The 66050-nt window shown below is 34.2% G+C and overlaps 1 protein-coding gene and 1 non-coding gene across 4 annotated transcripts; one reads left to right on the forward strand and one right to left on the reverse strand.

Annotated features, from left to right (window-relative positions):
• The first annotated feature begins 30391 nt into the window (after positions 1 to 30391).
• On the forward strand, positions 30392 to 40927 carry LOC136218539 (uncharacterized). 3 transcript variants are annotated; one of them, XM_066005476.1, is made up of 10 exons: positions 30392 to 30679; positions 30815 to 30974; positions 38051 to 38112; positions 39127 to 39286; positions 39393 to 39513; positions 40025 to 40106; positions 40194 to 40294; positions 40371 to 40449; positions 40524 to 40574; positions 40665 to 40927. In XM_066005476.1, the coding sequence occupies exons 1-10, from the start codon at positions 30455 to 30457 to the stop codon at positions 40746 to 40748; spliced, it is 1125 nt and encodes a 374-aa protein (XP_065861548.1). In that variant the 5' UTR covers positions 30392 to 30454; the 3' UTR covers positions 40749 to 40927. The 3 variants fall into 3 exon arrangements, 2 of the variants coding, with proteins under 2 accessions (XP_065861548.1, XP_065861549.1); XM_066005477.1 differs by having other exon boundaries at positions 30395 to 30679; positions 30812 to 30974; XR_010683829.1 differs by lacking the exons at positions 30392 to 30679; positions 30815 to 30974; positions 39393 to 39513; ... (3 more) ...; positions 40524 to 40574; positions 40665 to 40927 and adding an exon at positions 35221 to 37272 and having other exon boundaries at positions 39127 to 39202.
• A 15570-nt stretch (positions 40928 to 56497) lies between these two features.
• On the reverse strand, positions 56498 to 56604 carry LOC136221239 (small nucleolar RNA R71). Its single transcript, XR_010685016.1, has one exon. It is a non-coding gene; the product is annotated as a small nucleolar RNA R71 (small nucleolar RNA).
• Positions 56605 to 66050: the final 9446 nt, after the last annotated feature.

Genomic DNA, 66050 nt, shown 5'->3' on the forward strand with positions numbered 1-66050 from the left:
GATGAAATCCGAGAACCACGTGAAGGTGAAAAGCGTAAGGGAAACAACTTAAAGATCCATGAAGTTGTGGAAAGTTCTTGCAAAGAAAATTCGAAAGCACATGAGAAGGCCGGAGAAGAATCCATATTCAACGCGAAAGAGACAATAGATCTTAAGAGGATGATCGAGAGGGTGTTAGAACAAGAGGAGTTGGTTCCGAGCAATGAAGAACAAATGAGTTATGAAGTAGTAATAATATTACATGGATGGGAAGATGCTATAAGGTGTCAAGCTTTCTCCTTCACTCTATCAGATTATGCTCGCGCTTGGTTCAATAGCTTAAAGGAAAGCTCCATCTCCAACTTTGATCAATTGAGAAGAGAATTCATAAAAGTATTCATCATCAACACTAGAAGGAAGAAGGATGCGACGTATCTCCTCACAATAAAGCAAGATGAAAAAGAAAGTTTGAAGGACTACATAGAAAGGCTTCGCGTTGCAACTTTGGAGATTCAGGATCTCCAAGCTGGAATGGAAGTTGTAGGAATACTCCAGGGAACGAGATCGGGAGATCTCCAAAAATCTCTTTCTTATGATCAACCCTCACCTTAGGAGATTTGTTCAGCTGGGCTAATAAGTTCATCCTTTCCGAGGATGTGATGAAGAACATAGGGGCGAGGAAAAATCAAGATAAGAAAAGAAAGGAAGGGGACGAGGTTGGTGATGTAAAAAAAGAAGAAGGAATGAAGCAAGACATGCTCCAAGGCCGAAATATGAGAATTTCACACCTTTACTCCAACCACCTTCTAATATCCGGGCAGCCATTGAAAGATCCGGACTCCTTACATTCCCCCCAAAAGCTAATGGGATGATGGGCAGAGTGACGAATGCTTATTGTCGATTCCATAAGACTCATGGTCACTCAATTGATCGATGTAGACAATTGATGAATGAAATAGAGTCATTGGTACGACAAGGTAAGCTTGAAAATTTTGCCTATGTAGAAATGTGGAGAAGGGAAAAGCCACAAAACCCCAAAGAAGAAAGGTATTTGGAAAACAGAGACAAGGATGGTCGAACATACGCCAAAGGAAAGGAAGATAAGAAAAATAAAGCCATAGCCCTTGATAACAAGCCGGCGTATCCAGCAATAAATGTTATCTCCGGAGGGGAAACTTTAGCCGGTGAATCCTCTTCATCAAGGAAGGCTTATGTTAGACAAGCTTATGAAGTCAACAATATGATGAAAGCCCAAGAATGAGGGTCCATAACCTTTACCCCGGCAGATCAAGGAAATGTAGTGATACCCCATGATGATGCAATGGTGGTTTCTGCTACCATAATAAAGTTCCCAGTGGAAAGAATTCTCATTCACAGTGGGAGTTCAGTCAACCTCCTCTATTGGAATTGTTTCAAGAAGATGAATTTATCTCTGGATAGATTGAAGAAGGTGTCGACCCCACTCTTTAGCTTATTGAGGGAAGCTGTCCAAGTGGCAGGGTCTATCCAATTACCAATCAAATTGGGCGATGAGCCCTGCAATGTTACAAGGATGGTGAATTTTATGGTAGTAAAATCTATATCTCTAACCTACAATGTGATAATAGGAAGACCATTAATTATTGGCAGGGGAGCCATGATATCGTTGGAAGACTTATTGATGAAGTTTCCTACACCAAACGGTATAAGGCAAGTGAGAACAGAGCAAAAGAAAGCTCGCAACCACTACGTTTCTCTTGTTTAAGGAAAACATGGTGTAAGTGCAGAGACGATGGTGCTTTCTGAAGAATCTGACAATAAGCCAAAACCAAAGCCAGTTGAAGAAGTTGAAGCGATACATCTGACAAAAGATGATAAAAAAAACAACATATATTGAAAGTAAAATGGCAGAAGAAGTGAAGGGTGAAGTAATCGCATGCCTTGGGAGGAACATGGACGTGTGTGCTTGGGTTCCTACAGATATTCCTGGCATAAGCTTGAATGTAGCTTCCCACCACTTGAATGTTGATCCAAACATAAAGCCAATCAAGCAAAGGAAAAGAAGAATGGCTCTAGAGAGGCAAAAGGCTTTAGAGGAAGAAGTTAACAAGTTGCTTGAGGCAAACTTTATTCGAGAAGTTTATTACCCAGATTGGTTTGCAAACATTGTGATGGTGAAGAAACCCAACGGAAAGTGGAGAGTATGCATAGATTCCACCGATCTGAACAAAGCTTGTTGCCCCAAATTGACAAGATGGTGGATGAAGCATCTGGCTATAAGTTGTTGAGCTTCGTCAACGTGTACATGGGGTATCATCAAGTAAAGATGAACCCTCCCGATGAAGAGAAAACTGTACTTATCACTGAAAGAGGAACCTACTGCTACAAAGTTGTGCCTTGTGAGCTTAAAAATGCAAGAGCCACGTATCCGATAATGGTTAACAAAGTCTTCAAATCTTTGTTGGGTAATACCATAGAAACTTGCGTAGACGACAGGATCATCAAAATCAAGAAAGTTGAATCACATGCGAAAAAGCTCGAAAAAAGTGCTCGATGTATTGAAGACCCACGCTATAAAGCTAAATCCTAATGAATATACTTTCGAAATACAATCAGAAAATTTGTTAGGTTACATGAGAACTGAAAGAAAAATTGAGGCAAGTCCAGAGAAAATCCAAGCCATTTCAGAGATGAAGCCTCCTACGTCCATTAAATTCACAAGACATGGAATGCAAATTACTTGAAGCTCAAAGCAATTGCATTGTACAATGTCCATTAAATTCACAAGACATGGAATGCAAATTACTTGAAGCTCAAAGCAATTGCATTGTACAATGCTCATTATGAATAAAAGAAGGTCAACCATCATCGAGGAACCTTTGTCATCATTCTGGTTGGAAGGACCGCCTTCCTTCAGGAGTTCAATCTTCAAGAAGGTTCGATCCTCAAGGAGGTTCGATCATCAAGAAGGTTCGATCGTCAATGAGGTTCGATCCTCAAGGAGGTTCCATCATCAAGGAGGTTCGATCCTCAAGGAGGTTCAATCCTTAAGGAGGTTCAATCCTCGAAGAACTCGACCTTCATCATCATTCTGGTTGGAAGGTCCGCCTTCCTTCAGGAGGTTCAATCCTCAAAGAACTCGACCTTCGTCATCATTCTGGTTGGAAAGTCCGCCTTCCTTCAGGAGTTCAATCCTCAAGAAGGTTCGATCCTCAAGAAGGTTCAATCATCAAGACAGTTCGATCATCAAGAAGGTTCGATCCTCAAGGAGGTTCGACCCTCAAAGAGCTCGACCTTCATCAAGGATGTTCAATCCTCGAGGAATGTCAACCGTCATCGAGGAACGTCAACCGTCCTCAAGGAGGTTCAGTCCTCAAGGAACTCGACCTTCATCCTCATTATGATTTGAAGGCCCGCCTTCCTTCAGGACTTCACCGATTGACCTCTCATCTTACCTTATTTATTATACATACTCTTGAATTTTTTTTTTATATATATATATAATATGGAGGAAAAGCTAACGCTTTCACCATTGTGTATGCAGTTGTCTCTATCAAAACCGTTAAGACATATGGGTGGAACAGACCATGAATGCACGCGGATCAAGGCTATTAAGACGTATGGTGTAGAAAAAAGCATAAACGCTTTCATCACGGCGCACGCAGTTATCAAGGCTGTTAAGACACCCGGTGTAGAAAAAAGCGAAACGCTTTCACCTTGGTGCACGCAGTTATCAAAACCGTTAAGACATATGGGTGTAACAGACCATGAATGCATGCGGATCAAGGCTGTTAAGATGCCTGGTGTAGAAAAAATCATAAACGCTTTCACTACGGTGCACGCAGTTATTAAGGCTGTTAAGACGCCTGGTGTAGAAAAAAGCATAAATGCTTTCACCACGGTGCACGCAGTTATCAAGGCTGTTAAGACTCCTGGTGTAGAAAAAAGCAAAACGCTTTCACCTTGGTGCACACAGTTATCAAAACCGTTAAGACATGTGGGTGTAACAGACCATGAATGCACGCGGATCAAGGCTGTTAAGACGCCTGGTGTAGAAAAAAGCATAAACGCTTTCACCACGGTGCACGGAGTTATCAAGGCTGTTAAGACGCCTGGTGTAGAAAAAAGCAAAACGCTTTCACCATGGTGCATGCAGTTATCAAGGCTGTTAAGACACATGGTGTAGAAAAAAGCAAAGCGCTTTCACCATGGTGCACGCAGTTATCAATGATGTTAAGACACATGGTGTAGAAAAAAGCAAAACGCTTTCACCTTGGTGCACACAGTTATCAGGGCTGTTAAGACACATGGTGTAGAAAAAAGCTAAATACTTTCACCAAAGTGCACGCAGTTATTTCTATTAAAGCAATAAAGTTCATCAAAATCACATTCAATTCAGATTGAATTTCAAGTGATTGGGGAGCAAGAGTTCAAGTTCAAAATCAAATCAAAAGCATTTTTTATGCTGAGTGATAGGGGTATTTTACGGGTTAATTTTGGATGAAATAAATAAGTTTAATTACAAAAATAGAGTGTTTTAATAAAATAACAAAATAAAAATAAATTCCGTACTTTCGGTTAATTTTCCTTATGTTTGATTAATATTAGAAAATAAAACGTCAAGCTAACTCGACTCTCAAGAATTGTATTTCAGGTACGAGCAAGGAGTGGAAATCTACCAAAATACGCGGGGCGTATCACTCCTCACGCGGGGCGTGGAACACTTAGTCAGAAATAATTGCCTTATCCGCAGACTCCACGTGGGATCCAACCACTGATACGCGGGGCGTACCCCAATCTACGCGGGGCATAGATGCAATGATGAGCCCAATCATAAACGTCAGACTGCAATGTCTCCTAAGTCAACCATCGGTACGCGAGGTGTGTTTTAGGATACGCAAGGCGTAAATGGTGTATTTCAAGCAATAAAACGCCAGGAGCTCAAACGCGCGCGGCGTATATCACTATACGCGGGGCGTGGTCGAGACAACAAGACCCGAATTAAGTCCACATGCAGGAAATTATTGAAGGAATGGGTCATTATGATCATGTTGCTCCATGCTTTGCTCCATGCTTGTAGGAATGGGAAATATGCACAAAATCATGTTGCTCCATGCTTTGCTCCATGCTTGTACTTTGTAAAATTACAAATCTACCCTAGTTTGATGTGTATAAATAGGAGTGACTAGCACTCATTTCACACACCTCTTTGTATAGACAAGTTTCATATTTTAAGTTCTTACTATTTTAGTTTTAGATTCAGATTTTAGTTAGCAAAAACTCTCCCACCTTGAGAGCTTGTTCGTTCATTCCGACATTTCCTCGAAGTTCCGTTCCACCTTCGTTCACCAAGCTCGAGAGTTCCACCTCCAAGTCCTAAGAGACGGCCTTGAGTCCGGTTAGCTAGTCCCGAGGGTGAATTCTTCCCTTTTCACTTGCTAATTAGCTTGTACTCTTCCTATGTACTAGGCTTAGTTGTATTCTATATTCTCATTCTCCATATTTATAATTTATGATTCACAATCTCTATTTCTTATATGTGTTGATACTTGCTACTTGTTTTGATATTCGTAATTGATTATTGTGTAGGAGGACACGATTTCCGACGCCATTCGGGCTATCTTTAGGGGTTATATAGGTGTTGCCTTACCAGAAGTGACAAACCGGAAACCGTAGGAATTGACAAGCCACGGAACTTACGGGCCCTAATTTCTAATCCCAAGCATTAGACACGCCTTGACTAGGAATCACGTAGTCTAAGTACTTCACGGGTCGGTCACACTACACGTAGTCGTCATTGCAAGAGTAAATCATTAACCGTATATATTTAGAATCATTGTTTATCGTATTTATATCTTATCACCATTCATATCACTTCGTAGAGTTTTTGTGACGTAAATTTGTCTCACTAATAGTTTAGGAGTAGTTTGTAGTTGATTCTCACACCAACCCCAAAGTATTCGCCGCTTAGATAACGTATAAAACCGAGTCGTCTAATACTTGCGGTTATAAATCCCGTGGATTCGATACCCAGTCTTAACCGGATTATTACTTGATACGACGGGGTACACTTGCCCCTAAGTAGTCGTAGTGTCTAGTGGAGTTAGAACAGTTAAAAGATCACATCCATATCCATAGCACATTCACCGCAATACACATTTAGTCATTATTGGAAAAGCTCTACACTAGGCGCCACGCCGCATCACTGAGCTCCCTGCAAAAGAGGAATTTACCTCAAAGAGGAATCTACATTCAATTCTGATTGAATTTCAAGTGATTGGGGAGCAGGAATGATTGAATCCAGAAGAGTTCAGGTTCAAAATCAAATCAAAAGCATTTTTTATGCTGAGCTCCCTGCAAAAGAGGAATCTACCTCAAAGAAGATTTTACCTTAAAGAGGAATCTATCTCAAAGAGGAATCTACATCAAAGAGGAATTTACCTCAAAGAGGAATCTACATTCAATTCTGATTGAATTTCAAGTGATTGGGGAGCAGGAATGATTGAATCCGGAAGGGTTCAGGATCAAAATCAAATCAAAAGCATCTTTTACATTGAGCTTCCAGCAAAAAAGGAATCTACATCAGAGAGGAATCTACCTCAAGGAGGAATTTACCTCAAAGAGGAATTTACCTCAGACGAAACAAGCTAACTGTAGAAGAAAAAGCTCAAAAAACGATTAAGATGAAAATCGGAAAAACGGTGAAGTTCGAACCATTTGAAAAAGAAAAAAGCAGAAATCGTCAAAAAAGCGTTGAAGTCATAACCTGTTTAAGTCATTCACTAGGCTCAGGTATGAACTGTGGAGAATCTTTCGACAATTCAGACGTCAAAGGAACATTAAATTGTTGCTCAACCAAGGATGGGCTATCGATGAAATCAGATGCAGATGTCATGTCTGCAAGGCCAGGGGCCGTAGTTGTTTTTTCCGATGAAGAGCAAAAACTCTTGCCTTCTCTCGCAGATGTCAAGGATGGAGTAATCTCCCAACCAATCGTGATACGACGGAGAGCTTTTAAAAAGTGACTAAGAGGATTTTTCGCATACTGAAGAATAAGAATCTCGGATGAATATCTATCTAAAAGTTTGGAATGCGATGGACGTGAGACTCCTCGCCTAATCCAACACCAGCTCCATGGAAGAGGAATGTTCCATGTCCTTGCAGGAGGAAAAACGACAATCCATCTATCTTCATACTTCTCGATGGGAAGAAGATCATCGATGAATAATCCCTCATCACACATATCGGTCCTCTAAAGAGAAAATCGCCCGGATTTGTCCTTGAGAGATCTAAGAAGTTAGAAAAGATGAAAAAGGTTGACGGCTGGAACTACTCCTTTTTCGTTACAAAGCGCGTAAAATGCTAGAAGCAATCTCCATCCTTGAGGATGAAGCTGAGACGGAGACAATTTGTTGCTCTTCAAAAATTCCATGAAGAAAGAAGGTAAAGGAAAACGAACTCCCATTTCCAACAAGACCTCATGAATGGCAAACGATTCTGAAGGCACAAAGGCAAAAGAAGTCTTCGAGACTGAAGGGACGCGGACCTCCCAATCAGACGGAAATGAGAACGTTGTCTTGAAAGTACGAACATCATCTTGTGATAGACAAGTAGGAACACACAAGGCTAATACATTCAAGGAATGTGGCCCCAATGCTTCGAATATATGTCTTGATGTTTGCTTAGTACGAACCATGATGAATATCTTCAGACAAAGTAAGCCAGTTGCAGAAGAAAAAGCTCAAAAGCAATTAAAAACGAAAAAATGTTAGATGTTCGAGTTTCGTTTGAAATCGCAGAAAGCTTTGAGGATCCTTTTTATTCAAAACGAAAAAACGGTAGAGGCTCGAGTTTCGTTCGAAAGCATTGAGGATCGTTTTTATTCAAAACGAAAAAACGCTGAAGGTTCGAGCTCTGTTTGAAATCACAAAAACATTGAGGATCAATTTTATCCAAAACGAAAGAGCGTTAAAGGTTCGAACCATAGAAATCATCAAAAAGCGTTGAGGATCATTTTTATTCAAAACGAAAAAACGCTGAAGGTTCGAGCTCTGTTTGAAATCGCAAAAACATTGAAGATCAATTTTATCCAAAACGAAAGAGCGTTAAAGGTTTGAACCATAGAAATCATCAAAAAGCGTTGAGGATCGTTTTTATTCAAAATGAAAAAACGTTTGAGGTTCGAGCTCTGTTTAAAATCGCAAAAAGCGTTGAGGGTCGTTCTTAATTGAAACGAAAAAGCGGTTGAGGATCGTGTTTTAATTCAAACGAAAAAACTGTAAAGGCTCATTTTTTCATTCGAAAGCGTCGAGAGTCATTTTTTAAGCGTTTGCAGATTCTGTTGTTTTAAAAAAAACGTATAAGTCCGATTTTATTCAGAAGCGCAAAACGTCAGGGATTCGAAGCTGTTCGATCCCAAAAATCGTTTGCGGATTCGACTGTTTGAAAAAACAAAAGTCGAAAAAACCTTATAGGTTCAGACTTATTCAAAATAGAAAAATCGCAAAAACGGAGTCTCATCGCAAAAAAGGAAAAAACGCACCGTCAATTATCTAAGTTACAGATTGATCGAACGTTTTTCTCCTATTCCTTTAACCGATATAATATAATTTTTGCATTCCACAGATATAAAACTTCGGAATCAAGGGAGAAGCTAGCTTGAAAATTGAGTTTTTTCCGAAGCCAAAGGAATCCAAGACTAAGCATAGAGGAGAGAAAATCGGTGCACTTGAGGTAAAAAAGAAATCCTATGCTAACATCCTTAAATACTGAGGATATCTTATAGAATCCTAAAAGGAATAGGATTCTTATATTTATTATTATTATTGTTTATCCTAATCCTAAACAGAATATGATTCTTATATTTATTATTATTATTTATCCTAATCCAAAACAGAATGGGATTTTATTTCCTACTAATATTCTAGATTATCTTGTATAATCCCAGACGGAGAGGATTCTGATGTTCGTTACAATTCTAATTTATCTCACGAGGTAGGGTTCTGAATCCATCTTTAGTGAAGATAGAAACTATTAAGGTTATCCTTGTCAGGGTAATCAAGCCAAGCTGTACCACGTAAAAACGCAATAACGGGAGAGAAAACCGATTTTTTCTATCTCATCGGGAGAGAACCCGATTCTTCTTCATTCCTGTTTCTAATTCTGTTTTCTCTTCTCGTACAAAATTGATAATCCTAACAGGAAGATTCGTGCTGCCATTTTTTAAAATCATTTATCGAGCGGTTAAGGATATTTATTTTTCTCACTTTTATTTTGGAAAGTAATCCGAAAATAACAGTGGGGAGCAATTGATATAACCACTACCCACGTACTCCATTATCGTCCTAGATAATTGTACCCACGTTCAGCACGATCTTTTATCGATAACTCACAGGTAACTTCCTCCCTTATTCCTATAAATAGGTTTAAAGCTGAAGAGGAAAGGTTTGGCTTTTGGAGAGAGAAAAGAATACTATATTTTACGATATCTGACTTAAGCATCGGAGCATTTATGGGAAGACCGCTTCCCACACTGTAACAGGTTTAATCCTAAAGGAAGATCAACCTTCATCAGGGACGCTCAACCTTCATCCAGACGTTCAACCTTCCTCAAGGAAGATCAACCTTCATCAGGGACGTTCAACCTTCATCCAGACGTTCAACCTTCATCCAGGGACGTTCAACCTTCATCCAGGAGGTTCGATCATCAAAGAACGTCGGCTGTCATCATCCTGATTGGAAGGACCGCCTTCCTTCAGAAGTTCAACGATTGATCTCCCATCTTACAAATTTATTGTTTAGTTCTGGCTACAACAAACACAAATGTGAATTAGTAATTAATAATGAAACTATAGTTCTGAAAGATTTAGAAGATTGATATTTCAATTTGCATATGAAACATGTGATGTTATTTATAATTCAAGTTTTTGAATTGATGAAACTATTTGATGGAATTTGTATAGGCTGTATAATTAATGAATATATTTTAACAATAAAATTGAAATACTATTTATGATATTAATATAGTAGTTATGATATTTTAATTTTCTAATTATGATTAATATAGATAATTTAAATTCATATATTTTTTTCATACGGTGCCAACTAAGCAAAAGGACCTCTAAAACAATTCTTATCAATTCTCTCTGCTTCCGCTAGTATATATATATATTACAAAAAAACATGTATTTTCTTAAACAACATGTATTATACACTTATAAGAATAAACTAAGTCACATATCTTATTTTTAGAAGATCTTTTAATGTTATTTCACAATAAAGTAATAGAAACATAATAGAAAATCAAGTTAACAAAACAACTTATTTAAATAAAATTTTTAAAAAATAACTTAACAAACTTAAGTATGATATCTTATTTTCTTGAAGGCTTAATACATCAACCACCCCTGAACTTGTTCCAAAAGCTTGATTGACCCCCTAAACTTATGAAGTATCTCATTAACCACCCAACTTGCTTAAATTATCCTATTGGTCACCTGAATTTGTTTAAAATGATCTACTGGCCCCCTGAACTTGTTTACAATGTTCCATTTGCCTCATGAACTTGTTTAAAGTGGTATAAATTTCAATTTGTCTAAATATATAATAAAATGCAAAACTTAAAAATAAAAGTCTAATTCGTGATTTTAAGTCTCTAAAACAAATTAACTTTCTATTTTATACATTTTTATGGCATTTTAATAGATTTAGGGACTTAATCTTGACACTTTAAGTAAGTTTAGGGGGTTAATGAGACACAATGTAAGTTTAGAAGGGTAGTCAAGTTTTTTGGATAAGTTTAGGAGGCAACTGATGTATTAAGCCTTTTTTGAATGAAGAGCTTAAATAAATGGGTTATGCAAAATTATGTATAAAAGGGTTTAGGGTTTAGTGACTACTTAATTTAAGAGAGTGATAAGAGAAAGAAAGTAAGAATAATAAGGTGAGTTTGGGGTTCCTAACAAAATTGGTGATGGAAGGAAATAAATAAAGGTGGATATGGTTTAAGAGTAATTATTGCATCAGTTTTTTACAAAATGAATTCGATCAAATTTGTATAATGGAAAGATGATAGTGGGTGTTTGATTGAGTGCTTGGTAAAGTGGTAATGACTTTGACAATTTTGAATGGTTGTCATCTATTAGAGTAACGGTGGTTGCTTAAAAATTTCAAACAATGTTGCCATTTTTTAGCAACATTGATTAAAATTGTCAAACTTTTTTTAATATAAAAAATGGCATAATACATCATCAACTCCTTGAACTTGTCCATAATAGTAGATTGACTCCTTAAACTTTACAAGTGTCTCACCAACTCCTTGAACTTGATTATTTCTTATCACCAACTCCCTGAACTTGTTCATAAAAGTAGATTAGCGCATTGAACTTTATAAGTGTCTCACCAACTCCCTAAACTTGCTTATTCCGTAACAACTGAATACAAAAACCTATTAAACCTGAATTCTAAAAATACATATTCATCTATTCGAGAGGTAATTTTTTCTCTTCTCATACCTTTCAACCTAAACGTTGTTGTCGTGTGACCAAGAGGTCATGGGTTCGAGTCTTAGGATCGGCCTCTTGCCAAATAAATTGGCAGGGGAAGACTTGCCCCCAGTACACCCTTGTGGTGGAACCCCTCCCCGGACCCTCGCTCAGCGGGGACGCGTAATGCGACCGGGCCGCCTTTTTTTTCATACCTTTCAACCTATTATAAGAGTTAGTATTGCAGGTTTGAAAGATCGAATAAATGAGGATTGAGAGTTAGTATTATGGTTTTTGTATTTAGTTATTACCGAATACGCAAGTTTAGGGAGTTGGTGAGATACTTATAAAGTTCAGGAAGCTACTCTACTATCATTGACAAGTTCAGAGAGTTGGTGATATGAAATAATCAAGTTCAAAGAGAAGGTGAGACACTTGCAAAGTTTAGGGAGTCAATCTACTATTATGGACAAGTTTACAGAGCTCGTAATGTATTAGGCTAAAAAAATGATTTACTTGCTTATTATTTGTATACATTTATGACAATATTTATAATTAAAATAAATTATATACAAAGTAATGATTTTGTGGGGGCATTGTGTGAACTTTTAAAATTGTTTATTATTGGAGCATTTTTTAACAAAAGTTACCAAAATGATGTGAATGATTGAAAAAAATAAAACATTATATTCTAATATGAGGCTTTGTTCTTTTTCACTTAATTTCAGTATCAGTAATTTCAGCTCAGTCCAGTTCAGTTTAGTTCAGTAACATTGAGTTTAGTTCAGTAATTTATTATTATTTATTATAATTATAATTATTTATATATAATTTATTATTATTTATATATAATTCATTGTTATTTATTATAATTATAAGTATTTATATATAATATTATTATATATATTATTTATAATTTAGTATTCTTTATATATAATTCATCATTATTTATTAGGTAAAAAGCATCATTAGACCCCTGATCTTTTATTTTTTTGTTCATTGAGTCCTTCATCTTTTATTTGGATATATTAAGCCCCTGATCATTTATTTTTTTGATGACCAAATTAGTAAGTTATGAACATCTAATTCTGTTAAAAACACGTTATTAACTTCATCTGTCTTTGAAATTATTAAAAAAAATATTTTTTACATTTTGAATTAAGGTTTTTACAGTTTTTCTACAACCACATTACACATCTAAAACTACTTTCAAACAGTGAAAAATTAAAAATTTTGAATGCAGTTACAATGAATAACAACATGTTAACTGAATTTTATGTTCAAAATTACTTTTTTTGGTCATCAATGGCTTAATGAGACCAAAAATAAATGATCAGGGGCTTAATGTATCCAAATAAAAGATCAAGGACTTAATTAACCAAAAAATGAAAGATCAATGGCCTAATGATGCTTTTTGCCTATTTATTATAATTCATCATTATTTATTATAATAATAATTATTTATATATAATTTATTATTTTTTTATTATAATTATATATATAATTTATCATTATTTATTATAATTATAATTTATCATTATATATAACTTATATTTATTATAATTATAATTATTTATATATAAAATTTATTATTATTTATTATAAATTATTATTTATTATAAATTATAATTTATCATTATTTATTTTAATTGTAGTCATTTATATATAATATTTATTATTATTTATTATAATTATAATTATTGGGTGCAACTTGTTTGCAACTGTCTCAACTAGATTTTATTTTTTTTTAATCATCTTCTTCAACATCATGCATCGTCATCTTCATTCTCCACTAACTGTGATTGTCAAATTTATTGCGCGATATACTATTTCGCACTGCTAACATGGCGTCTTTACGATTTATATTAAATATATCTGAATCTTTCATTCCATTAACATTTGGACCATGTTGTATAATTGGTATCCCAAGCATGCACAATCTTATGAAATTATGAAGCGTGAACGTAGAAATAATAATCGACATTTGATACTTTTTTGACATTTGAGGCATATTGTAGAGCATTTTCCACATTTTCTTTAATTGTCCAAACGCCATTTCTACTTTCATTCTCAATGACGAATGTAGATGGTTTTAATGTTCTTCCATTCCCCTAGGTTTTTCACACCTAAACTCTGACATATGACATCTAATTCCCGACTCTCTAATTGGGGGCAAATATCCAAGAGTATTTGGATATCCCGAGTCCACCATATAGTTTCCTACAAATTATGAGAAGAAAAAAATTAGAATTAATGATTAGTTTGTTATAGAAATAAAAAATTATAAATATAACTTTACCTTCGGGTGGATGCAGAAAACCATATTTTGAGCTGGTTGTGTTTGTTGGATTAGAGGTTTTATTATTATTGTTATTATTATTATTATTATTATTATTATTATTATTAGAACCATTATTATTATTATAAACTTATTTATTTTAATTATTGCTACTTTTAAAGTCTAATATTATCATTATTAAGTTCAGTTCAATTAAATTCAATAATATTCCGTTTGTTTCACTTCAACAAAAAAGAACAGGACGACCTATAACATTAGTGTCTAAAATTTTAAATTTTTATACATATATGTAATACATCTTTTAAAATCTTAATTAATTTAAAAAAATAAAATTAAGAAGATTATTAAGTTAATCAAATGTTTTTAATTGAGAGTTTGAAAAGTTTTGAAAATAATTAACTAGAAATATATATAATATTTTATATATGAAATAAGATTTTGAAGTAATAATATTTCTATATAAAAATCTAATTTCGTTTCAATCCTAATTAGTATAGGCTAGCTTAATTAATTAGATATCAAGGAATATGTAAGGAGGTTTGAAAGTGATATATATATATATATGAGTATTTGAATTAATATTTTATAGGATTGAGCAAATATTATAGAAAGTTATAAATTAATTATATAAAAAAAAATAATAAAAAGAAGAGTTGAATTCGTGGCACTTTATGAAAAATAAGTTAAACACTTGTTTTAATTTTAGTTGAAAGTTGTCTATCTAATGACACCTCTTAAAATGGAAGTCATTTTTCCTTATTTATAAATTAATGAAAAAAAAAGATAAGAAAATAATAGATAATGGATTGACATGTGTTGGTATCAAATTAATTTAAGGATACATTTGTTCAATCAATAAAAACGTGTCATTGTGCATGAAGTTTATTTAAAATAAGAATAAAATTTTGTCTTGTATGGGTTCATAAATAATAATAATAATGTGTAAGATGTATAGTGAAAAAAACAATATATAGCTAAAAAAAGAGAGGAAGAGGTTGGAACCTCCTGGACAATAAGAGAAAAGAAAATGGAGAGCACATTGATAAATCAAGGAAGGAATAGTATAAGTTAGCTCCCATTTTTGTTAAGCAAGCATAGGCTTGAAAGGTTGAGAGAAATTGATCAAATTTCGGGTTTTTGGATTTTGAGAAGGATAAGCTTTTTATGTCCGAGTTTTTGAAGACTCGTGAAGAATCTAGCCTGAGTTTTACAATTGAATTTCGATGATTTTTCAGGTAGGAGGATTCTATGAAATTTCAAGTTAAGAATGTAGTTTTGTACGATTTGGACTTTGATTTACGGTTTATAGTCTGAGATATATTGTTGTTTAAAACAAATGATAAAATAATTAATGGTGAAATTGGTATTAACGGACTTTTAGCAGTGTTACGAATCTAACGATATATTCAGTCCAAGCCTGATAAAAGTATTTGGTTTAAAATTTAGTGTTATATTATTTATATAATAAGTGACTTTAATTTACCAAGTTAAAATAAGTTATAAAATAAAAAGACTAATATTGATAATTGCCAATTAGAATCTATAAAAGAGTTCGAATATAAGATTAGTTATATAAAATTAGTATAAATAGATTTATGATAATCTAATTGAGTCTAATAAATAGTTAACTATATTGATTTACTAATCCAGTGCCTAAAATATGCCGATGAAAATATTTAACTTTAAATAATATTAAATTTTATCGATACTATATTTTTGGCAATTTAATTCTTGGAGTTGGATTAAATTATGAATCGGTGATTTTATAAGAATTTTTGACAAGTTTAGTCATATTAAAAGAGTATTTGTTTATAAGAATTTTTGACAAGTTTAGTCATATTAAAAGAGTATTTGATTTTAAATGATTTTGTATTTTGATTGTAAACTATTTTGAGCAACTTTAAGAGAATGTTTGAATAATTACGGTTATTTTTGCGATTGAAGCCAAATGGTTTATGGTTATGGAATAAATTGGAAATTTGATTGTAAAAAGAGATTTGAGTATATTGTGATTTTATGATTTTTATATCCATCTAGAGTAATCCGGATCGGTGGTTTCTATATTTGAAGACCATGTTCAGTGAGGGACATGGTCTGTGTATACAGTGTAAAGACCTAGTCGGGTATTGGCAGCGAAGTGTGGGGTAAGACTAATACGGGATTAGGTAAGGTTAAAGAGACGTCTCGATTATATGATATATGTGGTTATGGATTGATACATAAGTGGAGAAACTCTAGAATGGATATAAGGTTTTATATTTTAGGATCTGAGCTGATTTGGATATAAGGTTTTATGCCTTCGGTTATGAGTTGATTTTGATATAAAGTTTTACGTTTAATTAATTACGAGTTTGTTTGATTACGAATTTGGTTTGATAAAGCGTTTCATTGATTACGGATTTGGTTTGATAAAGTGTTTCATTGATTACAGATTTGGTTTGATAAAACGTTTGATTGATTACGAATTGTTTTGATTAAATGCCGATATAACGATATCGATAATTATCTGTAATTTGAGTTGATTTGATAATGTGATTTTAAGGTTTTTAAGTTTAAGTTTTATATTGTCGAATCGATAAAGTATTCGCGTATATTAAATAAATTATAAATAAGTTTTAGACGGTCTGAATAAGCATTTTTGGTCTATTCCGAAATTAAGTTAAGTTATTAGGAAATTAAATTAAGTTATTAACGGGTTAATAATTGACGAGTTGAAATCGTAGATCGGGATACTAAATATATTGTGAATAGTAGCAGTGATAAAACGAAATTATATGAAACGTAACTATATATCAATAAAGTGAAGTTTATTAATTTCATTAACGCATCAATTAAGTTGAGAGAACTACATAAAATAGGTAGAATTACGTGGCTTTGATTCCCGGTATAAATATTAGAAGACGTTCGGGATACGTAGGAAGCTTGATAGAATTATCAAGTCCAAGCTAAATAATTAATAAAATTAGGTAGTCCGATTAAATTTTCAGACCGATAGACGTTCGTTAGACGGATAGGCGTTGGTTAGCTTGTAGAAGTCCGTTATCCCGTTTTCCGTTCATACCCGATACCGTTTTGGGTCGGGTGTGACACGGCCTAAGTGTCAAATATACTCTAATGCTCCCATATAAAGAGCCGTGTAATTTCCTATAAGAGCATCTCTAATGCAAGCACCTTTCAAATTTGCTAACACTTAACAAATCATTTTAAAATATATTATTTTATTTTCTCTCTCATCCACGTTATCTTTGGTAACTTTTTTTAAAAAAATGCTCAAATATTAAGCAACTCTAAAAGTTGCACTATGGTTATAAAAATCATTATTTTATATATAATTTATTTTTATTATAAATAGGGGAAAGTAAAAAAAATGAACGTTGTGGTTTGTGCCATTTTCAAACATAAACTATGTGGTTTAAAAGTCGGCAAACAGGTACCTTGAGGTTGATTCCGTTAGTAAACACAATCCAAATTGACTAATTGTGTTAAAAAAAGTCAAAAGTCAAAGGAAAAAGAGTTAATTTTGTCCTTATATTTTTTTATTTTGTAAATTGAACCCACTATTATCTAATTATCACAAAAAAAAACCAAAAATAAAAATAAAAATCAAATATATCATCTTCTCTATCTCTCTTTAATTTCTTATTGTTCTTCTTTCTTTCTATTCTCTCTCTCCTCTTTATTAATTTCTCTCTAAAATCAATTGAATTAAAGATTAGACATTAAAATGAACCCAATATTCAAAGTGGGTAAAAAAATTAATATTCAAAATTGAGCCAAAAACTGAGTACTAAATTACAGTAAATTCTCAGCAACAAATCAATTAAGTCTCATGATTATATTACTTTTAATTTGAAAATTATTATCATTAACCTAGTTCACAGAAAGACCAAGATCGTCCATGATCCCAGTTTCAACAAGTGACGAATATCCTGGCTTTAGATAAATACAAAAAGAAAATATTTTAACAACATTATAACTTCAATGTCACACCCGACCCTAAACGGCATCGGGCATGAAGGGAAAATAGGATAATCAGCGCCTATCGGTCTAAAAGGCGAACCTATATTCAAATAATAAATAAAACTTTATCGGGTATGGTAAAGAAGTGTTGGGTAAGACCATGCGGGATACGCAATATTAAAGAGACGCCTCGGCTATATATGTGGGTTATGAATTGACACGTAAGGGAAGAAACTCTAAGATGGATATAATGTTAAGATTTGATTATGAATTTGGTTTGATAAACCATTTGTTTGTGTTTGGCTCTTTCGTGGGAAATTACGGGCGTGCCAGAGAATTATAGTATTCTCGAACTATAGAATAAAATTGCGCTTAACTTACTTCTAATTATCAAACGATTGTATGGAATAAAGAGACCGTAAAATTTCAAAGATTCGATTATCAAAACGATACCGACCTTACAGAAATGATTGAACAACAAATAAAATAAAAAATGTACTGGAAAAGATGAATGAGCTTTGGATCTGAAAATTAAAACTAAGGGAATAACTAAAAATTGTAAAAAATGTTGAAGTCTAAGGATAATTGGCTAAAGTTTTGCTTGGATTTGTTGATTTGTTGAGTTGGCTGAGTTCGTTTGTTCTCATCGTGATTCCTTCCTTTAATAGATGTTGGAGGTAACTTCCTGCTTGCTTCCACTTATCCACGTTCTCCACCATATTGAGTAACCTCCACTTTGACTTCCACGATGGATTGATATGTATACTTTCTGATATTTTTTCTGCTTTTTAATTGGCTCACAAAAACACGTTAAAATATTAACTAGCCTTGGTTCCCCTATGTTTACTTTAAGTCCCCCTGATGCCCACTATAGGAAGTTGGTTTCCCACGAGGTACACTATGATTTCCCACGAGGTACACTACATAAGAAGTTGGTTTCCCCTGAAGTATACTGTATACGAAGTTGGTACACTATTTTAGATGTTTCCCCTAAGGGAAACTGAGGTTCACTCTAGGAAATCCTAAGTGAACGATGTACTAGGAAAATATGAAAAGTTTCCCGAAATGAAAAGTTTCCTAAACAGGCCTTTTAAGAAAAAGTTTCCTAAAATGTTCTTTTAAGAAAAAGTTTCCTAAAAATAAAAGTTTATCCCATGAAAAGAGTAAACCATGCTATGCAATAAAAAAACTTTATTTTTGGTGCAAACAGTTTGATTATGAATTTGGTTTGATAAACCGTTTGTTTGATTACGAATTTGTTGATTACGAATTTGGTTTGATAAAATGTTTATTTGGGTATGAACTGGTTTAATAAAGAGTTTGCTTGATTATGAGCCGATTTGATAAATAATTTATTGATTATGAGTCGATTTGATAAACAATTTATTTGATTATGATTTATTTTGATAAAAATGTTAATTCAAAAATACCGATATTTATTTGTGAATTGATTTCATTGGTGGTCTGATTTCATTTGATAATATGATTTTTAAGTTTTAAAAAAATTATATTGTTGGATTCGATAAAATATTCGTATATAAAATATATTTTAATTAGATTATCAAATAAATTCGAGATATTAAATATTGGTTATGTTCAATAACCGTATTATGAAAAATAAAATTGTATAGTGATTGTTGGCCCAAAATAAATAAATTTTATTTTCATGTATATAGAAAGCTTATATTTAATTTTCGGGTATAGTTTCCATTTTTCTAAATAAAAGAAATAAAAATGATGAAAAATATGAAAAATAAAATATCGATATATATATATATATATATATATATATATATATATATATATATAAACTAACCTCTAGCTCGGCGAGCTGGCAGTCAGCTCGGCGACATGGAGGCCAGTCCTCGTCCGGAAGCCGTTTCGGTCCATCCGACTTCTCTAAATGCACCCGAACACAACTACGAGCTAACCTACGAAGCCTAGTCCATCCCCACACCTAGGCCCAAGCTTTAAAAGTCTCTCTAACCACAAGGTAGTGGGGTGATGTGGCATGGAAGTTAGTGGTGGTTGGTGGAGGTTGAGGAAGTTAGTGAGGTGGCAAGTTAGTGGTCAAAATTAGAGAGAAAAATAAGGGTTAGTTGATAATTAACTACCCAAAATGCCCTTCTAAAAAACTATAAATAGACCCTCTCACTCTCATAAACACATACTCAACACATCCAAAACCCATTCCTAAGGTTCCTTCCAATGCTCTTTATTCTTAGTTCTTGAGTTCTTCCTTTTTCTTAGCTTTAATTCCTTCTTTTAGCTTGCCTTTAGCTTTAATTCAAGTTCCAATAGCCTCTTTCCTAGTTTTTCAATTCAATCTAGCATTCCTAAGCCTTTAGTTTGCTCAATCCTTAGCTAAAATTCTATTTTCAAATTAATTTTTCAGATTTGTCCAATTATTTTCAAAGTCGGATTTCGTCCATTTAAATTCATCTTTTTCTTTTAATCCCTTCAACAAAGTTGTTCCTGACGTTCTGAGGTTCAATCTAGTGTATTTATTTTCCCAATTCCGTGCTCAGAAATTATAGTTACAAGCCAATCTTTACAGTCCAAATTCTTGTAGATATTCTGTTTCCAGAATTTCCCAGATTCGACCAGTTATTTTCAACTCCCAATTTCGTCCATTTAGAGTCCGTTTTAGCCTTCGGTCCCTTATAGAAGTTTGTTCCTCACTTTCTGAAATTAAGTTTAGCTTATTTACTCGTCCAATTCCGGGTTCTTAAGCACTCAATCGATCCCACCGAAGTCAAGGGTTAAATCTGCCCCATTTGCCTACCACACGTTTTGATATTGCCAAGATCGTATACCATACGGGCCCAACCGACCGTGGTGCATCCGAGGATTTCAAGCTGACATCAAAGTTCAACGTCCAGCCGAGATAGCTATTGTGGCTCCGAGTTTGTCGTTGAATTTCAATTTTATTTTAATTGCATTTCAATTCCTTGTATTGATTTGTTTTTTGCAATTCAATTGATTGTCTATATGTTTAGTATAGAAATCTTTCAATTGTAATTCATTTTCAATTTCATGCTTTTTAAACATATGTATTCAAACCTTAATCAAATCAATAAAATACCAATTTTTTCACCAAATCTCGTGTCAATTTCACACCTTTAATTTCTTTATTTTACCCGTCTTCAATTTATACGCTTAGCTTAAATCAAAATAATTAATCTAGCAAAGTTTTTATAACGGCGCTAGAGACACAAGAGGGACTTTTTCAATTCTTGCGTCCCTCGCCAATCGCTTCGATTAGAATTCATGTTTTCGGCGCACACTTTCACAAACTTAACCGTCTTTAATAATTGAGAAATAATTTCTCTGGCACGCCCACACCCTAACCACACGTGACAAGGTTGAAATTAGTATATTTCGAAAATATCGCTAACAATTTTTGGCACGCCCAGTGGGACCTATTTTTAAGCTCTGCTAAAAAATTTAGAATCCGTTTTTGTGCCTATTTTCTTCCGTAACTTTTTTTCATATCACATTTATTTTTTTTCGCCCCACTTTCACTTTACCAAAATTTATTAGCTAACACTAACAATTTTTGGCACGCCTAGTGGGACCAACTACTTCTTATTTAAGCTTTGCCAAAAATTCCAATACCGTTTTTGACTCATTTTTTCGTCACGATTCATTTTTTTTCTCACACTCAGCTTTTCAATTTAGCTTATTATTATTCCATACTCTTACTTTATGCAATTTTATTCGCTCTATTTTCATAATAAATTTAATTTAATCATTTTTTCTATTATTCACGGAGAATGCCTCTGAATATCAATAGGTACAAAGCTGTCACGTCCGTGTCCATAAGTTTCAATCTTTGTACCCCGATATAGGTTATAATATATATATCTTTTGAAGTGTTAACTAATTATGAATTTAAGTATAATATTAGGTTCAATTTAATGTTTTTATGTGTAAATTAAAAGTTTTGGGTAAGTTATATATATATTTATAAATTTAAGGACCAAATCAATAATTCAATTACCAAATTATATATGTATACGTGCAAGAAAGAAGGGTATGATGTGTTTGGTTCAATTAACTTCATATTAATTTATTAAATAAATAAAATAAATATATACATGTATTTGTAGTAAACAAATAAATAAATAAGAAATCTTATGTGTCATTTGGTGAGTAATCACATGTGTCATTAGATAAGTTTTTGTAAGGTTAGGTGTCATTTGTAGGCATAAAATTGGTAATTGTGAAGAGAGGTGTCATAGGTATTATTTGTATTCATCATGTCATATATATATCGAGAAAATGGGTAGTTGTAGGGATGATGAAACATTTTTACATAAATTGATATTTACATATGGTGAAGTAGATATCATATTAAAAAGAGAAAAGAGAAAAGAAAAAGAAAAAGAGGAGGAGGACAATTTCTAGATTTTGAGATATTAAAAAGAAGGCTTTGATTAGAGTTTTCGATGATAAGCGATCGAGTTCGAGTTTAAGCAGAAGTGTTTTGTGTGGGCAGACTAGAATTTTATAACGTTTACGAGGTAATATTATTTTATCTTTTATTTAAGTTATAATTAGGCGGTTAGCAATTATATATTAAAACAGACTATCATTTAGAGGTTTCGGTCACGGCCACATAAAGAATTTAATAAACTCTCAATTAGAGGTTTTGGTCACGGAAAAGATTTGACACTAGTTAATTATTACAGTCTAAATTTTTATATATTGAAAAATAATAATATATAGAAATTGAAAATAAAAATTTGTACGGATAGACTCCTAGCAGTGTCACGAGTCTAATTGAACTTTCGGTCGGAATTAACGACATCAGTTTAATGTTATGTTACAATTTTAGTGACAAACATAAATTGTCTGATAAAAATGTTGGTTTAAAATTTAATTTTATAATAATTAAGTGACATTAATTTATCGAATTAAAATAAGTTATAAATTAGAATGACTATTATTGATATTTTCCAATTATATACAGTATAAAATAGAATACAAAATTGATATTTGAATATAAAATTAGTACAAATAGACTTATGATAATATAACGAGTCTAAGGGTATATTCAGTCGAAAATAGCTATTCTGGTGATAGATAAAAAAAATAAGTTTCAGTTGTAAATGATTTAAGTGATTTTGAATACGTTTTATTAGATTGTTTTTCTTTTCATGCCTGATGTCGTTTTGGGTCGGGTGTGACAAAAGCAATCAAACCATGACGAGGACATCATATGAAAATGCAAGGGATGCTACGATACCGGTGTATTTTGGTGGTTTCAATCGAGATCGACATTTTACAATAAGTGCAACCGGATTGTGGGTCCATTGGTACACCGTCTTTAGATGCTACGACGATGGCTATGTTCAGTTTATTCATAGCGACGAACATAATATTGATTGCAAGTGTTGTGCTTATGTTCAAACCGCGTCATTCTATGATGATCAATATTGTTGCTATGTGGAGCAAGTCCAGGAGTCCCATAAAAATCCACATGGTCCTGATTATATTGAAGTATGGGAGCATCTACGGATGAGTAATCCTTATTGCCGAAATAGTTATATCTATAATTATAAGGATGAAAACCTCCATTTTCATTGTCCTTGTCGGCAATCTTGCTTTGAAAAAAGTACGGTTATGGCTCCAGTTGAGCATAAGACATATGAAAATGTCGTGTGCTCTAATATGAGCTACGACCAAAATTCTTTCGAGGATTCCAGTCATGTGGCAGAGATGGAAGCATTCCAAGTTGTTGAGGATGATGGAGAAATCGAATCATTACTTATGGAGGAGAAGCAATCAACGGACAATGAGTATCATCAACGAATGGATCAACTCGAGAAATAGGCGACTAGTTTAGTGGCTTCTCTAAGAGCCTGCATGGAAAGCTATTTGGGGGGCATCCAAAAGGGAGAATTTCATCACAATACGAAGTTAGAGGCATCTCCCACACACCTAACTCCTCCAAAAACAAAGATTCATAATGATGAGGCGACAATAGAAAGTCAAGAGGATGAAGACGACTCCTACGACTATGATTCTGAGTCTAGGCAAGAGGATGATGATGTTTCCAATGATCTTGATTCAGGGGGCATCCATAAAGCACCTGTAGAAATTCAAGAAGATGAAGGATGTATTTCTAGGAGCTATGTTTCAGAATCCAACGAAGAGGATGATGTCGTGTTTAGTGATCTTGATTCGGGGGGCAGCAAAGAGGAAGCAATTCAGCAAGAACCCACTCTAGAAGTATTTCCTATAGATGCAAATCCCCCAAAGTCAATGGAATTTCTATGGAGTCCTGACATGAATAAGAAGGCAGTTGTACTAGCTCAAGAAAAGGAGGAAGATATATCTCATGACCTCAATTCAGATTTCAGCTATGAGGGCCATGAGCTGTCAGATACTTCTAACCAGAAGTGCATCTATGAAGCACATGTAGAAATTCAAGAAGATGAGGAAGATGTTCCTTGGAGCTATGATTCAGAATCCAATCAAGAGGATGAGGTATCCAACCCGGGGGGCATCCAACCGGAAGAGGTTCAACAAGAATTTATTCTAAAAGAATCTCTCATTCTTGTGAAGTCTTTAAAATCAGAAGATTTTATGAAAAGTTGTGATATCGAAGAAGAAGCGGCTTCAGAAACTCGAGAAAATAAGGAAGATATTTTCTATGACTGTAATTCGCAACTCAGTCAGCATGAAGAAAACTTCTATGATCATGGTTTGGGGGGTAGTCAAGATCAAGAGATTAATCGAGAATCCACCCCAGAAATACCTCTAATGATTCTTCCAACAACTCATGTTTTTCTAGAGCCTATGATCACTATGAAGTTTGTTAACTCAAACGGGGGACCAAGTTTGCAGACCATGCTTCTTCTTTTCGCCAATCTACTTCAACTTTCCTACCATCCGGACAAGTCACGAGGTTTCTACTTCTTAACCTTGTTTATTTATGTAGACTCTAGTTTACAATTATACTTTATTATGCGGAAAGAAAGTCATAAAAATAAGATCATCGACATGGAAACTCGCATCCCTCTTGTAGAAATATTATTGGGCATCTTATTATATGAGGCTATAACATGATTTTGTACTTACAACATAGCCCATAAGACCATTTGTGGCCAAAATAAGTTGGCATTTCTGTCGGCAAAAAAAAAAAAAGAGAAAAGAGAAAAATATTTCAGTTTTCAAAATAAATTATTTTTGTACGTGTTTTCATTTGGTTCATATTTTCTATTTTTGTTTTTGCATCTCTTTAGTTGTTCGCTTTGTAAATAGGTTAATTAACTAGCAAATATATTGTTATTTTTTTCGTTCATAAAAAATCATATATATAATAAAAAATCCACACACCGTGTTACTAACCATACATGTTGTGTGAGAAAAAAAATTAGAAAACAAAGCCAGTTTGAAGGTAGGTATGAGTACTTTCATTATTTCTTCTTTAACGAGGACAACCTTCAATTCTAGGTTCAAATTCGTAATCTTCAAATCCCAGTTTCTCAAATTCAGTTCAAAAGATCAGTCAAATTCATATCTTTCAATAAATTTTTTCTCCAATTCTATTCTATATAATTGCCATCTGATGATTCAAATATCTTAGTTTAAGTCTAATACACGATTCCTAATCATTGATTTTGATTAATTTTACTCATCTCATAATCTGCCATTGTCATCTTCTTCATTTGCTTCAAGCTCTAGCTCACAAACCGGAACACTCAATTATTACCCTTTTCTAAATCGTATTTGCAATCGATTAGTTGATTCCAATTAAATAAAATACCCAGAACCAAGATTTTGGAAATTATTGATCTCAAAATCATAATTTCCATCAAACAACTGTTCTGGTTAGCTTTTTTTTTTTCAAAATTGATTTCGGCCGCCATAAGCCATATTTTCCTTCAAAACCAATCTCAATCTCTTCGTTGATATCCAAATTATAACTCTCAACTTTTATTTCACTCAAAAAGATTTCCTATAACCCCAATTTTCTCACTCGAAATCACCTCATTATCATTTGATTTGTCTTACATCAAATAACTTGTGTATTTCTTTTTCAATTAATTGGCAAAATTGCATTTGAGCCCTTCAAATTTTAAAATGATTCTAACACGTACAATTTCAACATCCAATCCAACAAAGTCCAATCTGGTTATTCTAGAAGTCCATTTAGCTTGGATAAACATTATCCACTCCTCAATTCAAGCCAATTGTGGCCAAATTAATTTTTATCATTATTATAGCTTCAAGTTATTTTTCCATTAACCTGAAATTCTTCAAACTCCAAATTACGAGCCATTCTCTTGTTACAAACTATTTCCATATCATTTTCAAAAGCAATCCCTAATTCTAAAGTATCAATTATCTCAGAACCAAGCTTTTGGTATTTATTTGATCTCAAATCAAATTTAATCCCATCAAACAACTGTTCTGAACAACTATTTCCTTAAATTTATTCTAACCACTAAGACTATTCATCGGTCACGAGGTCAAGTTTGTTATTTTTGCATAATTATCTCGATTAATTTCGTCGTACATATTGCTTTGTTTTGTTCGTTTAAATTACGTTTTCAAGTTGTAATTTTCCTGCTTTATTTTTCACATTTTCACAAAAAAAAGAGTAAAAAAAATCCATGAGCCCAAACGAGGCTCTTATGAAAAAAAACGAAGCAAAATAAAAAAAAGGAAAGAAAGAAAAAGAAAAAAAATTGGTTCAAAAAATCCTAAATACATTCTTTTGTGTACAAATTTTCAATCCTAGTCAATTTATACACAAAAGAGGGGGGCAATTGCTGGCCCAAAATAAATAAATTTTATTTTCATTTATATAGAAAGCTTATATTTAATTTTAGGGTATAGTTTCCATTTTTCTAAATAAAAGAAATAAAAAGGATGAAAAATATGAAAAATAATATATATATATATATATATATATATATATATATATATATAAATTAACCTCTAGCTCGGTGAGCTGGCAGTCAGCTCGGTGACATGGAGGCCAGTCCTCGTCCGGAAGCCGTTTCGGTCCATCCGATTTCTCCAAATGCACCCAAACACAACTACGAGCTAACCTACGAAGTCTAGCCCATCCCTACACCTAGGCCCAAGCCTTAAAAGTCTCTCTAACCACAAGGTAGTGGGGTGATGTGGCATGGAAGTCAGTGGTGGTTGGTGGAGGTTGAGGAAGTTAGTGAGGTGGCAAGTTAGTGGTCAAAATTAGAGAGAAAAATAAGGGTTAGTTGATAATTAACTACCCAAAATGCCCTTCCAAAAAACTATAAATAGACACTCTCACTCTCATAAAAAACACACACTCAACACATCCAAAACCCCTTCCTAAGGTTCCTTCAAATGATCTCTATTCTTAGTTCTTAGTTCTTGAGTTCTTCCTTTTTGTTCTTCATTTTTTTTAGCTTTAATTCCTTCTTTTAGCTTGCCTTTAGCTTTAATTCAAGTTCCAATAGCCTCTTTCCAACTTTTTCAATTCAATCTAGCATTTCTAAGCCTTTAGTTTGCTCAATCCTTAGCTAAAATTCTGTTTTCAAATTAATTTTCCAAATTCTTCCAATTATTTTCAAAGCCGGATTTCGTCCATTTAAATTCATCTTTTTCTTTTAATCCCTTCAACAAAGTTGTTCCTGACATCCTGAGGTTCAATCTAGTATATTTATTTTCCCAATTCCATACTCAGAAACTATAGTTACAAGCCAATCTTTACAGTCCAAATTCTTGTAGATATTCTGTTTCCAGAATTTTCCAGATTCGACCAGTTATTTTCAACTCCCAATTTCGTCCATTTAGAGTCCGTTTTAGCCTTCGGTCCCTTATAGAAGTTTGTTCCTCACTTTCTGAAATTAAGTTTAGCTTATTTACTCGTCCAATTCCGGGTCCTTAAGCACTCAATCGATCCCACCGAAGTCAAGGGTTAAATCTGCCCCATTTGCCTACCACACGTTTTGATATTGCCAAGATCGTATACCATACGGGCCCAACCGACCGTGGTGCATCCGAGGATTTCAAGCCGACATCAAAGTTCAACGTCCAACCGAGATAGCTACTGTGGCTCCGAGTTTGTCGTTGAATTTCAATTTTATTTTAATTGCATTTCAATTTCTTGTATTGATTGTCTATATGTTTAGTATAGAAATCTTTCAATTGTAATTCATTTTCAATTTCATGCTTTTTAAACATATGTATTCAAACCTTGATCAAATCAATAAAATACCAATTTTTTCACCAAATCTCGTGTCAATTTCACACCTTTAATTTCTTTATTTTACCCGTCTTTAATTTATACGCTTAGCTTAAATCAAAATAATTAATCTAGCAAAGTTTTTATAACGGCGCTAGAGACCTAAGAGGGACTTTTTCAATCCTTGCGTCCCTCGCCAATCGCTTCGATTAGAATTCATGTTTTCGACGCACAATTTCACAAACTTAACCGTCTTTAATAATTGAGAAATAATTTCTCTGGCACGCCCGCACCCTAACCACACGTGACAAGGTTGAAATTAGCATATTTCGAAAATATCGCTAACAGTGATAAAGTGAAATATACAATTAAATGATTAATGAGTCAAACAAGGTGTGAATAAGTTAAGAGAACTACCTAAGTAAGAAAACTACCTAAAATAGGTAGAACTACGTGGCTTTGATTCCCGATTTAAAGATTAAAAGATTATTCGGGATACGTAGGAAGCTTGATAGAATTATCGAGTCCAAACCAAATAATTAAATAAACTTTAGGTAGTCCAAATCAATTTTCATCTATTAGAAAATAGGTTCGTCTTTTAGACTGTTAGAAGTTCGTTATCCTGTGTTTCCTTCATACCTGATGTCGTTTTGGATCAGGTTGACATTCAATTACAATATGAACATTTTAATTAAAATAAAGAGCTATATACTTTAATTGTAATTAATTAAGACGAGCTTACAGCGACACCAAAGACATAGGAACCACAAACAACAATTGAAGAGCTGGAAAGTACAAGTGGCTGAGCCACCGCTCACCGGCTTTCCAACACCGAGCAAAGAACTTGTCAAGGAAATTTTATAATTTGACTCTTCCCGATCCATTTTCTCAATGTGATAAAACTAAATAATGATCCATTAACTCTTACCCATTTTGAATATTGAGTTCATTTTAATATCTACTCTTTAATTTAATTGATTTTAGAGAGAAATTAACAAAGAGGAGAGAGAGAAGAGAGAGAAAAAAGAAGAAAAATAAGAAATTAAATATAGATGGAGAAGATAGTGTATTTGATTTTTATTTTTTATTTTGAGGTTTGTTTGTGATAATTAAATAATAAGGGAGTTAATTTATAAAATAAATAAATATAAGGACAAATTTAACTCTTTTTCCTTTGATTTTTTGCCTTTTATTTAACACTGTTAATCAATTTGGACTGTGTTGACTAACGAAATCAACATCAAGATATCTGTTTGTCAATTTTTAAACCACGCAATTTATGTTTAAAAATGACCAAAACCATATGGTTTATTTTTATACATTCCCCTTTATAAATATTACTATAAAATTCTACCAATAGTACACAACTTTTTATATTAGAAAAAAGAAAATAAGATGCTAAATGAATATCAAAAATTGATAACATTACTATAATCATTTAAGCAACTTTTGTTATTCCAATAAATGCACATGCACTCTTTCACCTCTACTTCATTAAGCATCATTCCAGACACGCATTGGACACCTATTTTTCAAAAGGTGATGCGAGTGAACCTGTTATTTTAAAAACCGGGTTCTTTAATAACGTATATAGTTAGAAAAAACGGTTTTGATATATGCAGCCCTTAGGGCTGCATATAAGCATTAAATACAAACAGAATATTCTTTTGTATTTTCAAGATGTTTATTTATTATGCATTGAACTTTTAAATACACCAAAATTCATTTAATGCAATCATAAATTCTTTTATATTTTCTATATTTGCATTAATTTTTTATTTTTTAAAAAGATGTCTACATTTATTATTTCAACAGGTTATTTGTAACTGTGTTATTTCGACAGATTATTTGTAATTTCGACAGGTTATTTGTAATAGTAACAGAATAAAAGTTACAAATAACCTGTCGAAATAACACTGTTATAAATAACCTGTCAAAATGATAATGTTTGTATCTGCATACAGTTAATTGTATTTTGACGGGTTATATACAGTTGTTTGTGTGTAACTTTTATCTGTCAGACTTAAACATTATCATTTCGACAGATTATTTGTAACTGTGTTATTTCGACAGGTTATTTGTAACTTTTATTCTGTTAATAACACAGTTACAAATAACCTGTTGAAATAATAAATGCAGACATCTTTTTAAAAAATAAAAAATTAATACAAATATAGAAAACATAAAAGAATTTATAATTACATTAAATGAATTTTGGTGTATTTAAAAGTTCAATGCATAATAAATAAACATCTTGAAAATACAAAAGAATATTCTATTTGTATTTAATACTTATATGCAGTCCTAAGGGCTGCATATATCAAAACCGTAAATATCATATTAATTATCCGGAATGTTTTGTTTGGAAGATTTAAATTTTAAGTGGGAAAATGTTTATTGAGAAAGAGAAATAGAGATTTAGCATGTTGATGTGAAGGAATTGGTGGACAGAGAGTTGACACTTGGAATCCAGAAATGAATATTTCCTTGCTAGTTGGATATGATATATACAATACAATACAATACCCAATCGAAGTCGAAATCCCCTTCCCTCATCTTCAAACTATGCCGATTTTTGGAGGCACTATAGCTCATTCCTTTCTCTCTCATCTTTTCACAGCTAATGATTCTTTCTTTGCTTCTCCCCCAACCCATTTCAATTCTTGTCAAATTTTCCATAAGTCTAGATACTCATTTTCCACTCATAAGCTATCCGCCTCTCACAATTCTAAAGCATCCTCATCCGCCCGTGTTTTTGAAGCCTCACCTGATTCTGTTCCGTATGCTCGGGTGCGTTTCCTTTCTTTTCTTCAATCCACCTCTTTTATTATATGCATACTCATACAGATTCAGCAATTCCATTTGGTTGTTATTCAGTGTTTTAAACTGAAATTATCTAACGCACTTTTTTCCGCCAAGAAGTAGAGGTCCGCTGATTGGGAGGCTGCAAGGGCTTACATGGATAGTCAATCTATATATGAGGCAAGAATTGAAGGGTTTAATGGCGGAGGCTTGCTCCTTCGCTTTTATTCTCTTCTGGGTTTTCTTCCGTTTCCCCAGTTGAGTCCATCACATTCTTGTAAAGGTACCTTATCTTTTCATCGTACCTCGTGAACTGCTGAAATTGCCTGCCATGATTAACCTCTACCTGTTAGGTAGTCACTTTGAAGTGAGGTTGCTTTATATATATATATATGCTATGCACAATACAAAGTTTAGGTTTGTGGGTGAAAATTTCATCAGGTATATATACCAAATAAGTGGCTATATCAGTAGGAACATGTCAGCGTTTGTTCCATCACTCAACTTTGGTTATCCTAGATGCTCAACTTCTTGTGACGAAGGGATTTAGGAAATATACAGTGACCCTGTTTGGTAAAGAGCCCTTTGGATAAAAAGAGCGGTTTTGACCAACTTTAGGGTTTGACCACTGAAACCGCTGATTGGAGTGTTTGGTGGAAAGAGGTTTGGGATGAAAATCCTAATTTAGAAAAAGCTTCTATTAGCGTTTTGCAATATTAAAATTAATGTACTCCTTTAACCCTAATTATTTTATGTATATTTTTATGTATTAAAAAAAGAAATTCCCTTATTCGTCTTTTTTGCACAAACCGCTATTATCAATCGGCTAATTTTTACCAAACAAGTCTACACAAACAGCTAGTCAAATCAGCTAATGTAATCAGCTAACAGCTAATTCCCAAACAGGGCCTAGCTTTTCTTACTTTTCATCTCGGGACTCGTGAATCGAACCAAATTCAAAATATTATAAAAGAATAAAACATTAACCCATATTTAACTTTAAATATTAGTCTAAAAAATGTAATTTTAATATCCAAGAATAGAATATAGAATAGTACAATTAAATAACAAATAAATAGAAGCATAGAAGAGAGTACAGTTAAATACAAATAAATAGATGCGAAGAGAGTAGGTTTGGAATTTATAAAGCCAAGAGTCATATGTTCTTATTCCCTCACTTTTATTAAAGACTGTTAGTTCTTATCGGTTCTTATTGAATAACTTCTTCTTCTCCGGACGTTTTTAAAAATGGAAAACTGTTTTTTAATGGTGTCATGAATCGACTGAATAGTTGGACTCGGCGAGTCACCATAAAGAGTTCGAGTCGTACCATATATACCACTCGAAATCTTCATGAATCGAATTGAATTGTACGAGTCGCGAGTTTGAACCGTACAAGTCTAAGATTCTAACAACTATTTATAACACAAGCAGAAGAGAAGGTAGTGTTGGGCTTTTCTGACCCATGAGGAGCCCAATTAGGGTTAGGCCCATGTTTTAACCCTAGGAGTATATAAGGGTAAGTTTGAGATAGTTTTCTTAGACCTAATTTTCGGCCACCACAAAGAAAGGAGAAAGAGAAAGCCTATTCTTCTTCCATTCCGCCCAGCCACACGAAATTGCCCATAGCTGGAGATTGAACCGTTGGATCGTCGTGAAATTTGGACAGGAGCTTCCTAACACCTGTTCGCTTCTTTTCACCGGAGGGATCGTCGTTTGGAGGTTTGGAAGTCCAGTTCGTACCTGAGGCAGATTGTAGACAGATTTGTGACTTCTTTAAGGTTCTTCTTTTCTTTTGTGTTGTGATTGTTTCCATACTTCTTGAGGGGAAATTCTAATATTGTATGTTGATTGTGTATGCCTATAGTGTTATCTAGGGATGAACTTGTGTATTGCCCATTATTATTTGATATAGTGGAAGGTTTAAGCGGACTACGGTCTCCGTGGTTTTTACTCCTTGAATTGAGGGGGTTTTCCACGTAAAAATCGTGCTTGTTCATTGTGTTTGTGTGGCTGCCCTTTTTGCTTCGTTGTGTTTGGTTGTTGCTCTACTAATTAGTTTCCTCATAGATTCATTCAAGTCGGGAAAGATTAATAGCGAAGGTTAATTCCGCATTATTGTTGTTACCGTTATTGGTCCGTTTTTCCCATCAGATTGGTATCAGAGCTTGGCTATTGTTGTTGTTGGATTTGTTTGAATGATGGAGGCTAATACAAGTAGAATGGTGAATTTAAATGGTTCAAATTACCATGTTTGGAAAGGGAAAATGGAGGACCTTCTTTATGTGAAGGATTATTATCTGCCAGTGTTTAGTAAAGATAAGCCTGAGGGTAAGTCAGAGTCTGAGTGGACTATTTTGCATCGTCAGGTTTGTGGTTATATCAGACAGTGGGTGGATGATAATGTTTTGAATCATATTAGTGGAGAAGCAAATGCACAGGAGTTGTGGAACAAGCTTGAGCAGTTGTATGCTCGAAAGACAGGGAATAACAAGTTGTTCTTGATAAAGCAGATGATGAATTTGAAGTACCGAGATGGGGCTCCTTTGTCAGATCACTTGAATGCCTTTCAGGGAATCATAAATCAGCTTTCTGGAATGGGGATCAAGTTTGAAGAGGAGGTACAAGCTTTATGGCTCCTTGGTACATTACCGGACTCTTGGGAGACGTTTAGAACGTCATTGTCTAACTCTGCACCAGATGGGATTATTTCTATGGAATTGGCTAAGGGAAACATGTTGAATGAAGAGATTAGAAGAAAGTCACAAGGTTCCTCTTCACAGTCAGATGTCTTAGTCACAGAGAGGCAGGGGAGAAGTCAGAGTAGAGGTCCGAGTAACAGAGGGAAACATCGCAGTAGTTCCAAGGGTAAGTTTTCCAATGTTGAATGCTACCATTGTGGCAAGAAGGGGCATACCAAAAGATACTGCAGACAGCTGAAGAAAGACAACAAGAAGGGTGCTGAAAACAATCAGAAGAAAGATGACAGTGGTAATGAGAAAGCCGAGGTAAATGCTACTACTGATAATTTCCTGATTTGTGGTGATTGTGATGTTATTAATGTTGCCTATGATGATTCGAGTTGGGTTGTTGATAGTGGTGCTGCATGTCATGTTACATCACGTAGAGATTTTTACTCATCCTACATACCAGGTGATCATGGTGATGTTCATATGGGTAATAATGGAAAATCAAAAGTTGTTGGTATTGGAGAAGTCTGTTTGAAGTTTGACACTGGAATGGAGGTGGTTTTACATAATGTGAAACATGTTCCAGATATGAGAATGAATTTGATTTCTACAGGCTTGCTTGATGATGATGGTTACCACAACAACTTTGGTAATGGTCAATGGAAGCTCACTCGAGGCTCTTTAGTTGTGGCAAGAGGAAGTAAGCACTCTAAGTTGTATATGGCACATCCAAAGATCTCCAAGAGCATTGTTAATGCGGTGGAGAATTATGATGTGGTTGACTTGTGGCATAAAAGACTTGTCCATATGAGTGAAAAGGGCATGTCTATGTTGTCAAAGAAGAAAAAGCTATATGGGTTGGAGAATATACAATTGAAGAAATGTTCTGACTGCTTGGCTGGTAAACAGACCAGAGTTTCATTTAAGAGTCATCCTCCTCACAGGAAGGAGAAGATCCTTGATCTGGTTCATTCCGATGTGTGTGGTCCTATGTCAACTAGGACAATTGGTGGTTCTCTCTATTTTGTTACATTCATCGATGATTATTCAAGGAAGATGTGGGTGTACACCTTGAAGACAAAAGATCAAGTGTTAGATGCTTTCAAGCAGTTTCAAGCATTAGTTGAGAGACAAACTGGTAAGAAGCTCAAGTGTATCCGTTCAGATAATGGAGGTGAGTATATAGGCCCCTTTGATGCTTATTGTAGAGAGCAGGGTATTCGGCACCAAAAGACTCCTCCAAAGACTCCACAGTTGAATGGCATAGCAGAACGGACCAACAGGACTCTAGTTGAGAGAGTCAGATGTATTTTGTCTCATGCAGGGTTGCCTAGATCATTTTGGGGTGAAGCTTTGAGTACTGTGGTACATGTACTAAATCTTACACCTAGTGTTCCTTTGCAATTTGATGTTCCTGACAGGGTATGGAGCGGCAAAGATGTTTCTTATGATCATTTACGTGTCTTTGGATGCAAGGCTTTTGTGCATATTCCCAAAGATGAGAGATCTAAGCTTGATGTGAAGACTAGGCAGTGTGTGTTCATTGGCTATGGACAAGATGAGTTGGGTTACAAGTTGTATGATCCAATTCAGAAGAAAATTGTGAGAAGCCGAGATGTTATCTTTATGGAAGATCAGACTTTGAAAGATGTTGAGAAGGCAGAGTCAGTTCCTCAGCATATTGATGATCTTCTTGATAGGGTTGAGACAGCTCCTTAGCAGACAGATGGCCTCATTGACTTGGATCCAGTTCCTCCTCGACATGTTGATGTAGGAGATGGTGTTCAGAATGATGACCAACAGGGTATTGATGATGTTGATGCTCCACAACAGGAAGAGATGGATGAGATTATCCATGAGGAGTTACCAGTACCAGATGTTCCACCATTTGTTCCACTTAGGCGGTCTATCAGAGATCGTCATCCTTCCAACAAGTATCCTGCAGATGAGTATGTGTTGTTGACTGATGGGGGAGAACCCGAGAGTTATGCAGAAGCTATGGAAGATGAGCACAAGAAAGAGTGGGTTGATGCCATGCAAGATGAGATGAAGTCCTTGTATGAGAATAATACTTTTGAGTTGGTGAAGTTGCCTAAGGGCAAGAGAGCTTTGAAGAACAGGTGGGTGTTCAGAAAGAAGCAAGAAGAGAACTCTTCACAGCCACGATACAAAGCTAGATTGGTGGTCAAGGGATTCAGTCAAAAGAAAGGTATTGACTTTGATGAGATATTTTCTCCAGTTGTGAAAATGGCATCTATCAGAGTTGTTCTCGGTTTAGCAGCTAGTCTTGATTTGGAGATTGAGCAGATGGATGTCAAGACTGCTTTTCTCCATGGTGACTTAGATAAGGAGATTTACATGGAGCAGCCTGAAGGTTTTCAGGTGAAAGGAAAAGAGGGGTATGTGTGTAGACTTCAGAAAAGTCTATATGGTTTGAAGCAAGCACCAAGGCAGTGGTACAGGAAGTTCGAGTCAGTTATGGGGGAGCAAGGCTACCAGAAGACTACTTCAGATCACTGTGTTTTTGTTCAGAGGTTTGGCCCTGATGACTTTGTTATTTTGTTGCTTTATGTTGATGACATGTTAATTGTTGGCAAGAATGCTGGAAGAATTTCCCAGTTGAAGAAAGAGTTGAGCAAGTCTTTTGCTATGAAAGATTTGGGGCCAGCAAAACAGATTCTTGGCATTAAGATTACCCGGGATAGAACTGCCAAGAAATTGCACATGTCACAGGAGAAGTACATTGAAAAGGTGCTTTGCAGATTCAACATGGATAATGCTAAAGTGGTTAGTTCTCCTCTTACTACCAACTTTAAGCTCACTGGAAAAGATTGCCCTTCTACGGAGAAAGAGAAGGAAGAGATGGATAGAGTTCCATATGCCTCAGCAGTAGGAAGTTTGATGTATGCTATGGTGTGTACACGGCCTGATATAGCTCATGCAGTAGGTGTTGTTAGCCGTTATATGTCAAATCCGGGTAGGAAGCATTGGGAAGCAGTTAAGTGGATATTCAGATATCTACGGGGTACTTCCAAATTGGGTATTACATTTGGAAATGGGAAGCCAGTGCTTGTTGGGTACACAGATTCTGATATGGCAGGAGATAAGGATAACCTGAGGTCTACTTCTGGTTATTTGATGACTTTTGCAGGGGAGCTGTGTCATGGCAATCAAGATTGCAGAAATGTGTTGCACTTTCTACAACAGAGGCAGAGTATATAGCAGCAACGGAAGCAGGTAAGGAGATTTTGTGGTTGAAAAGGTTTGTGCAAGAGCTTAACTTTAAACAGCAGCGGTATGTGATTCTTTGTGATAGTCAAAGCGCGATTCATTCTTGCTAGAAACTCTACTTACCATGCTCAAACAAAGCATATTGATGTGAGGTATCATTGGATTAGAGATGCTCTTGAAGAAGGGATGTTTGAACTTGACAAAGTTCATACCGATGATAATGGTTCCGATATGTTGACAAAGGCTTTAGCAAGGGAGAAGCTAAAGGTGTGTTGCTCTATCGCCGGGATGGCGGATTCCTCCTCATAGTCAGAAAGGGGAGATTTGTTGGGCTTTTCTGACCCATGAGGAGCCCAATTAGGGTTAGGCCCATGTTTTAATCCTAGGAGTATATAAGGGTAAGTTTGAGATAGTTTTCTTAGACCTAATTTTCGGCCACCACAAAGAAAGGAGAAAGAGAAAGCCTATTCTTCTTCCATTCCGCCCAGCCACACGAAATTGCCCATAGCCGGAGATTGAACCGTTGGATCGTCGTGAAATTTGGACAGGAGCTTCCTAACACCTGTTCGCTTCTTTTCACCGGAGGGATCGTCGTTCGGTGGCTTGGAAGTCCAGTTCGTACCTGAGGCAGATTGTAGACAGATTTGTGACTTCTTTAAGGTTCTTCTTTTCTTTTGTGTTGTGATTGATTCCATACTTCTTGAGGGGAAATTCCAAGATTGTATGTTGATTGTGTATGCCTATAGTGTTATCTAGGGATGAACTTGTGTATTGCCCATTATTATTTGATATAGTGGAAGGTTTAAGCGGACTACGGTCTCCGTGGTTTTTACTCCTTGAATTGAGGGGGTTTTCCACGTAAAAATCGTGCTTGCTCATTGTGTTTGTGTGGCTGCCCTTTTTGCTTCGTTGTGTTTGGTTGTTGCTCTACTAATTAGTTTCCTCATAGATTCATTCAAGTCGGGAAAGGATTAATAGCGAAGGTTAATTCCGCATTATTGTTGTTACCGTTATTGGTCCGTTTTTCCCATCAGGTAGATCTTTATATTGGTGCAATAGGATTAAAGCATAAACAGTCATATGCTTCAAAATTTTGAGCAGAAGATTCATATTTCAACTTTAAATTCTGATTCTTTTGCTTTGAAATATCAACTTTCCAGTTCTTTATGTGTATAGTATCGATGATACATATCCTTGATAGTTTTCAAGCATAAACAATCATTTGCTTCAAGATTTTGAGCAGAAGATTCATATTTGAACTTTAAATTCTGTTTCTTTTGCTTTGAAATTATCAAGTATCAATGATAGATATCCTTGATAATTTTCATGCAACAGTTTATTTCTATTTAGTATTTCCAATGCTTGTATCAAATGACCTGTAGCCCTGTAGGGAACTGTTTTCTTCTAATTATTGATTTTATGACTTCATCTAATGTAGAACCCCGAAAAAGTATCCATGAGATTGCAAAAGGTCTAACTGGTTCACGTATTCTGGTGAAGGTACCGAATCTGCCTTATCTCTGTCTTGCATCTTTACAAATTTATATGTCCATATTGTCTTTTGAATTGGCTATGGTAGATGAGTTTCAGTTTTCCCCATATCATATTCTCATATAATGTTTCTTAGCATTTGTTTGGGTGAGTGTGTGGAACAGTTTTGTCATAGACAAATGGGAAAAGGAATAGCTTCATTAGATGTTACATTAGGTCATCTCCTGATAAGCTATAAGTTTGGCTTTTATGTTTTACCTAGTAACGTAAAACATCAATTTTTATATTTCGTCCTATAACTTGGTGACTGATATGACCATAATTTGATAGTTAGAACCAGATAATGAACCCAAGTGACGATGTGTTTTCTAGCAGGTGATATCGTAGATGTAAATTCTCTTTGAAAAGATAAAAAGTTGGGCTTTCAGGTCAGTCCCTAAAAACAAGGCATTGTTTCCCAAACTGTATTTGGGAATTTGCTCCCAAAACTTTAGGACAATCTTTTAGATTCTTTCATTTGAAGTTTTGGTATACCAGTTGAGATCTGCTTGTGATAGTGGTTGTCATTGGTGCATTTACCAGTTTTGTAGATATGGGACTTTGTGGTTACATTAATTTGGGATTAATGCACGTGGTATTAAATTTGATTTCAGTTAGGACATAGGAGATTGCATTAAGTTAGGGAAAAAATATGGATTAGTCATTTGTTTTCAGATTCATCCATTTTAGTTCACGCAGATGCTCTGTATGTGACAATTAGGATGGAATGGATGATGTCATGAAGTTTATGGAATGGCATTATTGTGAAACTTCTAAGTCCTTGTTTTGAATTTATATGTGTATATATTTCCTTTAATGCCATATGAAAATATATCTGTATCTTTTCTTCCCCAAAGATCGAAAAACTATTCTTGCTCCTACTTTTAGAAAAATAAGTTTCTCTGTGATGCAGAGGCGATTCTTTGTTGCTTAGAAAACTAGTTCAATTAGCTTGATTCTTATGCAATTCGCATGATATGTTAGGTACTCCATGCAGAAGAGGAGGACAGGCAGTTGATATTTTCTGAGAAGGAAGCCATCTGGTCAAAGTTTTCTAGAAGAGTTAATATAGGGGATATTTTTACAGGACGGGTGGGGTCTGTTGAGGATTATGGTGCCTTTGTTCACTTGCTCTTCCCTGATGGTGTATACTCTGATCTCTGTTTACGTGTATTCCTAGCCTTTCATTGAGATTTGTTTTGGAAAATAAAAAAAGAAACGACTATTACAACTTAAAACTATGGTGACAGGTTTCTATCGCCTCACTGGATTAGTGCATGTCTCCGAGGTTTCCTGGGATTTAGTTCAAGATGTAAGAGACATCCTTGGTGAGGGTGATGAAGTGAAAGTGAAAATTATCAGTATTGACAGGTGAGTTTTGTTTGTTCCTACACTTCCAAATCTTGTTTTAACCGGATGTCCAATGCAGAAGCAGAATATCAATATCGCAAAGAACATGAATAAATAAATAAATTAAGGAGCAAATAGGTCAAATTGTGTATAACTAAGATACCATTTTGCTCCAAGGCATTGCATGTAAACAATTTTATTGTGTACACTGCATTCATACTTGATCCAACTTGCCAACAACATACTTACTTTTAGAGGCTTTCATGGTTTACCCCCAAAATGAAAAAGGAAAGTAAAAGAATTTCCTTATCCGGGGGCACAGAGAGGTCTAGTTGAAAAAGAAGAATGCAATTTTCTCCATTTGTTAGTCTGGACAAACTTTGTTTCTATCAATTCAATGATGCATAATTTATCTGAATCTGAGTCATGTCCAAAGTCCTACATCCTAGCATGCTTTTCATATATTTTCTGTGCTATTTGTTTCTGAAAAAATGCTTATTGTTTTTTATTTTAAAAAAAAAAAATCATGTAGGCAGAAGTCAAGAATTGCACTTTCAATCAAACAACTACAAGAAGATCCTTTGCTGGAAACTCTGGATAAAGTTATTCCTCAGGTTGTAAAATGATATCTTCATGATTTTTTAGCATAGCAGCCTTGTTTCTAAATTTTAGTTGTTGAATGGACATTTTACGGTTCACAGGATGGTTCAGTTGGTCCTGAAGCTTCAGGCACGAGTGGGAGCAAAATCGAACCTCTTCCTGGTCTTGAAGCAATATTTCAAGAGCTGCTAAGTGAAATGGGGTATGATACCATTAGCTAAAGTGTTTAGTACATCTTTCTATCATTAAATCAAATAATATTTCTTACATTTATGCAGTGTAGATGATGTTAGAATCAACAGACAAGGTTTCGAGAAACGTGCTGTTTCACAAGACCTGCAAATTTGGCTTTCAAATGTGAGTTGCTTCTGTTGGTGGGTGCCTAAGCTGTGTGCTTTCCTTATTGACATTGTTATCCTGAAAATTCTCAGGCACCGCCTGTAAATGGGGTATTCATCCTTCTTGCTCGTGCTGGAAGACAGGCAAGTTCTACTATATCTCTATCTCTCTGGGGCCGGGGCCGGGTCCAGGCTGTGTCATATAGATATAGTTATAGTTGTTGATTCATTCAGGTGCAGGAGATACAATTGACAACAACACTTGATCAGGAAGGTATCAAGAAGGCGTTACAGCAAGTATTGGAACGTATCCCTTGAGCCTGCCCTCTGCAAATTGTATACTGGTATTTTTGAAGGTAGCTTCCCTCCACTGCACTGCACTGCACTGTTATTATTTTTCAACAAATTCTTATCTACATGTATAAAAAATGCCAATACACTGCAACCAACTCACGAAACTTGAGATTCTAATATTTATACACACAATCACTTGATCAGTTGTTCTGCTACAGTAATTTTTATTTATTTTTATCAAAAAACATGTATTTCAGTATATATTTCATTCTCTCTTAAATTATATTCTATGGGTATCAAGCCCAAAGTTCATACAATATCCCCTCTTTTACAATTAATGTAGTTGGGTTTTTAGTTCTTATCAATAAAACAAATAGTTTTAATAATACTATCAAAAAATCATATTCTATTATGACTTTTGTCAATTTATAAATTAATTTTAAATAATTAATTGTGAAAGAAGAAGCTTCATCTTGTGCAATACAAGTCCTCTTTCAAGAATTTTTATCAGCAAATCCTATCTATATCTATATGGGTAAGAGTGTCTTACTGCAGAATGCGAAGTTAATTCATTTCTTACAAAAGGAAAGAATGTTTTTCTTTCCTTTATAAAGTGGGAATATTGCAGTTATTTTCCTAAAGTGGGAAATATTGCGGTTATTGTTTTTGGGAGGGATGTGTCAATTCCAGTACTTTCGGTGTAGGTTTGAAATAGTGAGAATTAATTTTACTATTGTGAGATATGTGTATTTATTTAGATAGTGTGAGTTTTATGTAACTATCCCAATATTATTTCAACAAAATTTCCACCATTTAGAATAACAGAACAAAAATAAAAACACAACAAATTACATTATTATAAGTTAAGGAACATAGTTTAATTTGCGAAAGAAGAAAATCAATCGCATGATACCACGAAATAATTCAAATTTCTTTCTTAAAAACCATAGCACTTAAGATTCATGGAACGTTCACAAAATATTGAAGCAATAATAATGTTATTAATTTAAAGCTACACTTGTTTCATGGAATATAATTTTCTTTCAACAAATATTTTCAAAGGAAAAATAAATCAATTTCCTTTGTTTGATTAATATAATTAAAAAAATAACTATAATAGGTGAAGAAAAATTAATATTAATTCAAAAAATAACTTTCCCCTTATTAAATGAAAAAAAGTTATTTTCTCTTATTTTTAGAAAAGTTTCCTTTGACTAGGAAATTATTTTGCCAGTATAAAAAACAGGAAATTATTTTTCAATTTCATTTCCTTTTAAGTACAAAAAGGAAAGATATTTTTCGTGAAACACACTGCTAAATATGGTACCTATAATGCGCTGATTATGATGTAACATGTTGATCTTTGACTACGTCGATATTGATATCCCGGATCAAGATTGGGCCGTTTGGAGAACTAATCCTCTGTGATGATTCCACGTGTTCCTCAATTCCGAGTGAAGGCTCGGGCTTCACAGATGCCACATGGACATATTTATATATGTATGCTATCAGATTACCCTCCCTCCCAGGTTGAGTCTAGTGTTCTTTAGGGTGAGGAAGCCTTAGCTAACGAGCCTTGGGGATGCGTCGCTTATTTGTCTTTGACGAGTAAAAGGCTCGATTCCCTGCATAAGAGGGTCTGGTTTTGATATTTTTGGGGTTTCAAGAAGAGGGAGGATTGATAAGGATATTGTGTGAACTTTTATCGATTGATTTATTCATCTTCGTCTACTTTTAACCGTGGATGTGTCAGAGTGCATTTATCTATGTTGGACATCGTTCGAGCTGACAATGATTTATCATTTCACCATTTGTCGTGTTTCACATTTTCTTGAAGGGGCGTGCCAGAAGCAGTTAATGCTCTTTGATCATTACTGTTTAGTACTGATGGTGGTCGTCCTTTCAATTTCTTCATCGACTGTATAAAATGGGGAAGTGGTTGGTGAGTTTCATTTTACACTTCCTTTATTCATTATTGCTTTCCCGAACTGTTTCTTTCTCTTCCTTTTTGTCATTTGGCTGGGGTTTGAAAGTAAGTTTTCTTTGATTTTGTTTGCTTTTGCTTTTTTAGTACTTTCATTTTTGTTATGGCGCCTAAGAAGCCAAATCCTAAGAAGCCTTTAGAGGTAGATAAATCATATGGGAAGAAAGTGAATCCCTGGGCTGAGGACCAATCCTCTTTACTAACTGTGGAAATGTTACAGTCTTTTATTTACTGTCGTCTTGTCTTGTGACAGATGGATGTCTGTCTTCCCTCTGCCTCCTGCGAGGTAAACACCTGTCCCGATGGTTATTTGGGTATTTATACATAACATATGGAGTTAGGCATGCAATTTTCCTTGATAGTGTTGTAAATATTTTGAGGGAGTTCTCATTATGCCCTTCCCATGTTTATCCCAATGTCTGGGTGGAGCTTTTAGCTTTTGTAAAAAAAATCGTAAGATTTGGGGATTGTATTAAACAAGGCTATATTCCATCGAATTTGGATACCAAGGTTGAGATGCATAAACGATCTCATCATCTAGAGGATGCATAAGGATCAGACCACTTTTCTAGTGAAGAAGAATATTAGTTTTCAGGGCTTCAAATGAAGTGGTTCATTGTGAAGGGAAATTAGACAAGTCTAGGCACAGCGGAACTATAATTTTTTTTTATCTATTTTATCTATTTCCCTTTTCCAAGATCTGTTAATCTTTATTTCATATAAAGAGAGATTAAACAAAAGTACCTTTGGTTGATGAACTATCTACACTTGCAAACAAAGTGCCCACGTGGATGTCACGTCAATCACGAACATAATTAAAAACCAAAACAAAAAAAGTAATAATCAACCAAATAGCAATCAAGTATAGATTGTCTCTAACGATATCCACACGAATTAAAAAATGGATGGAACAGAGTAAATAATTTAGTCGAGTGAGAGACGAGAAGAAATCCTATTTGTAATAATAGCTTGGCCGAAAGTTACATGGTAGGGGGGTCTATTTATAGTGTTGAATTAATTGAATCCGAATTCAATTAGGTTTAATAAATTAGAATCCTAACCAACTTAGATATTCCATTTAGATAGTAATTGTATTTATTAAACATTATCTCATATCTAATAAAATATATTTAATAAATATTATCCTAATCTCATTAGGATAATTAATTAGGTTAGGATAATAATAAAGATATATAATAACATTATATATCTAACTAATATTATCTCTTTAATTGATTTAACTATAAATATAATCTAATTATATTTATCTAAATAAATCAACTAAATAACACTAAGTATATACTATATAATTCGGCCCCCCTATGTCTCTCTATTAAATTACTATTCCGTCATTCGGTCTTAATTCTATATGTGACCCATTAGGTTCTTACCGAAGCTAGCAGTATATGTTTATTTAAATTAATTTAACCAAATCAATTTAATCCTAAACATATAACGAAATGAGTGCGCAGACTACTTTATCAGAATCGTCACATTCGAGAGACTTATCCACGCGTTTGATTGTATCACTTTGGATTTTTATGGGACGAAATTATTATTAAAACGTGTTCGTTTCTAACGCGAGAGTTCGTTTGCTTGAATCAAAATGAAAAGACGACGAGTCTTATTCGTTCAATCGAAGGAATTCTTATTTCACGGTTTTAACTAGAAACGAATCTTATCTCTTTTGATATGGGTCGTGCCATCCTAACGTGGTTAAAGAATGTGTATATTGACTTTCGTTCAATCGTATGCTTACCGAAAAAGGGCTATCACCATCCTTATTTTTTTTTATCACAAATCAAATAAACGTCCGTGACTCGGGCACACTTCTTGTGCGCTTTGGTAATAGTCGAGGTATCGACCTATTAATCAAAGGTACAGTCTCGTCCGTATGACGTGAACACATGGTTTTAGTTTAATTTGGATTGAATGATTTCGGACGATGTATATACCGAGTCGAGGCATGTATTGACGAGTCGATTTATTTTCTTTAACTACGTTTGGGAATCGTCACGTATCATAGCATCGAAAAGATGTTTGGTCGTGTTTCATTTTAGTCAATTAATGGATACGCTCATTTCTCTTTAGAATAAACAAAGCGTAACGTAAAAGCTCGTGTCGTTCAATTTGTCTTTACGAAGATGTATGATTTCTACGAAGCTTTCATTTTACGAAGGAGACTATTCGAAATAGAAATGATTGTCATCTCTTTTGACACAATTTCTCTTTATCCTAACATATTTAAAGAATGTGAATAATGACTTCTATCATTATATTCCTCGAATCGAGCTATAATCATCCTTAATATTAATGCAATTCAACTAAACTTCTGTGAGTCAAAACACATTTCTTGAAAATGTGCGTTTTGGTGATGGTCGGAGCGACCAAACCATCATACAAAGGTATAGGTTCATCCATATATAATGATCAGGTAGTTTTAGTTCGAATAGTCTTAATATCTTCGGATGATGTGTATATCAGTTGGAAGAGTATATTAATGAATCATTTCATTTTCTTTACTCATTTTAGGATTAGACACATATTGTGGCAATAGAAAACACGAATTGGTACATTTATCATGTCAAAACTTGTAAAGGGTAATCCTAAAGGAAAACTTCTAAGGCAACTATATGCTAACACGACTCATCGTGGGACCTCATAGGAATGCACAAATTCGCCCCTAACGAATGTATGAGGACTGACGGTTGTCGAATCCACCAAAAATAAATATAACTTCACAGCACTTAGGCTTGCATAAGGGTAAGCAAAGGTCGTACCCAAAGGACTAATATTGATCTAATTTGTAAATATAACCAAGTAAATAAATAAAAAGTAAAAAGGGGGAATTGAAATAGTTGATTGCTAAATTAACAAAAGTAATAGAGTTGAGTTGAAATTGAATAAAATGATTAATTAGAATTTCAGCTAAGGGATTCTCAAGCAAGGAATTTAGTTAGTCTTGATCATTGACAGAAATGATATTTCTTCTAAATTGCATATCAGACTAGTTTGGTATATTCTTCCTAAATAATGAATTAACCAAGTAAGACTGTAGTTAACTCCTAATTAACGAATAACCTTACCTCAGCGGCTAAGATTCAACCCGTTAACAGCGTTAGGAATTAGAAGAACCTAATCTAAGCTAACCGATTCTCAGCGATATCGATTCAGAAACTTAATTACTCATTCACTTGATGAGATAAAGTCGAAAATAGATGTATTAATGTCACATGGAGAGTTCTCAGTTGTCAATCTGATTATCACCAAATACAATCTAGATTTCAACTTTATAGCATCAATTACTACTAACTCAGATTTAACTAAATAATGACTCGTTGATTATCTAGTTTAATCAAATAGTTGTATCCCAGTTTAATCAAATGAACAATCGGCCGTATCATTCAAAAGCAAACTAACAATTGAGATAAAATCCCTAAACACAGTGAATAAACAAATGATATGAATAAAGAGAAAATACTAGAAGAGAAACGATCTCACAATACTTGAAGATTCCTGCCTTTGAATTATCCCTTAACCGAAATAAAGGGTTTAGCTATGAATATCCATTAAGAACAAAATAAGTGTTTCGAGTTTTCCTCCAGTATGAAAGATACGTTCTCTGGAAAAAAAATGTAAAAGTCTAAGAAAGAAGAGAGAGAGATAATCTAATCTAAAACCTAATGTTTTTGTAAATAAGATATATCCCTCCAAATTAGCTAACAAAAGAATATCTTTTCCAATCACAAATCTTTTCTAATCTTCTCATATCCCTTATTTTCTGCCTTCTTCTTTGAGTAGGAACGAGTCCTGTTCAATCTAAACATCATCAGTTCGGAGGTCTTAGTCTTGGGCAGGACTAACTCCATTTCGTTTTAGCTCCTTTGATCCAGCTAGTCTTGGGCAAGACTAATTCCAATTTCGTTTCAAGTCCAAAGTTTCTTCAAATTAAGTCCAATTCTGCTCCTTTTAATCATTTGAGTCCTGTGGAAACAAATCATACCAAAACAAGCAATAATATCAGAAATAACACTAAATTAATTAAATAACCTAGCACTAAAGTGGACATTTGAACGTTGAATTGGACACTTATCAAAACACCCCACACTTACCCAATGCTTGTCCCTAAGCATATCAGATCATGTCAACAGCTCTTTACTCTTATGATTTCGTGTTTACCAACCTTTCCCGATCCCCCCTCATAATGTAAAGATTATTAGCCATCAACTCTCCAAGCCAAGAAATTATTCATGTTTAAACATACAATGTAACTACTTGAAAAATCTCAGCAAACAAGCTTTTGACCATGTACATAAGGTATGAATTAAAATCAACAACACCCTCATGGAAATCACTCATTGCACTCAAGTGTTTAGGCTATAATTAATTTCAAGAAATCACTCAAGTCACAACCTAGAATGAAATTACCATAAGCTTGCTAATATATCAAATCTCCACCACTTAGTATGAATTCAAGACACTAAATCAAAGGGACTTAAGACAGGGTGTAGCGTAGGCTGAGGTTAAGGTTTGGAAAGGAAATAAGGAAGAAAGAGAAATCGAGAGTAATAAAAATGTACATTTACTCTGAAAATGGCCAAAAAGGAAATCAAGACACGATTATTTACAAACGACTCACAATTCTTAAACTTCAGAATGAATGAATGTTTAAGACAAACTTAAACAACTATAGACATACTGAAATGAATAAGTTAACGAAACATTTTTTTTTCTTTTTGTTTTTGTATTTTTTTTCTTTTTTTTGCCTCTGATTTTTTTCTTTTTCTCTTTTTCTTTTTCTTTGAGGCTTTTTTTTCTTTTTTTTTTCTAAAGATAATACTTCAAACTAGAATAAGAAAGCTACCACTTTTCAAGCTAATGTCCATTTAGACACCTTTTGAAGCACAACCACATATAAGTAAAAGGCTTGTGCTAAATCCTCATACTTTGATGAGCTTGTGGTTAATTCGAATATGGAGATTGCTTAAAGCAATAGGTAAACACAGAAATAAGTGAGAGAATGTACAGACTCTGACGGCTAGAATGTCCTTGGCCAAGGGACTTGAACAGGGGTATGTCAAGAATGGGGAAAAGGCTCAAAAGTGGCTAACTAAGGGCTGGTACTGTTATTTTTTTGTTAGTCTTGGGCAAGACTAAGGGTTCAAAGTTTATTTGAAATGGCTAACAGAAAAAAAACCTACTTCCCTTATCATTTTTAATACTCGAATACATCAATGTGGTCTCGAAATGCATAACATGGCAAGTTCTAGAATGTCAAACTAGAGTTGGACAACACTCAGAAAAATATAAAATAAAGTGTAATGTTTTGTTCTTGCATTTAGGCTCAAAATCTTTCCAAAAATTAGGGTAAAATCGGTGTTGTTTCATTCAAAACGTCTGTCATGTAATGGGAAATTAGTCAAGTGGTTCATATGCATGCTCAAGACAATTGTGCAACCTTGACCTTTTGAAATCGACAGCTTTACTCAAAACAAGACTTAGGGGTTTCAGTACTAAGTTGGCAACCTAGTTTCAACCGAGTGCAAAACTGAGAGCTAGCATTGTTATTTCTAGGGACAAGACAAAGGGTAGACACCCCACACTATTGCAGAAAAAAATAGACAGAAATTCTGGAAAGAACAAGCATAAAATGAGGCAATGAAATAGTATATCTCCATGAAAGTTAGACAAAATCAAAACAAAACAAACAAAACAAACTTCTATATCAAAAACCCCTCCCCCACTTTCTCCTCGCACTGTCTCGGTGCGGAAATCACACAATTAGGGGCGAAGGGCAGCAAACACCAGAATGAAAAAGATAAAATTCAAATTAAAAACAAAATATAAACGAGTTGTGGAAAAGCTTACTGCCCCTTTTGGAGGAGGTATTGTACGACTTTCTAGTACGGCTAAAGTTTTTTCCGGGGGGGCTGTTGAGGAGCTTGGTGGTGTTGACATTAACGATGGGGTTTATGAAAAGTCTAAGGAAAAGAAATGTGAGTGGAGAGGTGTTGAATGGATCAAAAGAAATGAAAATTGAAAAAAAAAAGAGTGGGTCGAATTGGTGAGGGTGGCGGTGATGTTGAGGAATTGGAAAGGAAGTGGCGGTCGTGTTGGGGTGGGTTCAAAAGAAATTAGTAAATGGAAGAAAGGGTTGGTGAGGTGATGATGTTAGTGAAGGGAGAAAAGGAATGGTGGTGGTGGGTTGTGAGTGGATCAAAAGAAATTGGAAAGTGGGAGGAGTTGCAAGTGATGGCTATTTGGAATTGGAGTGAGTGGAGTGAGACGATGGTGTGAAGGTGGCGGGTTCTGAATTTGTGGAACGATGGAGTGAGCAGGGAAGGTAGGAGTTCGACAATTAAGGTAGGGATAAATTAGTTTAAAGTTACCCTATTTTTTTCTTTTTCACCACTCTTATTTCCAATTTCCCTGCTAAATATTCTTGGGCTTTTATTTCTCTTCAATTCATTGTCTTGGGCCTTTATTTCTCCATTCTTTTCTTCTCTCACACCTGTAAAATTGAAACGCAGCAATTGAACCTTTGGAGAAGATGATGTTAGTTAAGTTAGTTATTGCAAATAAAAATAAATCAAATGAAAATGCAATTATGAACATTAGTCTTGGGCAAGACTAAAACTGGGCTGCCTCCCAATAGCGCCTCTAGTTAGCGTCTATGGGCAAACGTTCTCGAGCTCTCTAAGGCTAGTCTCCTGGGTCAAGATATTGAACTTCTTCAGGGACCTCACTTGGGATTTTCTTGTAAAACGGCTAGAGTCTGTGGTCGTTTACTTTTTGCACCTTCCCATTCTCTAAGCTCTTAATTTCTATAGCACCATCAATATTCATGTCACTCTTCTTAATCGCCCATAAGGCTCTGTGTTCTGGTTTTGGTGCCTGCAAAATGGAAGGTGAAAGGCGTTGAGTGGTGCGTGAAATTGTCTTAACATTAGAATTCTCCGGTTTCAATTTCAGAGCTGCCATCTCTTGCATAACTTCATGCACATCTTCTCTAAGCTCCACACCCTTCTCCTTTATTTTGTTATTCATATCTAAGCTTTCTTCTATCACTATCGGCAACTTGTCTTCCCTACATACTTCAAAAGCCTGTTGTGTTATTGGTTCGACAACATCTATACCACAGACAGAATGCACTTCATTAGGAAATTTCATGGTATCATAAACATCAAATTGAACAATTTTTCCATCAAACTCCATAGTCAGTGTTCCTTTATGAACATCGATTTTTGTCCGAGCTGTTGCTAGGAATGGTCTACCTAATAGGATTTCTGACGAATCTGAAGGGTGATCTTCATCTTCTATGTCGATAACAAAGAAGTCAGTTGGAAAAACTAATCCATTAACCTGCACCAAAACATCTTCCAACAGCCCTTCGGGGTAAATAATAGATCGATTAGCAAGTTGAAGTACTACTCCCGTTTCCTCAAGAGGTCCAACATTTAAAGACAAATAAATAGACATAGGCATGATATTTATAGACGCTCCTAAATCACACATTGCCCTCTTAATACTAGTGTTTCCAATTTGACAAGAAATAGCAAACATACCTTTATCCTTACACTTTTGGGGCATTTTCCCTTGGAGTACAACAGACACATTCTCAGTCATGGTAATCTTTTCATACCCAATTTGTTTTATCTTGTTAGCACATAATTCTTTAAGAAATTTAGCATATCGAGGGATTTGTCTAATAACATCAAGCAATGGAATATTTACCTCAACCTTACGAAATACCTCAAAGATGTCTTTCTCTTCCTTTTCTTTCTTCGCCTTGACTAGACGATCAGGGAAGGGTGGTCTAATTACCAAAGGCGTGTGTTGATTTGTGGCTTTTTCTCCAGATGAGTTACCAGCTGAACCTTCTGTCTCATTTTCGAATACCTCCTCTTTGCTTACAGATTTCTCTGACACAAGCTGTTCTAATTCGGAAGTAGACTTAGTCTTGGGCAAGACTAAATCTTTTCCGCTGCGAAGTTAGATTGCACTCACATTTTGCCTCGGATTCGCCTCAGTTTGTGAAGGTAACTTCCCTTGGGACTATATTGCACTCAGAGTGGTCGCTATCTGACTCATTTGCTTCTCCAAATTTTGGAAGTTTGCTTGAACATTGGCATTGACCTTGCCTTGCTCTTCCTGGAATTTTAGCAAGTTAGTCATAACCGAATGATCATTCGAACTAGATGCCATACCTGAACTTGGGTCCATTTGAACGGGACTATATTATTTATGTCTTTCGTACTGTTGGGGAATATTCGGTTGAAGCACATTATTTTGTTGCTTGTAGCTGAGGTATGGATGATCACGCAGTCCAGGATTATATGTATTCGAGTATGGATCATACTTCCTTGGGGGATGTCCCTGATATCCGAGGACGACATTGATCTGTTCCGGTGTACCTTCGTGCAATGTGGGACATTCATCTGTGGCATGTCCAGTAACTGTATAGATCCCGCATGTCTTAACTTGAGCTGCTGTCCCTACAACCAAATTTTGAACAAGAGACGTCAAAGCATTTAGTTTTTCCTCAATGGAAGAAGTACTTACCTCATAAGTTTTCCTTGGAGCATCTTGTTGCTTCCCAAATTGTTGGGAAGTTGCTGCCATACTTTTGATAAGCTCTTTAGCTGCAGTTGGTGTTTTATCAAAGAGGCTTCCCCCACTAGCAGCATCTATCATCTTTCTTTCCATGCCTAACATTCCCTCATAAAAATATTGAATAAGAGAATGTTCAGTTATCCCATGTTGGGGATAGCTTGCACATAGCCTTTTGAACCTCTCCCAATAGTCATGGAGTGTCTCAATATCTTTCTGCCTTATTCCACTAATCTCCCTCCGAATCATTGCTGCTCGAGAAGCTGGAAAATATTTTTCTAGGAATGCTTGTGCCATACCCATCCATGTTGTGATGGATCCAGAGGGCAGGTTGAGAAACCAGTCTTTAGCTGCATCCTGCAAAGAAAAAGGAAAAGCTCTCAATTTAACTTGTTCCTCAGTAATTCCCTGTGGGCTCATACCTGAACAGACAATATGAAACTCTTTTAGATGATTGTGCGGGCTTTCACTTTCCATCCTATGAAATTTACGCAAGTAATGAATCAGTCCCGACTTAAGCTCAAAGGCCGCATCCAGGTTTGGGTATGTGACGCACAAGGGTTGCTGATCAGCTTGAGGTGCATGAAGTTGCCTCAAAGTTCGTTTCGCTACTGTTTCTACTTCAGATGGTCACTTTCCTCGCTGGAAATTCCCTCTTCTTCAATAGAATTCAAAGTTTCAACACCTTAAAGTTTCTGCAACTTTGCTTCTTTTCGAAGTTTCCTTACTGTTTTTTCTATTTATGAATTCAAAAGAAGTTGCTCTGAAGTTTCAGACCTGGTCATAAATGGCTTTAAATCAAGTTAGATTAGTCCCCGGCAACGGCGCCAAAATTTGACGGTTATCGAATCCACCAAAAATAAATATAACTTCACATCCCTTAGGCTTGCACACGGGTAAGCAAAGGTCGTACCCAAAGGACTAATACTGATCTAATTTGTAAATATAACCAAGCAAATAAATAAAAAGTAAAAAGGGGGAATTGGAATAGTTGATTGCTAAATTAACAAAAGTAATAGAGTTGAGTTGAAATTGAATAAAATGATTAATTAGAATTTCAGCTAAGGGATTCTCAAGCAAGGAATTTAGTTAGTCTTGATCATTGACAGAAATGATATTTCTTCTAAATTGCATATCAGACTAGTTTGGTATATTCTTCCTAAATAATGAATTAACCAACTTTAGTTAACTCATAATTAACGAATAACCTTACCTCAGTGGCTAAGATTCAACCTGTTAACAGCATTAGGAATTAGAAGAACCTAATCTAAGCCAACCGATTCTCAGCGATATCGATTCAGAAACTTAATTACTCATTCACTTAATGAGATAAAGTCGAAAATAGATGTATTAATGTCACATGGAGAGTTCTCAGTTGTCAATCTGATTATCACCAAATACAATCTAGATTTCAACTTTATAGCATCAATTACTACTAACTCAGATTTAACTAAATAATGACTCGTTGATTATCTAGTTTAATCAGATAGCTGTATGCCAGTTTAATCAAATGAACAATCGGTCGTATCATTCAAAAGCAAGCTAACAATTGAGATAAAATCCTTAAACACAGTGAATAAACAAATGATATGAATAAAGAGAAAATACTAGAAGAGAAACGATCTCACAATACTTGAAGATTCCTGCCTTTGAATTATCCCTTAACCGAAATAAAGGGTTTAGCTATGAATATCCATTAAAAACAAAATAAGTGTTTCGAGTTTTCCTCCAGTATGAAAGATACGTTCTCTGGAAAAAAATGTAAAAGTCTAAGAAAGAAAAGAGAGAGAGAGATAATCTAATCTAAAACCTAATGTTTTTGTAAATAAGATATATCCCTCCAAATTAGCTAACAAAAGAATATCTTTCCCAATCACAAATCTTTTCTAATCTTCTCATATCCCTTATTTTCTGCCATCTTCTTTGAGTAGGAAAGAGTCCTGTTCAATCTAAACATCATCAGTTCGGAGGTCTTAGTCTTGGGCAAGACTAACTCCATTTCGTTTCATCTCCTTTGATTCAGCTAGTCTTGGGCAAGACTAATTCCAATTTCGTTTCAAGTCCAAAGTTTCTTCAAATTAAGTCCAATTCTGCTCCTTTTAATCATTTGAGTCCCGTGGAGACAAATCATACCAAAACAAGCAATAATATCCGAAATAACACTAAATTAATTAAATAACCTAGCACTAAAGTGGACATTTGAACGTTGAATTGGACACTTATCAAGGACTATTTGGCGCCTTACTATAAGGGGGAACTTGCGCTAGCTTCTTTCGAGTGACAAATGGACCTTGCTAGAAGTTTCGCGACAATTACCCAAAAGGTTTGTATAAATGCAAATTCTATGCATATGAAAAAGATTAATATAATATGTCCCCGTTATTGCATAATAAGTGTCTTTCAGAATCAATTTCTCTACTTCCCCAGTAGAGTCGCCACTGTAGATATCAAGTCTCGCCCGGAAGACCCGAGGGGATGATACCGTTGATGATAATGATGTGATTGGAGCCGAAAACAACCAATCTAGGAATCAAGCTACTCGGGCGGGACCGTAGCTCGGAGATGAAAGAGTCGCCACCCACGAATGGGGAATACTCACCGGATTCCTTGAGAGAGACCGGTTGGGTTCGGGAAATTGGGTACGATACGAGAAGGCTGACTCCTTTCTAGAGAAAGGCTAATAGGTACCCCATAATCGCCCGGTTTGAACCATTGGCCTCCTACTTAACACTACTAAGCGCTAACGGACTAATTACAAATCCTTTTAAATTTGAAATTCATTTAAGCATTTTAGTTAAAGCCATTTAGTTTTGAAGAATCACTCATTTTAATCCAACATTCGGTATGTACGGAGTAGCAAGCAACAATAAATTAAATCATGGGAAGATAAATTACAACAATTGATATATTTGTATGCTAAACTATATTATAAAGTATAAGCATCTAGTTCCCTTTCCCCAAAAGCCCATTTATTTACATGTATACATAAAGCCGCCTTTGGAACGAATTTGCATATCAAAACGTGATGTAGGAAAACGTTCGAGTTTAATTGCTAAAAACATGGTTAAACATACAAGTATATTCATTTGTAGAAAATGGCATTTTAACAATAAGGATATGAAGTTAAAACCTTTTATTTACATCAAAATTCATTTTTAAATACCTTTTAACTAATCAATTTGAAAACACCTTGTGATTTAAATCCCCCATTTTCTAAAGTCGAACCCTTATGCATAATTAATAATAAGAAAATAACTACAACACCATATGTACAACCCCCAAATGATAAATCCTAGACTATCCCAACGTGTGTGTGTGTATATATATATATATATATATATATATATATATATATATAGGTACCTAGTAATAAATAAGTAATATCTATGGATATATAAAATATGTCTAATGTAACTATATGATAAGTCCTTAAATTACGTATTTATGCATGCATATCCATGTTTATATTAATGCATTTAGCTTAGTTTAGGATAGGTTTTGGAAAGAATTCAATTGTTCGTTCATCATTTTTACAGAGATAAGTTTGAAACACATAAAAACTCAATATGAAGGAATATCAGCAAGGAACAAGCCAAAGACAGAAGAAATGAGCTAGAAATAGGGCAAAACTGTCTGTCAAGTTCGTGACCCTCCTGTCTCGAATGTGACATGCCTTAAACCTAAGTATTGACAGAAAGCCATCTGTCGCCATCATGACCCATGTCGCGGTCGTGACAGACAACTTCACCAACTTTGCATGGCAAAGCAAAGTCACGAATGTGACACTCCTGTCTTGTTCGTGACCGACATCTTCACTGTAAAAAAGACATGATTCTTTAATACAAAATGTATCTCTTTCAACCTGAATCATCATTCTTCTTCACCACGGGCTGTGACTATCCATAACAACACCTGAAGAGTTATCATCTTGAAGAGACACAATCCTTCATCCACTATAAGAAGGGTACTCCTCTCTCCATTCAGATATATACGATTCAATACAACAAGCAAGAAGATAAAATACAGATTGATACTCTGCAGAGATAAACTGAAGATATCAAGATTCTATAGTTTCTAAGCTTTTATTTTCAGTATTGGAGGAAGCAAGATCGAGAGATACACTTCCTCGAGATACAAGATACGAGATACAAAAGAAGAAGACGTCCAAAGGCCTGACAACCTTATAGAGACAGTAAAAGGATTCACAACCCATATACTCTCTTCTATTACAGTCTTTATTCTATGTATTCTTTACTGTTGACATATCATAACTTTGTCAAACACTTGTTTATCAAAAACACAATTCAATCTAACGCAAATTATTCTATGTTCATCATCAGATTCTATTACTACTTTCATGAATATTCTAGGGAAATCCATTTAAGCAAGACATAGAAATAGTTATCATTTTATGAAGTTAGAAGAGATTCAATTCATAAAAAGATAATTGTATCACATAATCCACTTGATACGTTTTTAATTAATTCTAATTCACTACGATAGGTCGAGAATTAGGATTATCTATCTAAAAACATCTAAGTTATTTAATCCTGGATCGAGAGATTGAATTAAATATTCTTATCTGATACAACTGCAGTAAGTTTGAAAAGAGTTTTCAGGTTTATATTTATGGGTTATAGACTTATATGGAATTCTTTCTGATTAGCAGGTACAAACATTAAAAGTTTATGCATCAGACACGAAGTCCCAAGCAGACACTAAACCCTATCAACCTGAGATTGAAAAGAATTTAAAGAAAAAGAAAAAAGCAAGGAAAAATAAGAACAAAAATAAAGCAAAGATGGCAGTACCACAAAGATTAATGGACTACGCTGCACCAACACTTAATGGAGTACAAGACGGGGCAGTACGTCCACCAATCGTTGCAGAACAATTTGAGATCAAACCATCTTTACTTCAAATGTTACAAAACAACGTCCAATATTATGGACTACCTAAGGAGAATCCAAACACTCACCTGACCAGTTTTCTAGAAATCTGTGACACCTTGAAAATTAATAGGGTGACAACAGATGATATTAAGCTTTGTCTTTTCCCATTTACCTTAAAAGACAAAGCAAAGGCCTGGTTGAACTCACTTCCACCAGGAACAATCACCACTTGGGACCAACTAGCCAAGAGTTTTCTGTCTAAATTCTTTCCCTTAGCAAAAACAACAAGAGTTATCAAAGAAATTACATCATTCACCCAGCATGAAATCGAAACCATTTATGAGGCGTGGGAACATTTTAAAGAACTGCAAAGGTTCTGCCCACACCATAACCTACCCTAAGAATTACTCATGCAAAACTTTTATAATGGTATAAACCGAACCACTCGAGGAACAATTGATGCTATGGCTGGAGGATCATTTATGAAAAAGACTTCTACCGAAGCATTTGATCTGTTGGAAGAAATGGCAACAAACAGCAGCATGTGGCCAGTAGAAAGATCACAGACTTCTAATACAAGTAATGCTCCTGCCCCTTCTTCATCCTCGACGGTGAAAGGTATAAATGACTTTGACCCTGTTACACTATTGCAAGCACAATTTTCTATTTTGTCTCATAAGATTGACAAATTACACACTGAAGTACAAAACCAATCTAATAATGATTGTAACAATTCGGATTCGGAAGAACAAATTAATTATGTTCAGAATCGAAATAATCCTTATTCGAATACTTACAATCAAGGATGGAGAAGTCATCCGAATTTTGGCTGGATAGAAGGAAATTCTAACCAAGATAAGTCAAACACTAATAATACTAGTGACCCACTAGGAAATCTTTCTTCTAAAATAGATAAATTTATTGATGGAATTTCTGGGAAAATAGATAACCAAGATAATAATTTTAAAAGGATCGAAAATAAGTTTGATCATCAACTTTTCAAAAACCATTCATCTTCCATCCATAATTTAGAAGTTCAGATTGGTCAATTAGCAAACACTATACCATTTAGAGGTCATGGAGGACTTCCAAGTAATACAAAAAATAATCCTAAAGAGCAAATGAAAGCTATCACTCTTAGATCAGGAAAAAATTATGCTAATCCTGATGCTACCAATATTGAAACTGGAGTTTTGCAGGAAAAAGACAAACTTATCTTGCAAGCATCCCTTATACCTGATTCTTATAGTGATAGTTTTGTTAAGGCTGCTAAAGAAGCTAGTGCTAATACTTATAAACCTAAACCACCTTATCCTCAACGTACATGAAATAAAGATTATGATAAACAACTCATAAATTTTCTAGACAAAATGAAGAACATTCATATTAATTTATCTTTCATGGATGCTATAACACAGATTCCTAATTATAGCAAATTTCTGAAAGATTTAATTGCCAAAAAGATTAGTTGGGAAGGAGCATCTACAATTGCCCTTACGGAAGATTATAGTTCTATAATTTCAAGTCAAGTACCCACGAAATTAAAAGATCTTGGATGTTTCACTATCCCATGTAAACTAAGAGATGTAGAGTTTCCCAGTTGTCTATGTGATTTAGGAGCTAATATTAACTTGATGCCTTTATCTATTTTTAAGAAGTTAGGACTAGAAGAGGACATAAAACGAACATATATGGTTTTACAATTAGTAGATCAAACTATTAAGAAACCATATAGTATTATAGAAGATGTACTAGTAAAGGTGGATAAATTCATTTTTCCCACTGACTTTGTCATATTAGATTTTGCATATGACGTAAACTGTCCTTTGATTTTAGGAAGACCATTCATGAATACAGGAAGGGCATTAGTTGATGTGTCAGAAGGAAAGATAGTATTAAGGATTGGTGATGATAAGGTTGAGTTTGATATGAATAAAGCAATAAGATATCATATGGAGGAAAGTGTGTGCATGAAGGTCGATTTAATCGATGAATGCGTAGATGATTTAACCAATGAAGGGAGTGATGAGAGTGAACCAGAACCAAAACTAGAAAATAAGACACCAGAGCCACTTTTTAGAAGTGAAGGACATATTCCTCCTTCAATAGAAAACCACCCATTTTAGAATTAAAAGAATTACCAAAGCATTTGAAGTATGCATATTTAGGAGAAGGAAATACTTTTCCAATAATAATTTCTGATAAGTTAAATGCAAACCAGGAGATACGTTTACTAGAGGTAGTAAGGAAGAGAATCAAAAGTATAGGTTGGCATATATCTGATCTTAAGGGAATTAGTCCAAATATAGTAATGCATATGATACACCTAGTAGAGGGACAATTACCTAAAGCAGATAGGCAAAGAAGATTGAATCCAAATATGAAAGAAGTAGTAAGAGCAGAAATTACCAAATTATTAGATGCAGGAATTATATACCCTATATCAGATAGTGAATGGGTTAGTCCTATTCACTATGTACCAAAGAAAGGAGGTATGACTGTAGTAAGAAATGAACAAGGTGAACTTATACCAACACGAACCACCACCAGATGGAGGGTTTGTATAGATATAGGAAGCTTAATTCAGCCATTAGGAAAGATCATTTCCCCTTACCTTTTATTGACCAGATGATAGAAAGGATAGCTGGACATGCTTTTTATTGTTTCCTTGATAGATACTCTGGATTTTTCTAGATATTTATTTTATCCAGATGATCAGGATAAAACTATATTTACATGTCCCTATGGTACATTTTCTTATAGAAGAATGTCTTTTGGTTTATGCGATGCACCAGCCACATTTCAGAGATGCATGATTTCCATTTTTAGTGATTCCATAGAAGATATTATGGAAGTATTCATGGATGATTTCTCTGTATATGGAGATTCTTTCGATGCATGCTTAATGAACATAGATAAAGTTTTAGCTAGATGTGAAGAGACAAACCTAGTTTTGAAGGAATTGTCTTAGGGCATAAAATCTCAGAAAATGTATAAAGGCAGATAGAGCAAAAATTGAACTAATAGAGAAATTACCAGCACCAACAAATATTAAAGGCATTAGGTCATTTCTAGGCCATACTGGTTTTTACAGGAGATTCATTAAGAATTTTTTTGTTATTGCTAAACCTCTCACTAATTTGCTAATTAAAGATAATCCATTTGACGTTAATGAGGACTGTCTTAAAGCTTTTAATATTCTTAACACAGCCTTAGTCACTACACTAGTGATAACAAAACCAGATTGGGATCAACCATTTGAGATTATGTGTGATGCAAGTGATTTAGCTGTAGGGTGTGTATTAGGTCAAAGAAAAGATAAAAAGTTACATGTGATATATTATGCAAATCATACATTATCAGGAGCACAATTGAATTATACGACAACTGAAAAAGAAATGTTAGGATCAAAAGTGATTATATATACTGATCATAATGCTTTGAGATATTTATTCTCAAAGAAGGATGCAAAACCTCGTCTCATTCGATGGGTTCTCTTGGTACAAGAATTTGACATCGAAATAAGAGATAAAAAGGGGTTGAAAATGTTGCAGCGGACCATCTATCCAGGTTAGAGGATGAGTATGGACCATTAGGAGAGTCTTCTGGTATAAATGATAATTTTGCTGATGAAAATCTTATGAAAGTTAGCTGTTATATAGTACCATGATATGTTGATTTTGCAAATTACCATGCAGCAAATATTGTTCCTTCTGGTTTAACATATCATCAAAAGAAAAAGGTTTTCTAAGATGTTAATAAATATCTATGGGATGACCCATACTTATTTAAAGTATGTGGAGATGGAATAATTAGAAAATGCGTGAATGATCATGAAATAAATTCTATAATTCATGATTGTCGTGATAGTCCATATGGAGGACATCATGGGGCTACTAAAACCGCAGCCAAGATACTAGACAGTGGGTTCTTTTGGCCAACATTGTTTAGAGACGTTCGTGCTTATGTCACTCATTGTGATAAGTGCCAAAGAACCGATAACTTAGGAAAACGTGATGAAATGCCATTAAGATCTACCTTAGAGGTAGAACTTTTTGATGTTTGGGGTATAGATTTCATGGGTCCATTCCCCTCGTCATTTGGCAATACATATATATTAGTTGTAGTAGACTATGTGTCTAAATGGGTTGAAGCAATAGCTGCTCCCACTAATAATGCAAAGGTCGTAATTAATTTCTTGAAAAACTTTTTAGCAGATTTGGAGTACCAAGAGCAATAATAAGTGATGGAGGAACACATTTTATAAGCAGTTCATTTGCAACTCTAACGAGAAAATACGGGGTACACCATCGTGTCTCTACCCCTTACCATCCACAAACCAGTGGACATGTTGAGATTTATAATAGAGAAATAAAATGGATTCTAGAGAAAACAGTTTCATCCTCCAGGAAAGATTTGTCAATTAAGCTTGATGATGCATTATGGGCATACCGTACTGCATTCAAAACTCCAATAGGAATGACGTCGTATCAGTTAGTTTATGGTAAGACATGCCATTTGCCTGTGGAATTAGAACATAAAGCTTACTAGGCAATCAAAGCTTTGAATTATGATATGCAGAATGCAGGAAAGAAAAGACTTCTGCAATTAAATGAATTAGATGAACTACGTATCCAATCATACGAAAATGCTAAATTATATAAGGAACAAATTAAGTGATGGCATGATTCCCATTTGAAAACAAAAGTGTTTAATGTAGGTGATAAAGTTTTACTTTTTAATTCCTGCCTTAGACTGTTCCCTGGAAAATTAAAATCTAGATGGACAGGACCATATGAAGTAAACAATGCCTTCAGCAATGGAGCATTGGAACTGAAAAATCTTAAGAGAGAGTTATTTAAAGTTAATGGACATCGCTGTAAGGTCTATTTTGAGACTAAGGAACAATCAATTGATAGTACTGTTAAGTATCTGTCAAATCCTTGAAATAATCTTTTTCTAAGTTTACACAATATTTTTATTATTTTATTTTTAGAAAGGGAAGCCATTAGGACAAAACCCTTTTTATTTAACATTTGCATTTCGGTTTTTTTTCCCCGATAATACAGGTTAAAATAACATATGAAATTTACAGAGCGAACAATGTTTATTTGAGTCATTAAGGAGTGAAAATCAAGTTTGGAATTGTCCCATTCGTGACAGACAAGAAGAGCAAGGTTTGAAGATTATTAAGTTGCACAAACAAGGGAACGCAGGCAAAAAGCCCTGTTGCGATCATGACCCATTTCGCGATCGTTGATAGGGACGTTTTATCCCTATCTTTTTAGCGTGATTTACAGTTTATTTTGAGCTAATAATCTATACTATATATAATTACAGAAGCAGAGAGAAATGAGAAGAAGTGTTTTAGAGGTCTTTTTGATGAGTTGTCAACGTAGTAAAAAATCAGATTAAATATATTTAATTAATTAAAAATAACAAATTTATATTTATAATATATTAAATAATTACTAGCCTATTAATTAAAATAATAAAAGAAAGCAAGAGTTACGGGAAGATGAAAAAACACAAAGCAAATGAAATCCAAAAGTCACAAATAAACTTCTATATAAAGCATGATAGATAGTATTCCACCATTATATTCATTGGTCACGATAGATAGTATTATATTTCTGAAGGTAAATATTCGATTTTTTTCATATGTTGTTGTTTTATTTTTATTAAACAATAGTTGTTATAGTTTCATCTTTCAGATTCATTTCTGTTGTTACCCAGGTTCTATACCTCTCGCTATCTTGTCTATGTTTTCTTTTTTATTTGTCTTTTTTTTCCAAACTGATAGCTTCAATTGAAGAAAACCGACAGAAATAGAAGATGCATGAATAACTAAAACCGGAAAACACAAAAGTGTCAAAAATTATAAGAAATTCTTATGTTTCTCAAGGTAATTATTCGATTTTTTTTCATATGTTGTAGTTATTTTTATTCTCAATTGTGTTGTTGTTTTCTTTTTATTAAACAATTGTTGTTATAGTTTCATTTTTCAGAGATGAAATTCTATTTCTATTGTTACCCAGGTTCCATACTTCTCGCTATCTTATCCATGTTTTCTTTTTTATTTGTCTTTTTTTTTCAAAATGACTAAAATAAAGATTTTGTAAATTTGTATTCTTTTTTATTATATGTTGCTAGGTGTTATCGTTTCGATTGCTAACTCTTAACTAAAATTTAGATTTTCGGCTTTATATGAACTCAATTTTTGGCTTTCTCAATTGTGCTGTTGTTTATTTTTATTAAACAATTGTTGTTATAGTTTCATCTTTCAGAGATGAAATTCCATTTCTGTCGTTATCCAGATTCCATACCTCTCGCTACCTTATCCATGTTTTCTTATTTATTTATTTTTCACAATGACTAAAATAAAGATTTTTTATATTTGCATTCTTTTTTAGTATATGTTCCTAGGTGTTATCATTTTGATTGTTAACTCTAACTAAAATTTAGATTTTCGGCTTTTTATGAACTCAATTTTTAGTTTTAATTAAAGTTAAATTAATTTTTCTAATTCGGAACATGTTGAAATTGATATGGATTGTATTTTTTATTTTTATGCATTTTGGTACAAATAGATATAAAGTTTTACACGATAGTTGTTCATTGAAGTTTGAGACATATTAAATAAAATATTAAAGAGATATTGGAATATTATACTTACAATGAAGTTTATTTCAATATAAATTATGTTATATTATTATTATTATTATTATCAAGAAGTTATTTTTTTCCCAATTTTCTAGACAAGGAGATTGTAAGCGTCTAATACGCTTGATAAGATGTTTATTCTTGAAGAATGTGGATTATGCTAGATACGAATTCAAAATCAAGGTAAATAAAAATAATTTTTGATGCTCAAAATCCTAAAAATGTACATTAATTATGGATATGAGATAATTGCTTTTGCAACATTGGCTTATATAATTTTTAACTATTATATTATAGTTCGTACAAAATTGTTAGTATTTCAAGAGTTTTTAACAGATGAAAATGAAATATGATCATAGGACAAATTATTGAAAAATATTAATTAAGAAAATATTATTATTTGAATCTCTTCAAATTCTCAAATGTTGAGCATAATGATTCTAATTAATATAATTAATTTCACATATTCATTATAAAACGTTTTTTTGTACTGAGTGGTTACAATTGCGATTTAATTCTATTTAACTAAAATTAATTTATGGACTTAATACTTCATTAAAAAAATAAAATGTTTAATTAATGGGCAAAAAATATTTTCACTCTCCTCTTTATACGCTTATGTCTCGACATTCTCTCTTATTTTCAAAAAAAAAAAAAACTCGAGAGGAAGATGATTCTCTCCTAATTATCTTTTTCGTCCCTCCATTTTTTTTCAATTCTTTTGTTTGTTTTTCTTACTTACAAAATTCAAGAATATATAATTATTAGAAAATATTAATAAAGTCAAATAAGTGATATCTGCGAGTATGGCTGATATTTTATATAGTGATAGAATGAAGAACAAATTGATCGAATGTCTTGATGAGATATTACGAGATGAAAATAGGAGAAATCATCATCTTAAACTGATTCAATTAGATATATTGGGTTATTGTAGCAGAATGAATAATTGAATTCGAATATTTCGTGATCATGAAATTCCATCAACCAAAATAATTATCATCAAGATGAATTTGTGACTAATTCTTACGAATTTTATTTTTTTATATGTAACATATTGAATTGATAAAGTTTCTTCATATGCAACATTAGAAAAGTATTGATTGTAATAGTTTATAGAATAATATATTGATGTTGCTTCCATTTTAACATAGATTGTAATTCTTTTGTATCGTAGATATAATATTTAATTTTAATTGTAGTTTAATTCAATTTTTGTTTAACCTATATTGTAATTCTTTTGTATCGTAAATATAATATTTAATTTTAATTATAGTTTAATTCAATTTTTGGTTTTTTTTATTATATTCTAATATATTTCTTAATTAATCTGCTATTTTATTATTATTGTTTCAGAGAATATTTGGAATATGAAAATGTATTAAAATTCCTAAAAAGTACAAATCATTGAATTTTGTAAAAATAAATAAATCATTCATCCTTAGTTAAAATTCTATAAAAAAAGTAGTCAATTATTTTTAAAATTAATTTAATTTGAATTATCATTAAAAAATATATATTAATTTCTGATATACATAATATAAATTTTTTTCATAGCATGATATAAAATTATTTAAAAGTAAATATGTCAATTTTTTTATTTATCTAAATTATATAAAAGTTTCATACCCCGTGCATCGCACGGGTTTTTGACTAGTTAAGTTTAATTAAAAAAAACAAGTGTGTTTTAAATAAATAATAAAATTTGTACTTTTGACAATTTTTCAGTCCCTTTTAATTAATTTTAGAGAAATAAAGAATCAAGTAATCTTGGTGTTCGTAGTTGCCTTTTGTAGGTTTGGGATAAACGCACGAGACGCAAAGGACAATGGAAAAATGGCCAAAATATCACTCATTCCACGCGGGGCGTGCCTTGCCTCACGTGGAGCATGCCAAGTCATCATGCGGTGCCCACTGAATTACAATAGTCAACCTTATCTTTGCCCCAGGTCAACTCAGTCCACGCGGAGCGTAATATGTACCACGTGGAGCTTGGACCGGTGAGAAACAATTGATAAACTCCAGGACCTCATTCACGCGGAGCGTGACCTCTTCCACGTGGAGCTTGGACCGGTGAGAAAACAATGAAAAACTTTAGGAGCTCATCTACGTGGAGCTTGGCCAGCTTCGCGCGGAGCGTGGACCGGTCAACATTTGGAGATCCAGTCTTCCAAAGTGTGAACTCCGCAACGAATGAGGAAAAGCCACTCTACGCGGAGCGTGCGCACTTCCACGTGGAGCGTGCCTGGAAATTCAACTGGAAATGTGAACCATCCTAAAAGACCTCTATAATTATGATTATGCCCCCGAGTTTGATTTGTATAAATAGGAGTGCTTGGCACTCATTTAGGCATTCCGATTTTGTATAATAAAACTCTATCACCTTAAGAGCTTGTGTATTCATTCCATTACTCCGTCGAAGTTCCGTTCCATCCTCATTTCCCAAGCTCGAGAGTTCCACCTACAAGTCCTACGAGATGGCTTTGAGTCTGATTAGCTAGTTCTAAGGGCTGATTCTTCTTCCCTTTCTACTTGTTAATTAGCTTGCACTCTTCCTATCTACTAGGCTTGGCTGTATTCCGCATTTACGCGTTCCACATTTATAATATATGATTTGCAATTTCAGTTTCTCTATTCGTGTTGATATTTATTACTTGCTTTGATACTCATAATTGACTATTATGTAGGTTGATTACGAACTCCGAAACCCATTGGGAACCATATAGGTGCTGGACTACTGGAATTGACAATCCGAAAACCGTAGAAATTGACAAGCCACGGAACTTACGAGCACTAGTTTCTGATCTCTAGAATTAGAATCACCTTAAGAGGGAGCCACGATCTAAGCACTTCATGGGGTTGGTCAGTTTATACGTAGTCGTCTTTGCAAGAGTAAATTGTTACTCGTACATGTTCTGAAATATTGTTTACCATATGTTGTAACTTATCATCACCCGTATCACTTCATTAGAGTTTGAACTATACAAAAATGTCTCACCATAGCTTTGGAGTAGTTTTAGTTGTCACCCAAACCCAAAGCTAAAGTATTCATCACCTAGGTAACGAATAGAACTGAGTAGTTTAATACTTGTAGGTATAAATCTCGTGGATTCGATACTTGGACTTAACCAGATTTATTACTTGATACAACGAGGTACACTTGCCCCTAAAAAGCAG

The sequence above is a fragment of the Euphorbia lathyris genome, chromosome 2, assembly GCF_963576675.1.
Source record: "Euphorbia lathyris chromosome 2, ddEupLath1.1, whole genome shotgun sequence".
In the NCBI taxonomy this organism is placed as follows: Eukaryota; Viridiplantae; Streptophyta; class Magnoliopsida; order Malpighiales; family Euphorbiaceae; genus Euphorbia; species Euphorbia lathyris.

Coding starts and splice junctions, on each gene's coding strand:
- LOC136218539 (XM_066005476.1), top strand. CDS start 30,455: ATGCCGATTTTTGGAGGCACTATAGCTCATTCCTTTCTCTCTCATCTT. Junction 40,295..40,370: donor GAGCTGCTAAGTGAAATGGG/GTATGATACCAT, acceptor ACATTTATGCAG/TGTAGATGATGTTAGAATCA. Junction 40,450..40,523: donor TGCAAATTTGGCTTTCAAAT/GTGAGTTGCTTC, acceptor GAAAATTCTCAG/GCACCGCCTGTAAATGGGGT.